We start from the raw sequence: 63,876 nt of genomic DNA, 5'->3' as shown, positions 1-63,876 counted from the left end.
CACTACTACAAAAATAAATGTCCTCAGGTAAACCAAACTAAACAGCAAGAACATTTCGAACCAGCAGGTAAGAAATATGGGTGAATTCTCGTGCGTGCAACTGTTTGATAGAATAAATTCAATACTTTAGCTTCAGTTTATCAAAGGGTTATTGGATTCTGCGGACGAAAGAACTTGCAGGCGGACTCGAAAAAAAAAATACATTGACAAGTCTACTCTGTCACCCATGGCTACGGCTGCGAGATAAAACATGTGACGCGCGTTCCGATATCGCTTTCTCTTTCGTGAATTCGCAACTAAAAGTTTATTTCGGAAACAGCAACAGAGGGTCCTAACTGCCCATATGTAATGCAGCATCTAGTTCGTTAACTTGTCTCCGCCTGTAAATTAACGAGAGCAATATTACTTAAGGATTCAGGCAGCGATATTAAACGACTCACCGGTACTGCTGTCCTCAGTCGCAGAATACGGTTCCCATTTCGATGCAGACGCATGGCTTACGACCGAAACGTAGCTTTCGGGCTTACATGTCCACTTGCAAACACGTCACTTCACCCCAAGTTAAGTAACGCTAGACATCGAATCGCAATAACCTAATCTTAGCAACAAAGAAGCAACCAGTCTAAGTGTACGAACGAATGAATCCGTGCCGCCATGCACTCGTAAAAAATTTTGAATCCAGGCGAGGGGTCACGTGGAAGATCGATGATGCTGAACGCTATTTGCGTTTATAATGTCAAAAACAGTAAACTTGCTCATGAAAAGTACAGTAGCTAATTAGCAAAGATAATTTTATGGCTTATCTTATCTAATAAACATGCTTCGCTAACTGTAGGAGAAAGTTTGTAAAAAAAATTGCGCTTATTACGGCGCCCCTAGCGGGAGATATTGAAACTAACTCGAGAATCCCTGGAGGTGTTCTACTATGCTTGTTTAATAGCAGCGGCGCCCGGTCGATTTTTTCGCCCTCTGTGGCCATTTCTTGAACTTGAGAATGTGCGGGGCCTGGCCGGGTCTCAGCTCGTGCGCTCGCCTACGGTCGCACAGATGGTACTGCGGTCTAACTCCCGCTCCTCCCGCTAGGGCACTGACGTCACAACAGCTGCAAGCCGGGCTCAACTCTTGCGCTCGCCTGCGGCCTGCGCTCGCCTGGCCTAACTCCCGTTCCTCCCGCTAACGCATGAGTTGTTTCTTCGTCTAGCCGAACCAAATATAGCCATGCAACAGCAGTTCATCAGGCTAAACAGTGGATCGACAACTAAAATAAAGGCTAGTATGCTTCGCATCCTGGGCTTAACCTTAGCTAAGCCACAGCCATTTTTTTTTTGGCCGACAGTACGATGAGTAGCGATGAAATGCCAATTACAGAGTCTGCTGAACTGAGCGACCGAGCATTGTCTCCACTATGACCGAGCTACAGGCGCATAGAAATCCTTTCTCTATGCTATAGGCTTCTAGAACACTGTACCTGAGCTAACCGTGGCCTTGGATGACCGAGACATGTATAGCGCTGAAGCGGAGAGCAGTTGACGTAGCGTCTGGCAGTCGCACAGTTTGGCAGCTCGGAGCGGTCTCTCGTTCGCTTGGCGTTTCTCAACGTGTAAAAAGGCCGTCCACGTTACCGGCGCGGCAACTGAACGCACGCCGTTTGCCGTTCGCGGGCCACCGTGCGCGCTCTCTCTCCACCGTGCGACGGTAGTTTTGGTCGCAAACGGCGAGATTTTCTTGCCGTAGAGAGGATGGGTCCGGGACCCATTTGTGCGGCAGCCGTATGGCGAAGCGGCCAATCAGCGACCGAAGAGTGGTCACTCTGGCACCGACGACAGCTTCACCGCCGCTGATCGTTTGGCGGTGCCGATATGGTCGCTAGGCCTCCTCCGGTTCACTTCAGAGCTAAAGCTGACGGCGCTTCGGAATTAATCGCCGACGCACACACGCCGCAATATTACCGTTGTTGTCGCTCTTCGGAATAATTATAATAATCGCGACATGCCCTTCGAGTCGCCAGTTGTTTACCTCTGCTGGCAGAGCAGCCGTATGCGCGAGCAGACGACGCAGCATAGTTTTACGTCACTATTCTTTGTGACCCACTTGACCAAGCCGTGTCGCGTTTCCTCTCCTATACGACGTCATAAAGTCACCCGGAGCCCAGACACCGAGACCCAAATCGCTGGCTATAATAACGCTATTATTAAATTATTTATCGGGTATATACACTCAAAGAAAAGTTTACACCCTTTGGAGTGCCCCTTCTGCTACACAACGATAATCGTCATCTGCCTTGTTGCGTTTCCTTTCTTTAACGCTGCGAGCCCGGCACTTTCCAGTAACGAACGGCATGCGCATTATCAGCATGATAGCATTCCCGACCGGAAATAGCGGGAGCGGCGTTTTCAAGAAAGGAAACGCATCAAGGCATATTACGCTCATCGTTGTGTGGCAGATTGGGGCACTCCAAAGAGTGTAAACTTTTCTTAGAGTGCATGAATCCCGCGGTGTGTTTCGTGCCTCCCAAAGCAGTACACAACGCTTGAGTCAAAGAACGCATGAACGAAAATTTTCGTGTCTCCACCCCTTAGCATTTTAACGCGAACTGGTTCGGGCAGAGGGGACGCGTAAGGGGCGAGGAGGTCGCGTGGCAGCGGCAGAGTTGGAAGAGTGGCGGTACTTTCACATTATCAAGGGTTTTACGTGCAGCACGTCGCTTCAGCGAGAGCGCACGAATACGAAACCGTTACCGCGTCCACCTTTCTTCTCTGTTATAACCCGTTGAAAATGCAAATGAGTTTTCGCTAGCGCACCTTGCCCCAGTCATGCAGGAGTGAATCATGTGTATTGAAGATGTGTGCACTTGATCATATGCACACCATATACGCACAATAAATGATGGACTACACCGGTAGCATACGAATGGTCGAAACTGAATGCTTCGTGACGGTCCACAAGAGTAAGCGAGGTACTAGCGATCACACATCTTTGTTACAAGATACAAGGTACAAAACAGCCACGTTACAAGCCTTGCGCCCAGCAAGAACAAATCTATCAGAAGTGAGCCCACCCGCGAGTGATTAGGCAGACAATAATCGGTAGTGACCGCACCGAGCAAGTCAGAAATGTGACAAGCCGCTGCTTCAAAATATTAGCCAACTAAAGAACGAAGAGCGAAACAGACTAACCCTGATTTAGTTCCTGAGCAGAAAGCTTGGATAGCTTGGAATACATATTTAGCTTCCCTTTTAAAACAAGCACCATATATGCTGCTAGCGCCATTGGGACATAGCTTAATCAGCTTCCAAAGCGATTTTTCATGTTCTCTGAAGCTGTGGCCAAAGCTTCTTGTCGTCCACTCAGTCACCGTCTAGAATATCTCCCGAAACAGGCTTGCTGAGCCGCAACCGCACCATTGTAAACGCTGAGGCAACGGAGGCAGTTGAGGCAAGCACTGGACGCATAGATAAAGGACCTAAGAAGAGCGGACACTTCCATAGAGCCCAGCGGCCGAAATGACTGCAGCGCACCAAGCCGTCCGCGTTAACACCTGTACCCCACTTCCGGTTTCAGTTTTCTGCGCGCGCGTTTTGAATAGTAGATGGTACGCGTCACGCCAGCTGCGCTGTTTATTTTTTCTTACACCTCAACCGCGCGCGGTATTCGTGCGAAATCATTTTATTATTAAGTAAAATTGATCGCGTACAATCTTTACAAGCCTCCATCGAATATGTGCCACGTGCAATTTCATAAAGACGCAAGACGCCTTGTGAAATGAGGAAATGCTTATTTTATTCTATATAAATGCTCATTGCGGCCTCTTTCTGCAATTATCCAACGTTGTGGCACCAAGTGAGTAGCAGTAGTTTCCGTAGGAAGCTTCACCGGACGACGTCAGCTGAAAAAATCACAAGCACGCGTCATTTTGGTACTAACATGCAAGAATAATGCGTGTAGAGGCGAAGCGTGCGATAAAGGTGAATGGGTGGTATTACAAAAAAACAGCAGTTCGATTTTACATACAAGGCGTAGAAAATACCCAACTCATCCCAAACAATACCATACATATCACGAAAACATTCTATTTCCAAGCATTCCCCGCTTCCCGGGCCTTATTTCCTGCACTTTAATAGCACGAATACAAGGGCTACTGCGCGTTTCCAAACTTGGCTACAACCGACGCGATAGTACGCCACGAATGCACAGAAGTATCCACACCACAGGCTCTCAACCAGACCGCTCTGGACGCTCGCAGAATTCCTTCTATTCGCACTCGAGACAAATGCGTGGGTGCAAAGCCGTTCAGTCGTTCAGAAGACGGAATTTTCGAGTTACAAGTGCCTGGCGTATCAGCTCCCTGGCGTTATCTTTTGCGCGTTCTGCCGGCGCAAGCAACACGCTCCCGTGTTATCACTCTTGGCAATTGCTCGTCGTGTTTTTGACAAGCGTGAGTACCGAAAGAAGGCTTGAATTGTTGCGAGGCCATAAAAATTGTCACAATCTTGTCACAGTAAGGTTCAGTACGCGCCAAACTGTCACCACCGCCGAGCTGCTCTTCGCTGCGTCACGACAGGCACGGCGAGCATGCCTCATAATGAACAAAAAAAAGTACCGAAAAGAAGTTTTAACAATGTTGCGCGTCAGAGAAAGCGCCATGAACTTGTCGGTGCAATAAAGCGTAAAACTTAACTGGGCACCACGGCCGAGCTGCTTTTCGCTAGCCGCGTCACAGCGCCAGACGCGCCCACTGCGCTTGAATAGTGCCCCAAAAAGTAACGAAATTATTTATAGTAATGTTGGGGGTCAGAGAAAGCGCCAAAACTTGCCGCAGTAAGATTCAGTACACGCGAAAGAGAGAGAGAGACAAAAGGGAAGGAAAGACAGGGAGGTTAGCCAGTGTAAATACCGGCTGGCTACCCTGTGCTGGGGAAAGGGGCAAAGGGAATAAAGTACACGCGAAACTGCGTCATGCACCCTGTGCGAAAATAGCTTGCCCAAAAACTACCGAAATAAGTTAAAATAATATTGGGGCTCATAGAAATCGTCGCAAACATCTCCCAGTACGATTCATTAATTCAAATTAACTGCGCCACGACGGCCGCACTGTTTTTCGTTAACTGCGTCACAAGTCTTGCCTATAGGTGCCGTATGCCGTGAGCCTAATTGCTTGAAATGCGTCGCAGACTGTCGAACAATGTTTCTCACCTTGCCGTAGTGCAGTCCCTATTGAAAATCCCAGCATTGCCCATCATGAATTTTATGCTGGGCATGATGTAAAATGTGCTGGGCATGATGGAAAACATGGTGGTGATGGTGGAATTCATCGTGGGTATAATGGGTGGATGGTGGGTACAGTGGTAGATGGTGGGATGTATTGGTGGGATACATGCTGGGTGACTTGTCTCAATGGTGGGTGTAGTGGGTGGATGGTGGGATGACTACTGGGTGACCTGTGTAAATGGTGGGTGAATGCTGGGCGTGCTGGGAGGATCGTGGGTACATACTGGGTGAACTGTGGGAATGGTGGGTGAATGATGTACGTACTGGGTGAAACGTAAATGGTGGGTAAATGGTGTGCATGCTGGGTGAATGGTGGGTGTACTCGGTGGTTCGTGAAACACATAGTGAAGAAAAAGTTTGCTTTATAGTACGATTTCTACAGCTTGATTGCTATGATATTTCAACCCCACTAGAGGCATTTTACTGTCAAGCAGGAACAGGACACTTATTGAAGAAGGCAAAGAGAAAATTAGTCAAAATGTGACGTCATGTCCCACTTTAAAAACACAACCTGATCAATATTTAATTAAAAATTGAGAAACCTCTTTAAGGAAAATGTAAATTTCCTAGTACAAAAAAAGTATTAAAAAAATCCTTCCTCAACCGGGATTTGAGCTTGGAACCTAAGGATCACGAGCCCAGCCTCTTACTACTGCACCACGACGCCGTTGTCTTTCAGCGTACATTTTGGCTACGCCAACAGTAAAAACCGCTGTCTGCGTTGCTGTTTACATTTGTATTTTAAAATCCAAGATGCGGGTTCCCTCCACCACGTCAGCTGCCGCATCTCTAGAAGAGCACAAGTGTTGTTACCATCGACAGGTAGTACATCGTGGAGTGATAGAACATCGATTTTGCTGTACGATATGCATATTGAATAAGAAATTCAGAAATAGACAACGGTGACCGGGGACATTGTTAGGGTTGTTACTGCTAATTTCGGCAGTTGTCTCTCGCTCTTTACACTTTTGAGCGCGCACATAATTCGTGTGCTTAACGCAAAATAGCTACATAAACACTCGGGGATGAGTCTTCATTCTGAAAGCATACTGGCTTCTCACGGCAGCGCTGTACCAGATTAATATGACCCGAGCGAGACAGGTTTTCACGCAACTTTGTGGAACAACCGAAAACTTCTTTTCCGATTCGCATAAGCTTGCGCAATATTTCTGTGAAATAACTAATGTGACAGTGTAACCGCACATGTAAGTCCACATGCTTGTGTGCCACATCTTACCAAATAAAACAAAACGGATACGCAGCCATTCCCGCAGATGGCATGATTTTGATCCGTGGCCGATTTTGAGGAGGCGGGTAGGTGCCGCGTCGTCACGGCACAATTATAACAATTGGCCACTTCGACTTTAATACCGGTGTCGGTGCTATCAACATTGCCGGCTTGAAAGAAGCACGGTTGAATACCGCGCAAGAGAAAAGTACAGTGCACACCACCGATGCGAAACTGACAAACAATTTTAAAGGGCAGTGACGGAAAGCGCTTCTGTTGCGACTGCAGAACTCTTGGCCGTCGCTACCGGATGTTTCTGTTGCGACATCAGAATTGCTGTCGTAATGTCAGAGTCGCTGTCATGATAGATAGCTGCTGTTCCGACTTCAGAACGCTTGTTGTCGCGACACAACGTTTCTCTTGCGACTTCAGAGATCTTGCTCTTCGCGACAGAATGCTTCTGTTGCGACATCAGACTTTCTGTCGTAACGTCAGGAATGTCTGTCAACTACGGAAACGTGAGGAACTTCTGTCGTACAACAGAAATTTCTCTAGTTGCGGCAACTTCGAGGATGACGTAGGCCCTCGTCGGGGCGTGCGAGCGCCCAACTGCAGGCATAAATAAAGTTTCTCCAATCCAATCCTATCTAGTTGTGACATGAATTCCTGTTGTCTTTTTCAACTGGGGTACCTTGTGGATTCTATCGCAGACGCAAGTAAATCACAAAGCTAATGAAGAAACACTGAATAAAACCGTGCATAAGCAGCCGCGTCTATTCGCTGGAATGCACGGTAGCACTTGGCTGCGAACATATTGTACACCGCCGCACATTTCTGGCGCCCACCACATAGGACACATTCACGCGGCAGAGACATGCGGTTTTTTCCAGGAATATTCGTGGGCCGCACGATAAATACAGAAGGCATGGACGACAGGAGCGCAATACGCACACATTCACCACACCAACACGAAAGCAATGCGGATGACACGGGTGTAACCCGCGCCACACGAGCGATTAATCCTCGTAGATCTGATGCTTTCTGACTGAATAAGTTACAACGCGCACGGAAACATCGCACACTGGACGAGTACCTCCGAGATCGTGTCAACAATTTCTAATGCTACAGTAGAGGGTGACGAAAGCAACAAGTCGTTTAAAACAAAGTGACGGCGCAGGTAGCGCGGGTCAATGCACGGGCAGTAGCGCAAGGCGTCGTGGGTGGGCATGGATGGGCTTCAAAACAGCTGAAAGTAGGCGGCAAACTTTCCGGAAGGGAGCAATGGGAGACTTGGCTCGCCAGCCTCGACCAGGCACGGCGGACCGCCCAAGCCAGTGGAATCAAGGTAAATATACCTGGTAGCGAAGCTTCCATAGGAGCCCATACGTTCAAGACATGGCGGTCCATCGGCGGTTCATGGGGCTTAGCGTCATCTGTATGTGGTGGGAACACTTCCGGCGGAAGAAAAAATGTGACGCCATGTCCGTTGAAAGCAGAAGTGACGTAATTTTGTTTTTGGAGGCGCGAAATTTGTTTTGTTGTCCTTCATTTGGAGCTATATATTCAAATGCCCCGCCATTAGACTTGTTGGGCGTTTCGAGCTTTCAGCGTAGAAAGCGATGCAGAAACAGGCCAGCCGTACGGTTGTCGAAATCGCATCCCTGCACAGAACATACTTCCTTTGGAGGCCGACGAAAGCTCTAGGTGTAGAGTGCTGATCCTATTGTCGGATGCCAAGCCCGTCAGCAAGCGCAGTCGCACGAAAACAGCTACACAATTATCTGCCGGTCGTAACTCACTGCTTTTGACTGAACAGATTAAGAAGCGATGAAGCTACCCGCGTCACCAAATTCAGACAAACTTCGACAAGCAAGAACGAACAAACTGTGAGCGGGGCGTACTTCAACAGGTGATACGAGTGAGCCTTTCTGCCCATTTCAAGACGTGCATTGCATTGCGAGTGATAGTGGCGTCAGCGCCCCCTGTAGCGATGGGCGCTGAAAAGAAATGCATTTATTAATAATAATAAATTGAACTTGTATTTTTTTAACTCGTCACGAATACATAGAACTGACTAGGAATTTTATTTTCGTTGAATACATCTAACTGTGTCTCGTTTGAATTAAAACAGGAGTTTTTCTTTCCCAATGTTTGTTCCCTCCAAACATAGTCGCGCTTCAAACGCTGCTCCCATAACCCCCCATGCTGATGTCGGTGACAATCTGTACTGAACCGCTTTTCGCCCGAAGTTTCGCGACCTATTTGAATCGACCTTGGTGGAATTCTGGGCTAGGGGCTCCACCCCCTCCCTTTCCACACCTTTTTTTTCTTTTTTAGTAAAACTTTTTATACATATTTCTTCAAATTACAGCCCAGAGAAGGCTTCCTAAGAATGGCATACGCGAATCTCGAAGGCCATCTTTTTACTGCCCGCATGCGGCGGAAGCTCCTGGAAATCAAAAATACGTCATAGAATTTCTTTCTGCGCTGAAGTATAGCGGATAATATAAACTGTGCGATGGTTGTTTATGTTTTGCAACATCTATATGCAGTTGGGCGCAACAAGGCACAAAGCGAGTGTGTGCTGGTTATTATTTTAGTCATCGCGGAGGCCAACCAAACTCCCAATTTCACAGGTAGCGCCACCCACCACCCCGTTTCAACGTGGTTGCTCATAGTATCCATCCACCAATCTTGTTCCCTTGTTTACATGTGCTGTCGGTCGTACGAGTTGCTACGATGTGTGTGTTTAATCGTGTTTTTGCGTTTGCTGTAATGAATTGTGACTTAGTTCGCTTGCACAAAAGTGCCAGAAGATAGCTTGTGTCTCGCTGCAAACTTGCGGTATGCGTGGTGTGCCAGGCAAACGTGGACCAACGATTTTCATGCCATGGAGTGCGTTCACTTTGTCCGTGGTGGTTGTGGAGAGTTCGGTGGACGCCGCAAAGAAATGATGCGCATTATTAGCGTTCCGCAGGTCGTCCACTACGCAACTGCATGTATGCGGGAATAACTTTGCAGCTCCGGCAACTTGGAGGGCGCTTTTCGACCGCATCGTATCATTTAAAAGGTGAGTACACGCATGCTGTGCTTGCTTCTCGTGTGTGCCTAGAGTGCCTTGCGAGCGTAAGAAATCGAACTCCCACGACGGCATTGACTGTGCCGATGCTTGCTGAGCGTTGGTTGACATAATTTGCTTGCGCAAGTTTATTGGCTTAATGCTAAATTGAAAGTCTTGGGTGCGCGCTTCCTTCCGGTGAGAGGGATTAGGTTTGGCAACAGTCCTTATTAGCGCGAGCTGCCACTTTTCTGCTGAAGTTGGATAATAAAGACTCATCTGCCTCTTTACCTATTCTTACTGCAATGACGTTTCCTATCTTACTTATGCTTCGAGGTTGTAAATAATGTCTGTTTACGCGGTTGTCGGTTTGTGAGCTGTTATTGGGAAAAAGTATAAACACCATGCAAGTGATCTTGCGCGCGACAGCGACGCGATGTAGATGGCTGTCGCGCTCGCTCGTTCCGTACAAGTCGTACCCTATGCGAGCGACGACATTGAGAGCCGTCTCCCCGGTGTTGCCGGTATGAGGGCAGCAAATACGCGTTCTTGCGTTCGTTCTAAACATAGATATGTCACCACGTGGTGCCATGTCGATGTTTAGAAGGAACGCAAGAATTCGCGAGGAGCGCACCAAACCAGGCTAAATCCAAAAATAGAAAAACAGGCAGATGGATGACCGAACAGCCCCCCCTCCCACCCCCCGAAATTAAGCAACATATCCCCCCCCTCCCCGCCCACGCCACCACTCCTCACACACATTGCTAAAGCGCTGACAAATCAACCTATTCGGTAGTCAACATTTTGCTGCCTTTTACAGGGAGACCTGCATAAGACTAACCTTGCAGATTTTTCGGCATCCGTCAACAAAAAAATCGTCATGTGAGCCGATCCTGGTGATAGTGCAAAAAGGGCCCAAGCTAAATGGCGCATACCCCTGTGGGCTCGGGATCCTGTAACGCGCCCTTCATCATCTTCAGGATCGGCCCAGCATTACACTACCGTCGGGCCGACCCTCGGTGGAGGTGAAGTACTTTGCTTTTCGTTTAACAGATTCACTGTCGTCAGCTCTCGCTGGCATTCCATCTTCACATAGTGAAATTGTTGTCAATTTTTTCACTCCTTTTGGACGGCGGTATATAGTTATCGGCATCTCCTGGGGTGTGAAGGCCAGTTTTCTTATCGGTTCGGCGCCCGCGCGATTACTCGATATGAGTTCGGTTGTCGCCATCTATTCAACTTTCACGCGCATCGCTGTTGCTTCGTTAGTTCAACCTTCTTTGTGTAGACTGATCCATGGTGTTAGAAAATCTATTCTAACACCATGGACTGATCTAGGGACCAGGAGAGGGATTCGGTTCGTAGTCAGCCGGTCTATATGCTCGTGGAACGAGTTGCGGCAGGAGAAAATGCCATTTGCGTTAAACTTTTCATTTTGCTTCATTATTTCCTCGAGTGACGGCTCGCCGCGACGCTGGCAGATCCTCGGAAGCATATAGCAGTGATTTCGGTTAGATAAGATAGAAAAGAATATAATGCGAAACAGCGTCCATCATCAGATCCTGCAATAACTGGTAAAACCACAAACAAAATGATTGTCACCCATTACCTCGTCTGCCTTTTCCCTAATTGTACAGCACTTTTCGTGCAAAATTGGCACCTTGAAAGAAGTGCGCAATGAGTTGAGAAATTAAGCGATCTACTAAGGGAGAGGGCCGAGACAACAGCTAAACAGGAAGGAAAAGCGAAAATAAAAAATTCAACTGTTGGTTGTGAAAATATTTATGGATCAACATCTCTTTATTTAAAAAGGAAGTAGTTGTTGGTAAGTTGTGGGAAAAGAAATTGTTGTTAAGAAATATTTTAGTCAATCCTGACGCTGGATATATTATTGGCGAAGGCGGCCAGCCTATGGGAAAGAGCACTTGCTTGAGAACGAAAATCTTCGAGGATTCGGTCCCTGGATCCTATTCGGCAGGAATACGGACGCGTGACCAAAGTTTGCTTAATAATATTAAGGACGGGCATCGCTCACACACCTGTGAGGCTAGCATTCTTTTCCAAACGGTAGACTTTTTGTCATAGTGAAGCAGACACATCTACAGATTGCCGTTCGAGGTGCAGCATCGGAAAGTGAGCCGGCGTCTTCCACATCTTACAGAAAGCATGCAAATTATAAGCAGGCTACCCGCAGCCCTCTGCCCCGCAAGATTCCAGCAACAGATGAGGTCACGTGAGGAGCCACAGCACAAAAAGGGAATCCTGGCTCGAGTACAATCTTTGTGCGAGTCGTCGGCGCAATCTCAAATGTGCCTTGTTCCCCTTTTCTCTCTGATCGCTCCCCAGATCGTCACCACCAAGAGGGAAGGTCGTACTTGTTTACTATAATTATAACATCACCATCAATCCGGGATGGTAGTTTAAAGAAAGCTTTCATTTAGAGATCATTTTGCGGAAGCACATCATTGTTATTGCACCTAATTTAACTGACATACCCGTCCGAGTAAACGCCAACACCCTGCTAGGAAGCACTTGTATTCTTCAACGATCCTATATTACTAACACTTCACCCCTCCCCCCCCCCCACCGCTGGCATGGTACGTGGTACACCTTCTTCTAAAATCGCGTGAAAAACTTTTAAAATCGTGTGAAAATTGCATGTATTTACAAATGAGACACCATAGCTGAGCCACACGTACAGACAATGCATGAATGAAAAGCTCTAGGAAAGGTGGCCAGCCTGAAACGAACACCGTTATTGCGATAGCAATTATATGGACACCTCAGCCGCATTTCTGCCGTCGCCATCGCCGCGAAGTTCCATATGAAGTCCAAGGGCGATAACACTGCCGCCGCGCGTCGTGTGTTGTGGGTGCGAATGAAAGCTTGCGAGGGCAGCCGATGATTGCGGCTCAATCTGGTGCGCGCGAAGAAAGAAACGCGCAGAAAAAAGACGCGCAGTCTTCCGCCGCGGGAAAGGCCGTGGGCGGAACGGAGTGAGAGGGGACGGTGTTGCGTTCCGGCAGCAACTGCGCATTTAGCGACGGCGCGCAAGGGGAACTGACGATCGCGGCTCAATCTTGCGTGCCATAAATGAAAGAAAGCGGCGAGGGAACAAGTGCGCACCATAGAGAAAGGAATTTAAACAAGAGCGGACACTCGGCGAAAATTGGAAACAGGAAATACGTCATGCTATAGTTAATATTAACGCCGACTGTTTGGTGCCGCGAGCATTGAAAAAAAAAGAATGTGAAATGAGATTAAGAGAAATCGTTTTATTTTTTATTCTTTCCCGGGAAAAGTAAAAATATCTGCGTATAAATTCAATTAAAACTTTACGGCTTAGTTCCGTTGCCTAACGACAGGCGAATCGGTGAATGACGAGCCAGGTGCTCAGGCACACCGCCGAAGCGAGCGAGATCGGCCGCGCAACTGGGCGTTGGCCTGTTGGTTCACCCGTCTGCCTGCTTTTATATTTTTGGATTTAGCTTGCTTTGGTGGTCTCCAGGCGAATTCTTGCGTTCCTTCTGAACTTCGACATGACGCCGCTGCACTACTGAACTATGGCAAGGTGAGAGATGTTGCCCGACAGTCTGCGACGCATTTCAAGCAATTAGGCTTATGGCACGGCACGTAGGCTAGACTTGTGACGCAGTTAACGAAAAGCAGCGCGTCCGTCATAGCGCAGTTAATTTGAATTACTGAATCATATCGGGACACCTTTGCGACGCTTTCTATGAGCCCCAATACTACTTTAACTAATTTCGGTAGTTTTTGGGCACGCTAGTCGCACAGGGTGCTTTGACGCAGTTTCGCGTATACTGAATCTTATACTGCGATAAGTTTGGCGCTCTCTCTGTACCCCAACATTATTGTAACTAATTTCGTTAGTTTTTGTGGTACTTTTCAAGCGCAGTGAGCGCGCCTGGCGCTGCGACGCGGTTAGCGAAAAGCAGCTTGGCCGTGGTGCACAGTTTCGCTCTTTAATTCACTGCACTCTAAAAACTAGGAAGGGTATTGCAGGAGTGAAGCGGCTGGTTCACTCTTCAAAGCGTCGTTTTACTCTCGCAAAATGTCGAGGAGAGTGAAATGCATTGTTCACTCTGTCAATAAGGAGAGACTGAAATGTGCTTTTCACTCTTTCCTTCAGAGAGAGAGTAGAATGGCCATTCTACTCTTGCGGCAATAGAGAACAAAACGTAGCGTAATCTTCTGCTTCAACTGTAGGTGGCTGGCCCCGAATATGGCAATGTATCATTCATGAACGCTGCGCAAAGAACACATCGTTTTGCTTCTAAGAGAACAGGCCGCCGCAGTTCAAAGGAACGCGTAGCGAGCGCTCTACTTTTTCACTCGGAATTGCTCCAGCGCGCACGCGCGCGCTCAAGATCGCGGAACAACACAGCACCGGAGAAAGGTGATCCGTACAGCGAGCAGCAACGCAGGCCAGCCAAGGGAGATCGTTTGTCAGCCATCTCGCGTTGCCACGAAAACACGACAGTCGTTCGTCATGCCTTGGATATAACAACAAATCCTCCAAGGTAAGTGAATTCTAACTTAGGTGCACATTCTCCGTATATGTCATGCTATCGCCAGGAAGTCGTCGCTGCGCTTAGCCGACGCGATTGACAAAGGACTAGGCATACGCGCTGTGTCTCTCGATGTCAATCGAAAAAGCCAGTCGTCGCGATAACTGCATGTGATTTTATCACTTTGCGGTTGTGCGTAAGAGCTTTAAAGATCGCAAACGCTGCCAGAACTATGGTATGTTCAATAAGACGCCAGGCGAAAGGACGCTTAAAATGGTTCGTTCATCAGCCCGTGATTCCGAGCCTATATGGAGCGTGATTAGCGTGCATTTTGTGTGTTTGAATTTATTCAGTTTGGCAGTCTACTGTGTACGGAACGCTGTTGAACTAAGGAATCACATAACAGAAGGCGTCATTTTGCTGGCAGCATGCTTTTTTTATAAATAAACCGCGCGCTTGACGGTGTCTCGCGCATGGGGGAATCTGCGACCACTGAAGTTACGTGCAGCACCAGTGCTAGTTAGAAACTGCCGCAGGCATTCAGCTGCATGCTGCAAGAGGTCAATTAGGCGCGTTATCTTGAACTTTCTGGAAACGCATGAGGAATCCATGTTTTATGCTGAAGAAAGTATAAACCCCATATATAAGCGATCTTGCGCCCGGCAGCTACAAGCGACGTGATGGAGATGGCTGTCGCGTTCGCTCGTCGCCTACAAGTCGTACTCCGTGCGAGCGACGATATTGAGCGACGCCTCCCCGGTGTTGCCGGCATGAGGGCTGCAATTACGCGTGACGCGTGCTTTAGTAATTTACGTTGATGTATTTTTCTACGAAAAGTAGCATAAAATATTTCAGGAGGTCTTGCCGTAGGTTCTTATCCTTGCACGTATAAAAATTGAATTATTTGCTCGTTCCGTGCGACAATCGGTAGTATTTGAGCGATGTACATCCAGTTCCGGCTTCGCGCTATTGGCTAGTCGCTCATAGCACTTTCGGGCGACGAGCGACGATTTCTAGATTTCCAGAACCGAGCCATCTGTTCAAGCGACGGCCCATTTTGTCGCTCGAAGCCGTCGCTCGTCGCCGTCGCGCACTAAATCGCTCTCACACTGTTTATCCCTAAGACTGAACTGTTTTTGCTCATGTATTGAAATGGTGTGATTATAGGTAGGTCTGGTTTTGTCTCCTGTTGCGGTTTTCGTGCACGGTGCGAAACTGAAAGGATGCTTATGTCTACGAACTCGGTGAATTGTCGAGCAGCTAGTTATGCATCGGCATCGAATATAACGGCTGCTATGTGGAATTACAATTGCAAGGGCGCTTTGCATACGCTTATTGTTTTGGACATGCCTGTGCATTTGCTAATATGAGTTGGCGTGTCAGAGTTATGTCACATGAAAAGCTTAATCAGCCTTCCTCTGGGGGTTACAAGCGTAATGTGTGTATTTTGCTATTGCATGGCAGTTCAAAATGTGTTTATCGCTTGAATATTTTTAGTAGAGAAATAATATCAAAATAAAATGTTGCTTTAATTCCGTGTTACCAGTCTGTCGTACACAGAACAATAGGTTGGTGTAATAAACTAATAACTGTGGTTTAACTGCAACTTTTACATGCCTTCACGAATCTAAAATGCTAGATTTCAAACTGCAGCAGTAGTCGCGTCTGTCAAAAATGAGCTCCATTGCGCACCTCATACATGAAAATAAGTTCATGCCTTTTAGTAAGCTTAGATGCAGGCCGCAGTGAACTTTCTTGTTAGTATTGAAATGTGGGTAAGCTTGCCATAACAAGCCTTGTTGCCCTTTTTTATAGGCACATCCATATATCCATTGAACTGAAGGACAATATTTTCATCCCTACTGAGCATCATGTTTGCAGCTATAATCTTCAAATTATGGCTTCAGCAGTGGCACAACCAGGGATGGTGCGGGGGGCACACTGGGCGCGTGCTTAAGATGTGTCACAAGTGGTGTTTGCGATACACCAGACTCATGACAGACCTATGATGTCTGAAAATGGCCAATATTCTATTCATTAGCAGGAGTATTCTAACATTCGTGCCATACGAGGATGAACTGGCCGTTTTTTTTCTTTTTTGTTTAAATCTAAAATTGAAGTTAATTTAGCAGTTGACTGTTGCAGTCATTTGGATGTTTTGCATGCATTTCACTAAGAAGAGTAAGAGCTAAGACTTTCTTTTATTGCCATAACCTTGACTGTCTTGATATTGTTTTGCACCATGCCCTTGTGTTGACTTTTGCATACGATATTTTTCAGGCACCCGCTTTATATAACGCAAGAAGGCAGCTGCAAGGACACGAGGATGTGAAAGAGCCAGTGCAGAGCGACTTCACGTAGTGCAGAGGAGCCATTGCCAAAAAATCAAAATACATTGGCATGCAATTCGGACAAGAAAACTAGTATGTGGGTATATTGGGTGTACCATTTGACCAAATGTAAACAAAATCAAGATACAGTATGTTACATCAAGATGAAAATTCTTACGTGCTCCAGGCAGTCATCTTAACATGGTATATTTATGTAATGTCTCCGATTGGAAAGTCAAATCAAGTATGCTCTCTGGAGACAAACACATAGCAGCAGGTGTCATTGAAAAGTTAGAAATGTGTTTTAAAAAAGCTGATTAGTTCTGAGAAGTGACTGCTTTTTGTCTTGCCTCTCAACAGATACATCCATGTGATAAAAAAATAGCGTTACAATGATATTGCGTATTTGCTTAGTGACATGATACATACTTGTAATGAGCACGGTGCCTGTGTTTACTATTAAAAGCAACAGCCCATGCTTGGTTAGGTTAGGCCCACTACAACATGCAGGCATGGGTGATTGGCGCTTTTTTTATTTCTGTGTCGTGAGGTTTATTGACGTGCGTATAGGTGCAATGGCACGCAGTATGGCTAGTACAATAAAGGGGGGGGAGGGGTCAGATATATGTAGCTCACTGTACACGACACAGGGCAAAGGAAATCCGTGTTCAGCAACTATGTTAAATGCCATGTACGTAAATTTTACAATGCTACTCATTCGAAGCGCGCACAGGTGCATATTGAAGAAAAGTTTTCAAGGGTACATAATTTAGTGCGTAATTTACACTAATTTTGCTCTAACCACAAGACATAATAATTTGAATATACTGCACGGAAAAACCTAAAGCGAATTAAATTATGTGTCAGCTTCGTGTCTATACATATAGTCTTTCCTATGCATTAGGTTTTTCGCGTAATGCATTACCAGTTGACAGCCTATCTTATCATGTGTACTCTGTTTACATTACAGTTATTTATTAGTTTACTCATTTGTTTTGCAACTTACGAAATGCCGGTGTATATATATTTTCAACATTTGACGTAACCCTGTATGTTTTGTAGGGAAAACTTAGGACGTGCATTTCTCAGCACCCAGTCAACTGCCAGAAGTGACTCGAACACAGGCCACCAGTAAGTGGACATCAGTTGCAATTTCACATGATGCAGTTGGCTGCTGCCTTGTACTGAGGCTTTTTTTTAATGAGATGGTGGTGTCGTTCTAATGTACATTTTGACCACAAAGGTGCGATCATGTCTCACAAAGGCATATATGGTTGCTATTCTCTGCGAGGGACGTGTTCTCGTGTTCGTGAAGCATTTGGTTTGGCAGTATTGTCGCCCAATGAGTCAGATATAAACACTGTAACTCGCCACTGCCGGCAAGTAGATGCGAAAAACACAATATATATGACACTGTAAAGTTATTTCATTAATTCGAAGGAAAATTTTGCAGCAGGAAAAAAGGTTGCTATTCCAGGTAAACATGTCTTTTTCTCACAAGTTATTTAACCAAACTGTGGATGCGCGAAATTCGTGACTTATGAATAGATTTTCATTCATCCTTTAGTAATGCTTCTAAAAGAGACTAGAAATAGCATGTGACTACCTCTCCAATCAGCAGATCATACACTTAGTCATAAGTGGTAGTTCCATGCAGTCTCGCACTCTATATAACCCTTCCTTTCAGCAGCATTGGAACTAGCGGCTGCGTTTTCAGAAGGAGTGCACTTGGCACCGTATATGCATGTTTGAATTCGGTTTTCTTTGTATGTGTCGGCTCACTGACACAAAGAGTGCAAAAATCAGTTGTACCATGAGGCTCACGACGCCTTCTGCTGCTAGAAATGTGGCACTTCATATTTTATAGTACTGCATGACATTTACATCAAAGCTAGCACATAAAATGATCAAGAAAACTAACCGCTGTTATAGCTGTTTTCCTCAAAGAAAGCTTGTCCTTTATGGGCTGTGTTAATCTGAGCTCTCCACCGATGTTTTAGTAGTATTATCCCTTAGTGAGTGAGAGATTGGGGGCAATTAATCGTGTTAGTCTTTAAATGGTGTCCTAATTATGCGTATTTGTTCCAACAAAGTTGTCTAGATTACTTTATTGTATAGTCTAAAGCTTATGAAACCATCAGCAACTAGTGAGTTACTAACATGCATATGCATTTGTCACTATACAGGTGGCACTCGGCTGTACCACTGCAGTGCTGCAGAAATTGCCAGCACCAGCGGCTTTGCAACAGCTGTTTCACAGCATGTCGGTATGTGCTAATTTATAGTTATGTTGGGATGGGTTAGTATTATGGACTACTGCTACTCTGTATTGTGACAGATCTATATGATAAGTGATGTAATGGGCACAGCGAAAACCTGTGAATGCTTTACTATGGTACATAAAAAGGCTGTCCTTTTCGTCACTGGAGCAGGGGAGAAGAGCATGCAGGCACTCCTGAATGTACATATACTTCAAAACATGAGAGAGGCATATATATATATATATATATATATATATATACATATATATATAATAAGATATATATACATACATACAATTAAACTAAAGGCAGGGACATTCCATCTTTCGTTTTGAAGTGACTTGTACAGCGCAAAAATACAACACAGACCACAGAGAAGCCCGCATGTTAACAGGTTTGATACACACAATAAATCAGAAGATCTGATACTTCAGGTGTGCTATTTTACGCAAGGGAGAAGGGAAAGGGGAGAAAACCAGAAAAAAGAGTGGAGTGGAAAAGAAAGGAATCGTGCCAAAAAGCATGAGAAACATCGTGCAGCCAGGATTGCCAGCAGGACATCTAAAAAGCACTCTGATAAAATTACATACAGGGCAACCTTACGGATTGTTTGTTTCAATCAACTCAGATCACATGCAGCCATTACTGCAATCAAGTTGTTTCCTTATGTTATGAGGGAATGATGTGGGCCCAAAAAACTGTTTAGGGCTGAAGGATTATGTTCCATGCTAGCCTCAATACCTGCTTTTTATCATATTGTTATCAGCTGCTTATGTTAGGGACAAAAAGTAAGAGCACGAGCTTTTTCCTGATTCGTCGTTCCACACATGTCTGTGACTATATGAACATACAGATGGTCCATAGATGAAAAATATTCAGTATAGTAGAATCTCATTACAAGATACACTTGGTTGCAAGAAACATCTGAAAATGGTTTGGTTGGTTTTCCGATGTTTGCCACGTTAACAACACTGTACACAAGAGACACCTTTATTACTAACGACTTCTTTTTAAGTATTCACTACTTCGAAGGAACACAACCCAGACACATTCACTTCATGCACCTTGTGTGCTCCAAAGGGCGTAAAGATTACGCAATCCACACACAAGTCAATTGCGCATGTTTCTTTAGCATGAACTAGAAAAGGAGGGCAACGAGAACAGTGCAGGGTAGAAAGTGTCGACAGTTGAAGCTGACGAGCGTCTAAGAGCACCTCAAAGGCACTGCGAGCAACAAGGCTTGCAAAGTGAAGTGTTTAACTTCCAGATGTTAGGAAGGAAGCTAACACAATCTACAGTCACTAAAAAGCTGTGAATGTCTTCTTTAAGGGCCCCTAAACCACCGAATGTGAAATTTAGTTGCGGTGTTGCAGTTGTACATGTTAAGGCAACGAACACGTAGCCACGAGAATTTTTCGAAACGGTGCAGTAATAGTGGAGCTACGTGTTTGATTATCGAAAAGTAGTTCCCGCTCATTTTACTCTTTCATCTGGTACACGCCATCTGGACAGTATCGTCTTTTCCTCGCCTAGTACACCTCCAAATGTTACGGGACAGGCCATCACCAACGAGCTTTGTTGCTGCCGCGCAGGCCCGTTGTCCTGCGAGGGGTGGCGCTAATGACCTCACCAATACAATGGAACTGTATGGTGACTCTAGTTGAAGAGCCTCATAGGGAGACCCTTCTGTTGGCGTTTCTGTTCTTTGCCCCCATTGGCTGCCCACAATGGCATCGCGAGCAACGCGACGAGGAAGAAGGAGTGTGTATTTGCTTGCAGGCCTTGCCGGCAGTCGTACACTTTCGTTCGACCAATCGACAGCACCGGAAACTGGTGACATCATCAGAGACAACCTGGTGATGTCAGGACAAACTGGGGAGTGCAGGATAGGTCCAGAGAGGCGCACGGGGTCGTTTCTTCATATTGTGGTGCTCCCACAGTGCTACGCACTGTGGCGTTTGGCATCGTCAATTGTGACGGCATTCTGATTTTGATGCGCGTGTTTACTTGAAATGTTAAAAAAATGTCGAGAAGTGGTTTAGGGGCCCTTTAAGCCACCCTGAGCAATTATTCCTTCAGATATATCTAAACATACTTTAGTGATGACGCATAATAAAGTGATCTAGTCTGGCTCCTCAGTGTTTTAAAATTTTTTTTTCGAGAGACATGTTTCCCGTGCCTCTTGAGTATCTCTTCTAATGAGGCTTAACTGTAATGTACACACACAATTGTGTAACTCCTCCTGCAAGTATTATTCATTAAGCCTGGTCACTGATGTGCAAAGCTTGTGGTTAAGTTTTGATGTCCATACTTTTTAGAGCTATGTTTATTAATTCAGGCTGTTCTTATTGGTTCTTCGATGCAGGAGACAATGCCTACGAAATTATTGGCCCTGATGACGAGAGCCCTCAAGGGGCAAATGACATCTCTGTTGCAGAAGTGAGCTCGATACCACCTGAAGTTACCATGACAGGTCGCACGGCAGCAATAGATACAGAGACGGCCATGTCTACTGCAGCTGCAACAGTGTACGAGGCAAGCAGCAGTGTGTCAGCATCAGCAGCAGTGTCAGAAGGAACCGCACCAGGCCTGGTAGAGCAACATGTGTGCTAGCACTGTGACTTCTTTTGTAGTGCATACAACTCATTTGCTCAACATACAAAAGCTTTTCACCACGACTGTGAGCCAGTGTTCTTGTGCAGCAAGTGCAAGACTAAGTTAGGTGTTATAGCACAGTACAAGCATCACTTTAAAATATGCAAACATATTACAGTTGTTGCCTCCCCAGCCAGCCCACATAGCGACAACAATGTGGAACACATGGTGGGACACACCTCTTCCTCATTAGAAGATAGTAGAGACTGTCAGTGTTGTTGCTAGATTAACTGGTTTTGTAGGCAACTAGAAGGACAACACAGGTGTCATAAGATTGTTGTTGATGTTGTTGTTGAAGCGGTAAAAAAGAAGTTTGATGCAGCTGAAGTGCCAACTGATATTGAGAAAATCAAAAACAACCACCTGAGAAAGGAACACTATCGAAATTTGGGTATCTATGTGCCGCCAACTCTGGTAAGGATGGCATAGGACAGAAGTGTGGTGAAACTCACACAGACACTGCTGTTTCATCACTGGTGACAGTGAGCAGTGACTTGTAGGGCAAGACAGTCAACTGAAACGAACATTATGGCATAGTGTCATGCTCCCATGTGACCACTTTACATGTTATTTTGCATGATACAGCTCAACCTCCAGAAACGAGACTGCAACTTGTCTGTAAAAAGCTTTCACAAAAAATTATTCATAACACTATTAACACAGCAGTATCTATTTCTTTTGTGGGTTCGAGGTTCCCGGGTGTCCATTAATGCAAAAATTGCGGAAAAAAAGAACATGTGTCGTACTTACACCTTTTTAACAAGTACGAGGGGGACAGAACATTTCTAGTCATGCATCTTCATCATACTATCAAGTTTTTAAATGCCTTTTAATATTATTATTACCAGTTATATCTGAGTGCATTGTATGCATTTAGCAGGTGTAAAATCAGGTCAGTTGGATCAGATGCGTTATCTGCAAGAGAGCCCTATATTAAAAAAATTTGAATTAAGATAGGTACGTTAGAGACGCAGTCTTTCAGCACTTTATTGCGTGTGGTTTAAGCATTGAGCAATACATTTGTGGATGGCAGTTTCAACCGGCACAGCACTGCGATTTGTCACGGTCACGTGGCTTCAAAGCGGTTTACCATTTGTGTTGATCTGTTTGTGTATTCATAGAGCAAGTTTCTAATCTATTTTTTTACGCATTCTTGTGCTTGCACTAAGCTTGTATAAGGCAGTTACAAAATGGGCGTCACTATAACGAACTGTTCTGTTGAGCTTACACTTGCAAATAATAGTGTTCAGATGGCCGCACTTCTATGTAGGTGCAACGATAGCTTTGTGTTTGTTCTCATGTTTGTATAAAGCTTATATAAGCTAGTTACAAAATGTATGTCACTAAGCATTGTCATATTCTTTGAAGAACTGCTTGGTTGGTTTTACACTTGTGAATTAGTATTGAGGCGGTGGTATTTCCATGTAGGCCCACTGCTAGCTTTCTGTGTGCTCACGTGTTTGTATTAAGCTTTTACAAGGGAGTTACACCATGTAAGTCACTAAGCGCTGTGATATTTTTAAAGAACTGCTTTGTTGGTTTTACACCTGTGAGTAATAGTACTCGGGTGGCACTAGTCATGTGTAGGTACACTGGGACCATGTGTATACATTATGCTCATGTAAAGCAGTTACAAAGTGTATGTCACTAATCACTGTGATATTTGTTGAAGAATTGCTGTGATGGTTTTACACATGTGAATGACAGTGGTCAGGACACAGTACTTGCAATGTATAGTTGAATTTATACAGTGCCAAGACATGGGCTCTATACGTACCAAAAGAAATGTATGTCATTATATTGTTGTGATTATTACTGTTTGGATTTTATTAAACTCTAATAACATTTTTTCTTGTATCTATTGAGGTATGGCAATTTGTCATGCAACCAAACTGAGGACCTGAACTTGTGCATACAAATAAACAGCCAATTTAAGAGTATACTGCTCATATTCTGCGAAACCAGTTTAACAAATCTTGTACTACAATGCTGGAAAAATGACAGAGCTGAAAGGGATGTACAGAAAGAGTTCTGCACTGGCTGAAGGACTGCCCCACACTGGAGTTGGTAATGTCGCGTTTATTGGAGTAGAACAGTAAGTGCACTTCTAATAAAAATGTGACAGTCAATGCAGAAATATAAGGCAGGCGAGCAGATGTGGCACATTTTTTTCAGGGCCCTCCATGCCTACTACTGCATTTCTAGTCTTCCTATGCCCTTCATATAAGCCCCTGTTCAGCCAAGGTTTTTACTCCGTGACAGTTGTTCTACTGGGTTCGTAGCAATATTGAAGAAAAAAATGCAATGGTTTTCAAGAACTTTCGAGGCCCCGACACAGTAACTTCAAGGACCTCGTGCAATATTTTTAGTAGTTTGGACAGGCAATAACTTGTTAAACAACATCGTTAACTTTAATGTAAACAAAAGAATACAAAACAAATCGCATTTCACTGATTTCAAACATTTGAAAGACTGCTAATTTGCCTTTCACCGCCCATCACTAAATGCACACAAGGAAGCATTTCATGAATGCGCTCAAAGTTTTTCTGCAATAGCACAATTAACTACGTGGACCTGCAACATTTGCAGTTTTTGAATACTGTTTGGTTTGACAGTGTATGTGATGTCATCTGTTGCCTCAGCTTTTCACTACAAAATAAGCAATAATCATTTGTAATTTCCTTTTATTGTGTCTGTAGCTCTCGATTTACTCATCACGGCTTTTCTTTGAATGCCTCAACTGTTGAGCTTCCTGCTTCTTCTCCTCCAAGTACATTTGTCGCCGGTTTCATGTGCCTAAAACAGGTATCTGCAGCTCCTTTGTAATTTCAACTTTAAGGATGTCGCTTTCCTTCTATTACCTCCACAGACAATTCTCTGTGACATGCGAAGAGTGTCACAGAAGGGGAAAAAAAACGCTTGGAAATGTCTACTAAGTCTAGCCAAGTGTACAAATTTAAGGACTTTCCAGTACTTCTAAAAATTGCAGGGTCTTCAATGCCTTGAAAATGGCATTTTAGAAATAAAGGGTTTTCAAAGATCGCTACAAATCCTGGATTCTAGCACCTAAATAATTTTACAAGCTTATTTTGGCATGGAGTTCGTAAATTCATGCTTTTTACTAACGCTGCACTATCTCTGTACATTGAAGCCACGAGAGCGCAACCATTTTGGAGTAAAGAAAAATACTGAAAGCTTTTAATACCACTCTTTTTCTATGGAGCTTCGTATTGCCTAGTTAAGTTTACGAATGTGCCTGGTTTTGCTGGGCGTTTCTCCTACATGTTCTGTGAAGCTTCGTATTGCCAAGTTAAGTTTACGAATGTGCCTGCTTTTGGTGGGCGTTTCTCCTACATTTTCTGTGAGAAGTAGATGACTAACCCCCGTATTCAGAAATATATCTTCATACAAAGCTCATGCTTGACTTTATATAAACGACGCCTGGTGCCAACGTCCCCCAGACGCTCACTGCCTTTCTTTTGGTGCGTTCACGACTTGCGTCATTTAGATCAAGTCAAGCATGGGCTTCAAGTTATGATGCATTTCTGAATATGGGTGTAAGCGTGCGCAATTCCGGGCAACGCATTGCGCCATTGACACTGAGAGGAAACGGGTAAACAAAGTTAACGCCCTATGGTCCTAAACTTTCGCGTACCTGTGGTGTGCGTGTATCGTGGAAGAAGAAACAGCGCAAACACCAGGACGAAAAAAAGCATCAACCACACCAGCGCTTCGTGGTGTGGTCCATGTTTTTGCGTCGTCCTTGTGTTGCGCTGTTTCTTCTAAAATGCTCAACAAACTAGCCGGCAAGTCCATCCTGTGCATATATATTGAACAGACGTATGAATGTAGATGGTCTTCGAAGCTTTTAGAACGAGCACTGCCACAGGATACGAGCAGTGCACGCGTAACAAGTGGGCACATTAGTCATTTAAACATGCTTGCCAATGCATGTGACGCGGCTATCGGCATAAGCAGTCTCCAAATGCTGGAATGCATGCTCTTCAAAACGCTAACGATCCGCTGCTAATGCAGGACAACAGCTCACAGCGGACTGAACCAAACTCTAAACTAATGCACTTGAAAATAAAGCCTACACGGCAGCGTGAGGCACGTCGAAATGCCTGGTACTGGCGTCGCAGTTGACCACATACGAATGCAACTGGCGGAAAAAATAAACAGAAATGCTCACCAGTATACGCGCGACTTAAATTCACATACGTGGATGGTTGGCACGATACTTTGTATCCGCGTATTTTCGGAGAACATATAATGCATAGACTGGAAAAGCACTAGATCGTGAGCTGAACGGCACATTTATTATTTTCCTGGGGTGACGACAAGCCGTGAATATTTCTCACGTCGTCGTCTACGTTGTATTCCTTCGTTAGTCGTAGCAAGGAATGGAAATGATGCAAACGCAAACGTATTCCAGTACACAACAGCACAGCACACTGCAGAGAAACTTCACCCACCGCAGCCGATTCCTCAAATACATTTGTTATGTATATAACCTCTAAAAGAACACGATTGAGCGTGGTGGTTCTGTGGTGTAATGGTTCGGATGTGTGCTTTGAAATGTATAGGTGCGAGTGTACGCGGGTTCGAATCCACGTGATGTATAAAGCAATGTGGTTCTTCTCCGTAAGTATGTGATTCCCTCGACTGTTGTGTTCTAATTAGATTATGTGTCTCCTGATTGTGAATTGTGCGAAGATAATTGTGGATTAACTGTTAATTAGCTTTTTTTTTCTCCGCAGTGGCGTTCGGGACGCATACGCATTGGCCGATTCTGAGCAGTCACGCCTCATGGTAGGCAGCAAATAGCCAGGAAAAATGACTTTAAAATCCTGCATAACTTTGCTCACGCCTATTCTGAAGGCCGCTTGGAATTGAGCCACTGACTCTGAGGAGCCGCCTAGGGAACGGTATATCAGCGACCCTAATTTGATCTGATTTCTTGCCTGCATGTGTGGCCAGGACTTCGCTAAGAGGGTATTGGGAAGAGTACTAGCCCTCTGTTTGGGGGAGTAGAAGTACTCGGTCTGATGGAGTGCCATTACCCCTGCGGTGAGAGTATTAGCACTCTGCGGCAGAGTACTAGCAATCCCTTGCGGTGGATTAACAAAACTCTGTCAACAGGAGTTGACCTACTCTCTCTGAAAGAGGGAGTAGGTCAACTCTGAAAGAGGGAGTAGGGAAAGAGGGAGTAGGAAAGAGGGAGTTTCACTCTCGAAAAGAGAGTGAAATATGGGACAAGCCGCTACTCCCTCAAAGAGAGTGCCCGGCACTCTCTTTGTTTTTAGAGTGTGACTAGACAAGCTCCTGGCGCTTTCTCTGACGCCGAACATTGTTGAAAATTATTTTCGGTACTTTTCTTTTGTTATGAGGCACGCACACCGCGGCTGTCGTGACGCAGCGAAAAGTAGCTAGGCCGTGGTGACAAAGTTTGATGCGTACTGAATCTTACTGCGACAAGTTTGTGACAATTATGGCCCCGCAACAATTTAAGCCTTCTTTCGGACTCACGCTTGTCGAAAACGCGACGAGCAACTCTCAAGAGTGATAACACGGGAGTGCGTTGCTTGCGCCTGCAGAACGCACAAGTGATAAGCCAAGGAGCTAAAGCGCCAGGAACTATTAACTCGAAAATTGTGTCTTGTGAACGGCACCCACGCATTTGCCTTGAGTGCGAGTAGAAGGAATTCTGCGAGCGTCTAGCATGATCTGGTTGAGAGCCTGTGTTGTGGCCGCTTCTGTGTATTCCTAGCGTACTATATCGCGTCGGTTCTAGCCGAGTTCTGGAAATGCGCAGTAGCCCGTGTATTCGAGCCATTGAAGTGCAGGAAATAAGGCCCGGGAGGAGGGTAATGCTTGGAAGTAAAGTTTTCGTGGCATGTACGCTATTGTTGGGGATGAGTCGCGTATATTTTACGCCGTGTGTGTAAATACAAACTGCTTTTGTATGTAATGCCGCCCATTCACCACTGTCGCGCGCTTCGCCTCTAGACGCATTAATACATGCTAATGCCCAAACAATACTTGCTTCTAATTTTTTTCAGGTGGCGTCGTCTGTTGGAGCTTCCTACGGAAACTACTGCTGCTTACCTGGTGCCACAGCGTTGGGTGGATGCACAAGCAGCCCGCAACGAGCGTTTATGAAGAATAAAATAAACATTTCCTCATTACACAAGGCGTCTTGCGTCTTTATGAAATTGCACGTGGCAAATATTCGATGGCGGCTTGTGAAGATCGTTCGCCATCAATTTCACTTAATAATAAAACGATTTCGCGCGAAGAGCGGGCGCGGTTGAGCTGTAGAAAAAAAAAAGCGGAGCCGGCGTGGTGCGTACCAGCTATTAATAAAAACGCGCGCGCATAAAACCGAAACCGGAAGTCTGGTTGAGGTATTAACGCCGACGGCTTGGTGCGCTGCAGTCAATTCGGCCGCTGGGCTCTATGAAGGTGTCCGCTCTTGTTGTATTCCTTTCTCTATGTGCGCACTTTGCACGGCCGCGCGCCGTATCTTGAAAAAGATCTGGAGATCTCCAGACCGTTCATACCTTCGTGCGCACTGCGGTCTCGCCGCTCTTCAGTTGAAGCAATAGACCGCAGGAAGGTCACTTCGCTCGCTGCGGCTGCTGCGTTTGCTCACACCAGCGTTTGGACAACGAGTGTCCGCACTCAGCGAGAGTGATGTCTTCATTTTGCTTTTGCGCCGCGCTCACACCATGCTTGTTAAGTTAGTAAGCAAATGTTTCCAAGTTCATACGGCCGATAAAGCTACTGTCCATACTTCGTATAGCTGTCCACTAATTTGCTACCGCAATCGATGCTTCGCCTTTCGGACGAAACTCTGGCCTTTTCCAGCGACACAGTTAAGCTCTATATACTTTCCCCACTATCCTGTCCGCGTGTAGAAAAAAATCGCGAAGATAGTGAAATGCCGGGCCGACCCGCGGCGGAGGTGCACTTCTTGATTCTTAAAGTATCCTCGAACTTTGCTGGTCATCCTTCTTGGCAGTGGAAGGTCATTGAGTTTTGTCCCCCCTAAGTTTCACTCAGTAGTGAAAAAAACGAAAATCGTAACGTTGCGTGATTGACTTCCGTTTCGCGCAAAAATAACGTTTCTTTCTTTTTCTTCTGTTTTCCGTACACTTACGGCTTGATACCATGGCTCCTGAGCTACGGTCTGTCGAATAATTTGCTCTATCACCGGGTATATAATCTGATCTCCTGACTTCGTGAAAGGGAAAGTTTCATGCAATTTGCTTTTTTTGTGTAGCTTCGTGTCATGACCTGCGGGCCAACTTTCCCTAGACCCATTATTTCCCACTTCCCCATTCCCCAGTGAGGAGTAGCAGGCTAGAGACACGCTCTCTAGGCTGACCTCTCCTCCTTTCTCTTCATTAAAATCGACTCCTCCTCCTCCTTCCCTAGACCCATCTTTCCTGGACACGTTCATTCGTGATCAGGGCAATTAGGGTAGAATTCACAAAGAGTTTCGTTCCTAAATGCTGTTTGCCTATTTTGACCTACGCTTATAACATCCCCGTCACCACGATTGGCTACCCCGTTGACACCTACGCAGAATTCCAGAATAAGAGCTTTCTTTGAGAATGCGGGCCCTTTGCTCGCGAAATGCTAGCCCGAGCAACGCTTTGGCGAGAGTGCAGACGACGTTACAAGCTGTGCGTCGTCTCGCGCAGGCCAAGGCGGCGGCCGAGCGCTGCTTCTCGTGCGGCCAGTGCGGCAAGCGGTTCAAGCGCTCCTCGACGCTGTCCACGCACCTGCTCATCCACTCGGACACGAGGCCCTACCCGTGCCACTTCTGCGGCAAGCGCTTCCACCAGAAGTCCGACATGAAGAAGCACACCTACATACACACCGGTGGGTGATGCGCCATGCTCTCGTGCAAGCAGCAGTTGTGGAAATAACACGAAATTTAGGTAACGAATGGTTTCCCCGTTAAAGAAAGATACGCAACGAGCTTTTGTTTTCGGCGCACCTGTGGTCTTCAATGTGCCGCGGGCCACATTCTTAAACAGCAAATTCACTGAGCGAGAATTTAGTGACTGAAGCTTGCTTTCTTCATATTCTGGCATGTGGGCCGGTCTTTTAAATTGCTTAGTGTAGCATATTTTGATGCTGTCCGTTGTCACGGCCACATTTACAGTCTAGTAATCGAGAACGGACAGGCCGCCATTGGAATCTGAACCTGGCAACGTTTAACGTTAGAACGTTATCTAGTGAGGCGAGTCTAGCAGTGTTATTGGAGGAATTAGAGGGTAGTAAATGGGATATAATAGGGCTCAGTGAGGTTAGGAGGAGAAAAGAAGCATATACAGTGCTAAAAAGCGGGCACGTACTGTGCTACCGGGGCTTAGCTGAGAGACGAGAACTAGGAGTCGGATTCCTGATTAATAAGGAAATAGCTGGTAACATACAGGAATTCTATAGCATTAACGAGAGGGTGGCAGGTCTTGTTGTGAAACTTAATAAGAGGTACAAATTGAAGGTGGTACAAGTCTATCCCCCTACATGCAGTCATGATGACCAGGAAGTCGAAAGCTTTTATGAAGACGTGGAATTTGCGATGGGTAAAGTCAAAACAAAATACACTATACTGATGGGCGACTTAAATGCCAGGGTAGGCAAGAAGCAGGCTGGAGACAAGTCAGTGGGGGAATATGGCATAGGCTCTAGGAATAGCAGAGGAGAGTTATTAGTAGAGTTTGCAGAACAGAATAATATGCGGATAATGAATACCTTTTTCCGCAAGCGGGTTAGTCGAAAGTGGACGTGGAGGAGCCCGAATGGTGAGACTAGAAATGAAATCGACTTCATACTCTGCACGAACCCTGGCATCATACAACATGTAGACGTGCTCGGCAAGGTACGCTGCAGTGACCATAGCATGGTAAGAACTCGAATTAGCCTAGACTTGAGGAGGCAACGGAAGAAACTGGTACACAAGAAGCCAATCAATGAGTTAGCGGTAAGAGGGAAACTAGAGGAATTCCGCATCAAGCTACAGAACAGGTATTCGGCTTTAACTCAGGAAGAGGACCTTAGTGTTGAAGCAATGAACGACAATCTCATGGGCATCATTAAGGAGTGCGCAATAGAAGTCGGTGGTAACGCCGTTAGACAGGAAACCAGTAAGCTATCGCAGGAGACAAAAGATCTGATCAAGAAACGCCAATGTATGAAAGCCTCTAACCCTACAGCTAGAATAGAACTGGCAGAACTTTCTAAGTTATTCAACAAGCGTAAGACAGCGGACATCAGGAACTATAATATGGATAGAATTGAACAGGCTCTCAGGAACGGAGGAAGCCTAAAAACAGTGAAGAAGAAACTAGGAATAGGCAAGAATCAGATGTGTGCGTTGAGAGACAAAGCCGGCAATATCGTTACTAATATGGATGAGATAGTTCAAGTGGCTGAGGAGTTCTACAGAGATTTGTATAGTACCAGTGGCACCCACGACGATCGTGGAAGAGAAAATAGCCTAGAGGAATTCGAAATCCCGCAGGTAACGCCAGAAGAAGTAAAGAAAGCCTTAGGAGCTATGCAAAGGGGGAAGGCAGCTGGGGAGGATCAGGTAACAGCAGATTTGTTGAAGGATGGTGGTCAGATTGTTCTAGAGAAACTGGCCACCCTGTATACGCAATGCCTCATGACCTCGAGCGTACCGGAATCTTGGAAGAACGCTAACATAATCCTAATCCATAAGAAAGGGGACGCCATAGACTTGAAAAATTATAGACCGATCAGCTTACTGTCCGTTGCCTACAAAGTATTTACTAAGGTAATCGCAAATAGAATCAAGAACACCTTAGACTTCTGTCAACGAAAGGACCAGGCAGGATTCGGTAAAGGCTACTCAACAATAGACCATATTCACACTATCAATCAGGTGATAGAAAAATGTGCAGAATATAACCAACCCTTATATATAGCTTTCTTTGATTACGAGAAAGCGTTTGATTCAGTCGAAACCTCAGCAGCCATGGAGGCATTACGGAATCAGGGTGTAGATGAGCCATATGTAAAAATACTGGAAGATATCTATAGCGGCTCGACAGCCACCGTAGTCCTCCACAAAGAAAGCAACAAAATCCCAATAAAGAAAGGCGTCAGACAGGGAAATACGATCTCTCCAATGCTATTCACCGCATGTTTACAGGAGGTATTCAGAGACCTGGAGTGGGAAGAATGGGGGATAAAAGTTCATGGAGAATACCTTAGCAACTTGCGATTCGCTGATGATATTGCCTTGCTTAGTAACTCAGGAGACCAATTGCAATGCATGCTCACTTACCTGGAGAGGCAAAGCAGAAGGGTGGGTCTGAAAATTAATCTGCAGAAAACTAAAGTAATGTTTAACAGTCTCGGAAGAGAACAGCAGTTTACGATAGGTAGCGAGGCACTGGAATTGGTAAGGGAATACATCTACTTAGGGCAGGTAGTGACCACGGATCCGGATCATGAGACTGAAGTAACCAGAAGAATAAGAATGGGCTGGGGTGCGTTTGGCAGGCATTCTCAAATGATGAACAGCAGGTTGCCACTATCCTTCTAAAGGAAAGTGTATAACAGCTGTGTGTTACCAGTACTCACATATGGGGCAGAAACCTGGAGGCTTACGAAAAGGGTTCTGCTGAAATTGAGGACGACGCAACGAGCTATGGAAAGAAGAATGATCGGTGTAACGTTAAGGGATAAGAAAAGAGCAGATTGGGTGAGGCAACAAACGCGGGTAAATGACATTTTAGTTGAAATAAAGAAAAAGAAAGGACATATGGGCCGGACATGTAATGAGGAGGGGAGATAACCGATGGTCATTAAAGGTTACGGACTGGATTCCAAGGGAAGGGAAGCGTAGCAGGGGGCGGCAGAAAGTTAGGTGGGCGGATGACATTAAGACGTTTGCAGGGACAACATGGCCACAATTAGTACATGACCGGGGTAGTTGGAAAAGTATGGGAGAGGCCTTTGCCCTGCAGTGGGCGTAACTAGGCTGATGATGATGATGATGAATCGAGCACGTAACGTAGAGAAATAGTTCGCGGAAGCCATAGTGAGAACCTTGTAGTATGGATGTCCACACAGGCTGTACTTATTCGTAATCCTGCCGGAGAATACGAAAAATTACCGTTCAGTTCTCCGCGTCGATGATTTGCCTTGAGCACCTCTCATGAATTTTTCCCAGTAATTACGCACAAAACTTCAGCAAGAAAGAATTTTCGTGCTCGATTTGATTCCCTGGCACAAGCCAAGTTGATCTGTGTGCCAGTTCGGTTGCATAATCATATAATTGTTGAGAGAGTATCCGAGTGTATTCCGTCATGGTCACTGCAACTTTTTATTCCTAATTTGTTTTGGCTAGTTGCATTTATTTTATTATTCCGTTTTTAACGATCGTTCCATCGCATTGTCTCGGATGCACAATGTCAACCGCTGTCTTCGCCACAATGTCATTTAAAAATTTCGCTGTTTTGTGCCGATGGCCATTTAGCGTAAAACGCAGCCCCTGCCTTGCACTAAAGGATGGCGTATATGGTGGACTTTGACAGTCTTTAGAAATACCAGAGCAAAGTGTGCAGGGCATGTATAACGTAATAATTCCTTTCGATCATTTATATTCCTTCTTTATACCCCACCGCTGGCGGCCGGCAGATCCTAGGGATAACGTAGGTGAGCCGCCTCCAGGACAAGCAGCTGCGCAAGAATTCACGATATTTTTCGTTCGTAAGGGATCCTTGTCATGGGCCGGCCTCCATCGTTGGGGTTGGATAGAGTTTGCTCTTAGGAACATTTCTATCGTAAGAGCTTTTTTTTTTGTGCGAATTATGAAGACCGATAAGGAATAGTAATGGTTAGAATCGTTACACTGTGCCCGGCCAGGTGTTATTGCGCAATCTTCCTATCGGTTACGAAAGCAATAGCTGTTTCACACAGCTGTGCGTGTCTGCGCCTCGCAGGCGAGAAGCCGCACAAGTGCGTGGTGTGCGGCAAGGCGTTCAGCCAGTCGTCCAACCTGATCACGCACACGCGCAAGCACAGCGGATTCAAGCCGTTCGCGTGCCGCATCTGCGGCCGCGCCTTCCAGCGGAAAGTGGACCTGCGCCGGCACACGGACTCGCAGCACTGCGCGCCGGCTGCCACGCACCAGTCGCCGCCAGCCGTTGCGCCTCCGGTCCATCGCAGCACCGCATCGTCGGCGGCCACTGGTGCCTGCATGCCGTAGTCGAACGCCTCGCCATCGCCTGTGCACATTTGCCAATGTCACGTATAGCAAGACAGCTGGCGCTGTTTTGGACAATGTCGTTCCTCGGTGTTGTCGCATTCCGCCATGCCGGGGCTTTGAGCCAATCAGACGAGGCGTCGCCGTCCTGTCGTCCAATATAAAGTGACAATATGGCGAAATTTGACAATGTCCAGAATATCTGCCAGTGGGTGACGGGAATATTAAGGTTTGAAGTGAATGGTCGAACCAAGGGACACCTCTCAGCCTGGAATCCGCCGTTTCGACAAGGGGTATTGTTATCGGCCTGATCATAGGCGGAGAGTCCTGGTTTCCCGCGGGGGGTGTAGGAGCTGGGGCCCGACCAGCTTTCCGAACCAAATATATACAGGGGGTCCCAGTTAACTTGGACCAAGATTTTCAAGATACTCAAAAGCTCCAGAGAAATTGTACCGACTGTATGGTAGCCGTAATCGTATGTACTTACGGCCAATATTTCTTTTTCATCACGAAGTATTACTTAATTAAATACTTTTAATTAATGAACTATTTAATTATTGCTTGAATCGCAAACATATCAATTACAAAGTTGTAACCTCTGAACCATATACCCGCGATATGGGTTAGATAAGGTGGAAAATAAGATAATGTGAAACAGCGTCAATCATTAGGCCCAGCAATAACCGTTAAACCCATAAGCAACATGTATGTCATCCGTTACCTTGTCTCGTTTTTCCCTAATTGTACAGTACTTGTCGTGCAAAATTGCCAACTGCAAAGAAGGTTATTAGAGGTTGGATTGTGCAACATTTTGAGGAGACACTCAGAAGAGAAACAAACACCACAGAGAGCTCTATGGTGTTTGTTTCTCTTCTGTGTGTCTCCTCAAAATGTTGCGCAATACAATCTCTACTATGCTATACCACCTCGCTCAGTCTTGCACCTTGGAAAGAAGAGTCGCAAGGAATTGAGAAATTAAGCGATCTGCTAAGGAAGACAGCAGAGGCAACAGCCAAACAGGTAGGAAAGGCGAAAATTCACAAATTTAACCGTTGTTTGTGAAAATATTTACGGATCAACATCTTTTTAAATAAAAAGGAAGTAGTGAAAATGGTGCCGGAAGTGGAAAATTATTCCGAGTATTTTGAATGACGTTTCTACAGTTATCAGTCGAGTCGCCTGACGTAGCCACTTCTCTGCTGTGCTTAAGTGGGTGTTTTTCTAACCTTTCGTGGTGGGCGCAGTACGTCTAGAACCGCAGCTTCCTGCGCTCTACGCGGTTTTGTGGTACTGGCGGCCACGCATCGTTACGCAACTTCCCAAATAACAATACGAGTCGGTTTGGCACTTGGTAGAGCTTCAAACGAGGGTTTCAAAAGAACTATGATTATTCCGCAAATTCCTCTACAATTCTTCAAGAGCTAAATTAAAAAAACGCTATTAGAAATCTTTATTTTACACTTTCGCTTGTTTGTTCTTGGCAGTGTCTTTCTGGCGCTTCTTTCCTGCGCGAGTGCATTTGATGGGGCTCCTTATTTGCCAAGTAAAGGAGGGATGTATCTCACAGGCGTATCTGTGAGATACACCTTATTTCATTTCTATTTTTCCGGGTTTACGCGTCTTTATAGCGAATGGTAGGCATTATTCACATTTGTACTAGTAAAGGTACCCTCCCCTTACTTGCATAAAAATGATGCCTTGGATTGCCCCCCCTCCCCGGAAAAGATCCTCCCTACGTGCCTGTATTAGTATATATACAAGACCTGATGTTAGGGGGCGGTTCAATTTCACAGCCTGAGTCCTGTCAGTGGTGTAATCTTTCTTCGTGTAATTGTCGCATACTTGGCTATCACTACTACTACTTCGTCTTTCCGGGGAAACTGCAGCCTCTCTCCTTTTTATTTCTTTTTATATGAGTCCGAGTATCAGCGCTGCAGCGCATGACTGCTGTTGATTATGATTTCGAGTGAATCCGGCTTGACCTCATTTCGATTACTCAGTGTATTACACAGTGTTCCCCAATTATCATGCACCACAACTTAAAAGAAGAGCAGTTCTGTTACTCGAAGGAACCCTCGTGCACATTGTTTCCAGTGCAGTGGAGTAGCCACCAGTAATTCTTTCGTTACTGACATTTAATTCGGTAATTGCAATTGTTTGTCTAACTATAGAAGTGCTGTCCTAATTTTCAAAATATCAATGAGGCATTTGTAGGCACCCCAAAATGACATCTAACTGCGGTGTTTTCAGCGACGTACTAATGATTGCGCACAATTTTCTTTCGACTGGCAAAGAAACCTCACGAATTATGAAAAATACCACGTAAGTGCGCTCCCACCCGCTTCATAAAGCAGCGCACTCAAACAAGCTGATTGAAAGCAACTGCATTGCCTGTCGCAACCACGAAGAGACAGCGCATCACCTTGATAATAGTACTGTAGGAGCGCCCAACAGCAGGTTTCGCAGCTATTCCTTCTTCTCATTTCTACGCCACACTCATGGTATCTTCGACTGGTCGCCTGTACGCCCCGAAGCAGAGTCGGGTAGATCGGGCGTTTCCCGAGCTCAAAGGCAGAGGACAAGCGCGCAAGCCGAACGTGCAACTCGCTCTCGGAGGAGGAAATTGCCGATGCGAAACCACGTGACTACTGCCAACGTCCGATGATTCGCCTATCCAAAGCTCCCGGCGCTGCCGGAAAAAATTGGAGGACGCTTAAGCTTCGCCTTCAAGAGTGGAACGCGACAGCGTTCCCGTCGACCCGCCAATGGGTGTAAGACAATGGGCTACAGGGCAGCCATCACTTACGAGGCGCCCCGCATCAGACGCGGTGAGCGTCGAGCCATATGGTCGAGCAACGCGGCGTTCGGTGCAGCAACGAAACGTGCGCCTGAGCAAGCGGAGCGAACCAAAGAACTCGGTATCCCGGAGGGGGAAATGATGCACGCCAGCCAAACGCCGTGATCGGCACGGGCAGAGAGATAGAGAGATAGTGATCTAAAGAAAGGAAGGACGCTTGATTCTACAGAGGGAGCAAGGCGAAGCGTTGTCAGGGGAGAGCTCCAATGCGCGCATGGCGCGCCATCTGTCGGGGCAGCGCCGTACATGGAGAGGAGGGGGTCTTCTGTGTTTGCCGCAAGATGGCTCTCCGTGTGCGGAAAGCGCAGAAGAAATGCAGCGAAACGCACTTCGCTACTCGTGTAATTGCGACTTCTGTAAGTTACATGTTCATAATTACCGACATACACCACAGTATAACTTTCCACGGCTCGTTTCGAAGGCAACACCGCATTCACTAGAGGCGCGTTTGTACCTTTTGGAAGCATCGAAATCGTGGCTGAGTGGTAGCGTCTCCGTCTCACACTCCGGAGACCCTGGTTCGATTCCCACCCAGCCCATCTTGGAAGTTGCTTTTTATTTATGGAGTGCCTGCCGTGATTTATCGCTCACGGTCAACGCCGCAAAAGGCCGACGCCGACACCCGACGCCGACGACACCGGCTTTTCTGCGACACGAGCTCCTTAACGCTATCGCGTTAAAACGGGCGGACGTGCCGGCGGGACGAGCGTTCATCGAGACGCCAGCATGCGGTGGCCTAGGTTGCCAAGGTTACGGTGGGCCGTCGCCAACAGCAGCGACGCGGCGCTGCGATGACGTTTCAATTTCGATGACTGCTCCGACGACAGGGCTCGGAGCGCCTCAGAGCGCTCCAAGATGGAGAAGAGCAATCGAGAAGAACCAGCCAAACGCAGGGCGCGCACCCTCTTTCAACCAGCCGAAGACAACGCCGCTCGCAAGAGCGCTCCAGAGCGCTCAGAAACGACCATCCGAAGATAGCATTATTATCTGTCTCTCAAGGCCCACTTATCACATTGATAACAAAATCCTCTTGATACCGCGGCCGAAGTGCCGTTCTGACCACGCACGAAACGCGAAAAGCAATGCAATATTTATTTATTTAAAATACCTTACAGGCCCCATGGGGGTATTGTGTAAGGGGGGTTACAGAGTTATTGCGTAAGGGGGGTTATAGAATGTTTCGAAATTCCGGCTTTTCTCGCACCGTGTCGAAAGAGTGCGCGCGAAGCTTGCTTCGGACCAAAGCCAAATTAAAGTGACCGTTTTATTTTTCTTGAAAGTGTATACGTGCTGCAAAAACAGGTTCGTGTCAAAAAGTAAAAGCGAAATAAACTGACCGGGAAGCGACCAACGTGTAGAGAAAAGGCAAAACCGATGCATTCAAGAAAGTAAATATACCAATCCTAAATGAGCCAAATTTGCAATAAAGATGTCTGCACAAAAAAGAAAATAAAAACACATCAGATTTCAGTGCGCCCTTATTATATATGAATTCGTAAGCTCCGTTGAACACCAGCCTAAAGGACGTGTTCGAATAGGTCTCCTTTTGAAGCTACGCAGTACTGTGCCCGTTTTATCACATCTTCAGTGGCTTTCTTGATGACTGACGCCGGAATTCTACGGCAGCCATCCGTTATCCTTGCCTTGAAGTAATCTGACGTTCGTCTCGATCATGTAAGCACGATCTTTCACATAACCCAAAAGAAAGAAATCGAGTGGAGAGAGGTCAGGTAACCTAGCCGGATAATTTACAGGCCCATGCCTTCCAATCTATTGCGCATGAAAAGTCGCATACATCCAGTTTCGTGCTCGGCTGCTGCTGCGTGCTGGTGCCCCATCTTCCTGATACCACAGAAGTGGAAGACGTGAGAGCGAGGCTTCGTTGAGAAACTCATCCGCTACTTCTTCAAGGGTTTCGTTCAAGTAACGCTGTCCAGTTAGTGTGTGATCGAAGTGGATGGGACCGATTATAGCACCGGCGCAAATACCGAACCACATATTGAGCGACCACTGGTACTGATGACGATTATGCTTTCTCCAGTGTGTGTTAGGGTTCCTCCAATAGTGTGCATTAGGAAAACTTACCTGGGCGTTTCTGCGAAAATTGGCTTCATCTGAGCTCATGATGTTGCTCAAAATGTCCGGTGACGCATCGACTATTGTGACGTCCCAATTCGAGAGATCTAGACGATTGTACGGGTCCGTATCTTCCAAGCATTAGTGCTGGTTAAGGTGGTATGGGTGAAAGGCCTCCATTTAGAATCCTCCAAACTGATGACTTGGAAATTGATACCTGGGCAGCCACGTCCCGAACGTCATGAGGGTTTGAGGCCATAAATGCTAGAACACCCGTGCGTAAGTTAGGACTCAAAGATGGAGTCCTCCGCCGCTGTTTCTTGAAGCTGCCAGTTTGTCTCAGGTATTCATAATTTCTGATTACAGTCGATGCGCTTGGTCTACCGCCACAGTTCCATGACTGATATATATATTTGCGGCCTTCCCCTTGTTGCCATTTGCAAATCCCAAGACAAGGATCATGTTTACCTTCTGCTCATTAGAGAAAGACATGGCGACTGGTACGAAACAAAACGCACATTTAAGTCTGCACTGACGTTGTCAGTTCGCTTTTCTGGTGATAGTTTTCGTGGCAAAAACAAACAAACCATCTGCGCACATTATCTACGCTAAAACAACAGCTATCAGAGCTTGTCTCCAACTAACACCAAACCTGACGTCTTACTTCGGCCGGGGCGCGGCGGATAAAGCACTTGTTACCATGTTTTTCTTTAATTGCTTCAATTAGTTCTGGATAACTCAGAGGGTGCCTATTCGAGGGCGCTGCTTTATGATGCGGGTTAGTGTCCTTGTATATGAACACAATTGCGGGTGGGAGTGCAGTCACGTGGTATTCTCCATATTTCACAGGGTTTGTTGATCAGTCGGAGAAAAATTAGTAACCAATTAGTACGTCGCTGAAAATACCGCAGTTAGATGTCCCTTGTCTGTGCCTTCGAATGCCTCATTGACACTTTGATAATTAAGATAGTACGTCTCGAGTTAGATAATTAGTTACAACCACCTAATTAAATCTCAGCAACGAAAAAATTACTGGCAGCTGCTCTACTCTACCGCAAATAATATGCACCAGGTTTTCTTCGAGTAACGCATTGCTCTTCTCTAAATCTTGGTGCATGATAAATAATTGGGACACCCTGTATATATTTATGACCTCTGCATGCAAAGGACGATGTTTGCATCCCTAATAAATGTTGTAAATTATTAGAAATGTTTGTATTTCATGAGTTGTTAGCATTGCTTACTAAAAACAGAAGCAATACTGAGACAAACAACATTCACGTGCATTTGACACACCATGTATAAAAGACTGCCGAAGGAGTCACTGAAGTCTATAGGTTTCTTTCATGCTAAAAAAGCACGCAAAGCAGTTTGAAGTGGGGTGAACATACAGCAGCATATTCATTCTTTAGGTTTAGGCTATCCACAGCTTTAGAAATAATTTTTAATTGGCTGCCTCCGTCTCTTTCAAAATATATAAACGTTATCCTGTGCGTATATTTAAATATATAGTGTATGTGCACTGCGTTTACAGTGGAAATTTAAAACAACGTTGAAGTGAGAATATACTGATGAGGCAGCAACTGCTAGTGCTTCTAACGCGCTTGTCCTTCTATTGTCAGGATTTGCATAAATGAAGCGAGAGTATGAATTAAAACCCGTGCACGTCCGTGCCAAGGGAGCTCAGGCCCGCTCCGGAGTTTCAGGCCCCCTCCGGAGGAATGAAAAAAAAAACTGGGGAGAGACCCTGCCATCACTTGTTGTGAAGCCTCTGTAACGCCCGAAGTTGGCTTTACTCGCTCATATTGCTGGACCAGATTCTCCTCCCTTGTTTGCATTTCCCGCTTCCTGCGTGCAACGCCGCCGGACTGCGCGGACACGCGCGTGCCGTAGCGATACGATTAAGGAGCCAATCGAGATGTACGATCGCTATACCGGTGCCAAAGTCACGTCGCCTGAGTATTGTGGTCTAGCGTCGAAAGATGTTCATCGTGAACTCCGCAAATTAGGCCGGGAGACCGGTCCCTGCTACTTTTGCCGGCCTCTATGAAAATATATCTACGCATTCTCACTGCACTGCATGCATACACAGGCGATGACCGGCAGCACACCTTACGTAGTACATGCCGACACTTAGACTTATGGCTAGCCCATCTGCACTTTTCGAGAACAAACAAGTATGCTGGTCCTGGATTGACGACTCGTTTTGCTTTATTATTGAACAAGTTTCGGACGACCACGCACTGCAGAGATGTGACGCGCCACAGCGCCCCGACGAGGAGGCCAGCAGAAGAGAACACGTTTAGATACCTGACTGCAAGTTCAGGTGTCTTCTTCTCACGGTAAGTGAAGCTTCACGGAAACAAAGTTGCGTGGTAGGCGCCACGTGGACCTGAACAGTACGCGCGCATGCGCGCTACTAGTACATTGACCGTGCCCGCTACGTGAGACCATCAGCAATTTGGTACGCGTGCAGTCGTACGTTCTTCTGTTGAACCTTGTTCACTCTTGCACCGAATCCGCCAACCTTCACTTCCCTGCGCCCCTTAGGCGCACAGATGTCTGCGGTAGGCAGAGTTCGTCCTTTAAGTACTCACAGCAGCCGCTTTTTTCTCATCCTTCCGCATGGCTGTTTTGCGAGCCACAAATGCATCGTCCTGTGTAAAAAGCATGAACACTGCACAACTGTCGCTGATCGTTTATAGTATAGATTCTGAAGCATAGCGGTTTCAGTTCTGTCATGGCATAATTAGCATGAATCCACCGAACACGCCAACAATACTCCCAAATCGTCCCTCGTCGGTGACGTAGGAAGTGGTGTACGGAGTTGCATGCCCGCTCCTTTCACTCTTTTTACTTCTTGGAGTCCCACCTGGTAGCATCAATAGCGGGGAGAGCATGGTCTAGTTAACACGGTGGCACAAATTACGAAGACTAAAGCTAACCTGCACGCACGAAGCCTTTACCACGGTACGAGAACTACGCCGCAGCACAAGCACAAACACATGAGCTCCCACCAACATAACAAAACCGCTATATTACCTCGACAATATAGCCGCTACAGCAAAAAATACCACATGATATCCTCCATACTCATTACCTAGCGCGCGGAATGGGTAGGGCCTTTCCTCAGCTTTTTTTTTTCTTTCCTTCATGGAGATATCCGTTGATTCCACCCCTGTTGACCATTTCAAATCATCGCAATAATGACAAGAGTTTTCGCCTGACCCTGCGACGGGGCTTAGTACCAAAGCAATAAGTGGGTCTAGTTGGTTCGTTTTACCTCTACTGCGCTGAAGCTCAATGCAGAAAAATGAAACACTGACACAGCGAAACAGACGCAGACCTTCGTATCCATTGGCATCCTTTAAATATATGCCGTGTGTTGAAGCATTGCTAAGAACGGCCTGCTAACATGCAAATTTTAGCTGTTAGGAATGGCCTGCCGAGGTGGCAACGTGCAAGTTTTGCCAGCCAGTTGCGACAGTGGCGGCAAAGTTTTCTTGAAACGCCACCGCAAAGCTCTAGTCACGGCGCCACTAAGTCGACTGTGTGTGGACAACAATACGCGCGTTCTCGACTCTCCGTAGCTGGAGCCGAGTTTGACGAGCAGGCTTTGTGCCTGAACCCACCACCGCGAACCTGATCTGCTGTGAGCTGGGCAGTTCCCGCGGGAACGCCTACGGAGACCGCTTCCCGCGCGCCGTCCAAGACGCAAGACAATGGGCAGTCGGCGGGTGCACTGCGGGGTTCAGCTCGGGGAATAAAATGCGCCTACGGTGCCTGGTCGAACGTTTTCCCTCACCTTGGGATCGAGGAAGGACCGAGTGTTTATAAACCGCTGTTGTGCGGCTGCTCAGTGCACTCTCTCAAGCAGTCATGTTAGACTGATGCACTTTCTCAAGCAGTCATGCTAGACTGATCAACTGCATGTAGATACTGTAAATAAACCCATATTCCTCGTTCTCGATGCGAAGCAGTCCTTCCCTTGAACAACGTCCTCAGCGTGAATAAGTTGGACGACGGCATGCGCCAGCTACCTTCTTATTCATGCCCGACTCCAATCGTGACAACTGATTACGAGCGATGGGATTGAGCCCACAATCCTAACAGCATGAAATGCTTTTGGCTCCCATTTTAGGCGACCTTCAAATGACGTTCAGGCAATATCCATTATCCAGGCACTCAAACGGGAACATCCGGGCAAGTTGCGAGAACAAAACGAGATCAACCAAGCAGCCAGACAAAACTTAAGGAAGTGCGTTCGCTGGCCCCCAACTCTTTGTACAGGGCCACATTATATACGCTAGTTGCTTGTTTTATTTGTCATTTCCAACAGCGACTTTCAAAAGGCAGATATATGTCACCATAACTTCATTGTCATCTTTTAACGCTGAGAAGGGTTGCCTGGGCTCTTTTGAACACCAGCGGTTCGTCAGTTCCGCGGCGCGGCTTTTGTGTCGCCTCGAAAGATGGCGCCACGCTGCGTGGCGCCTCCTTCAGGCGATTTTCTTCTAGCTAGTGATATAACCTCGACCGGGTGAGGTGGGTCTTCACCGCAGCAATCGGGAAACGACGACGAAGCCGGGTATAGTGAGGATGAAAAAAGACTAGAAAAGATTTTATTCATTTCATTGGTACATAGATGTGACTCTCATCTGAATCTCGAGCGGTCTTATTAACACGTTGGCCAGCACGGCCTTAAATAACCTCTGGTGGTCCTGTCGTCGTCGCCGTCTTCTTCCAGAGCCTGTCTTTCCCTTGCGCCCATCCTAGGTGTCAGCCCGGGGAAAAGAGATGACGTCTTGACGTTCGGGTTCGGCTTCTATTCTTTTGTGTCCGCTCGGGAAAAAGCGGATCGAGCCTGTCTTTCTCTTTTGCCCATCCTTGGTGTCAGCTCAGGGAAAAGCGTGGCGTCGTCTCGACCTCCGGTTTCTCTATTCGTTTGTGTCAGTTTGGGTAAAAGCGTGGCGTCGTCTTGACGGTTGGTTTCTGCTTCTATCCTTTTGTGTCAGATCGTGGAGAACGCGGTGGCGTCGATTAGGAGAAGAGGGCAATTATGTTGACGTGGAGAAGCCCATTTCAATACTTCTCACGGCTGACAGGTCGATCATAACACTAGGCAGTGCGCTTTGTCTCCCTGGCGTCTTTCGCTGCCTTTAGTGCGACCTTCAGTCGGTTTTCTTCTAACTGGGCAGTCTCCATACGGACCAATGCATAGTATTGGGGGCGAGCTCCACCACTGGAAAAGCTGGTACCACCATCGGCGTGACGTGGCATGAGGGATCAAGTGGACACAGCGGCCGCGTCGGCTGCTTCGGAAGCGCCCAAGCAAACCGAGAACGAAAGTGTTAAGTGCCACCTGCGCTGCGGTTCTGATTAAGTGGTGAGGTTTTCCCGCCTTGGGGGGTATCTGCTGGACAGCATTTGAAAGTACTATAATAAGTAGTGGCTGCTTTTGGAGGCGCGCAGCATGGTAGGCTACTGCTCGGTGCCGAAGTGCCAGACGTACAGTCGAGCGCGATTTGAAGGTTATCGCGCGAGCGTCGACCAGGAACGCGAACAGCGCCATGGCCCAGAATTCTCTGCCGAGGCGAGGGAGGTATCAGGCCTGCTTCCCTCACTCTTTTTGCTGTTCCTTCAGCAGCCGTCACTCCCTGCTGGGCTATCAGTTTCTTTCTTTTTCTTTTTTTTTTGTTCTGCGAACAGGCAGCGATCGTAGTGCGCACGACGTATTCTTGGGTATTATCTGAAATTGGACGTTACGAAGCTGTATCTAGTCTATGTAACGTCATTGCTGCTGAGCCAGGAAGAATGGGTGACCAAGAACATTAGCTTAAGCCCGCGAAGATACGAGGTAACCAAGTCCACACTTTATCGCAACAAATGGAAAGCGTAGAATAGAGAGAAAGGGCGGTGAGTTTGTCGCGGGGTGATGGTTGTCGCATGTAACAGCGAACGAGGAAGAGAAGAGTGCGAAATCATGATTTTTCCTGTCCCGAAACCGGCCGCCAGGTGCCTGGAGTGCTGGGCTGGTTGAAGCTCGCGCGATAACCATAGAGAAAGAAATTCAACAAGAGGGGACACTCTTCAAAAACTGGCAACAGGAAACACGTCACGCCTAGTTTCAACAACAACCGTTAGTTGACGCGAGCATCAGAAAAAAATAATGTGAAATAAACTTCCAGACAACGTTTTATTTTTTTTATTCCTTCCCACTAAAAGTGAAGAAGTTTTGCGTGTAAATGAACTTATAGTTTGCAACTTTTTGTTACGTTGCCTAGCAACAAGGTAGCGGCACGCCAGACGCGCGTGCATACGTCATGCGCCAGACAAGCCGCAGGAGTGAGCGAGGATGGTCGTACGTGCGAAGCTCGCTTGCTCGGCGACCCGTTTGTTTTGGATACAGCCCATTTTATTGGGTTCCCGGCCTTCTCTATGCTTCTCTTGCGTGTCGTCTGCATTTCGACACGGCACCGCTGCACTACTGGACTACGGCAAGGTGAGAAATTGTGTTTGACAGTGTGCGGCTCATTTTAATCACATTTAGGCTTAGTTCGCGTGGCGCAGTTAGCGAAAAACAGCACCGCCGTCCTGGCGCAGGTAAATTGAGTTAATGCTTCGTTCTGGGAGATGTTTGCGACGCTTTCTATGAGGCCCAAGATTACTGTAACTTATTTCGGTAGTTTTTAGGCACGCTTTTTAGGCACGATAATTTTTAGACGCAGTAAGCGAAAACCGGCTCGGCTGTGTGACGCATTTGCGCATGTATATGCGTGTACTACGTCGTAGCGCGTGCGACAGACATTTGGCGCATTCTGTGGCCCCCAACATTATTGTAACTAACGTCATTATATTTGGGGTAGTTTAGAAGCACGGTTGCCGCGCCCGGCTAATTGACGCAGTTAGCGAAAAGCAGCTCGGCTGTGTGCCGCCGTTAGTTTCGCGTGTACTGAATCTTACTGGTAGAAGTTCGTGACGCATTCTCTGACCCGAAAAAGTATTGTAATTTATTTGGTAACTTTTTGGGATATCTCGAGGCTTGCTGGCAGCGCCTGGGGTTGTGAAGCTGTTAGCAAGCAAGCAAGCCGGCCATAGTGAGTTAGTTTTGCGTGTACTGAATTTTAGTGGGACAAGTTTGTGACGCATTTTATAGCCCTGCAATTCAACATATACCTTATTTCGGTACTCACGCTTCTCGAAAACGCGACGAGCGATTGCCGAGAGTGATAACACGGGAGTGTTGCATGCGCCGGCAGGACGCGTAAAAGATAACACGGAGGAGCTCAAGAACATGACACTTATGTATTCTGAGCGACTGAAAACAGGCTTTGCACCCACGAGTCTGACTTGAGTGCGATTAGAAGGCATTATGCGAGCGTGTAACATGGTCTGGCTGAGCCTGTGTTGTAGCCACCTTTGTGTACTTGGCGTACCATCGTGTCGACTGAGGCCAAGTTGTTTGGGAAACGTACAGTCACCCGTGTATTTGTGCACTTAAAGTGCAGAAAATAATGCCCGGGAAAGGAGGGGTGCTTGAAAATCGGATGTTCAGATTTTATGGCATTGTTTGGGAGGAGTCTTTGCTGCGAAATGTACCTAAAAGTGAATTTATCTGTAATGCCACTCATTCACCACTTACGCACGTTTCGCCTCTACACGCAATACTGCTGTTAGGTCAATATACCGAAATGATACATGCTTGTAATTTACTTCCTTTCAGCTGATGGAATCCGGTGGAGCATCGTACGGCAACGACTGCTGCGTACCTGGTGCCACAACTTTGGATGAATGCAGAAGAAGCCCGGAACGAGCATTTATATAGAGCAAAATAAACATTTTATCATTTCAGAAGACGTCTTTCGTTTTCTTTATGAAATTGCAGCTGACAGATTCGGCGCAGTCTTGTAAAGGTCAATCGCAATCATTTCTACTTAATAATGAAACGATTCCACGCCAAGGCCACGCGAGGTTCAGCAGAAGCGAAAAAAAAAATGCCGTGCCGAGCAGCGGAGCCGGCGCGGCGTGTACGAACTGGTGTTCAAAACGCGCGCGCCCAGAACCGAAACCGGAAGGAGTCAACAACATCCGCTTGGTGCGCTACAGTCAATTCGGCCGCTGGGCTCTATGGGAGTGTCCGCTCTTGTTGAAATTTCTTTCTGTATGCGATAACCTTCAAATCGCGCTCGACTGTACGTACGCAACCGAGCCCGGTGTCAGCCTTATTCACACGATGCCGCAGGACAAGAAGCTGCGTGAAGCTTGGCTTGCGAAACTTAGAATCGGCAAACAGTCATCGGCTAGAACTCGGATATGCAGCAATCACAAACCCGAGGAAGATCTCTGCTACGGCGTCATGATTGCAATGTTCAGTTAGTAGCAGAAAACGCGCATTGAGACGCCTGCAAGCAACTATGGTTGCTTGTGTGCTGTCAAATGCTAATATTCCGCGGCCTAAAGCTCACGGCACGGTGCGAAAACGTGCTCGCAGCGAAATAAAAACATTGTGCGTGGACATGCATGCAGACGCGCAGTCGGTCGCTGCGAACCCGTGCGATCGCTGCATTGAGGCATCATTCTGTTATGCTCCATTCGGTTGTACAGACAGCCCACCATAAGAACATATTTCATAAAGTTTGATCTCAGCGTTTGCCTACCTTTCACGCAAGAAGCCGATTCGGGAGACTCCATTGCGGCGACAGCGCGCAATGGCGTTCACTGTACGTCTGTAAATAATTCTGTGCTTTCAGTTAGCCCAAGATTGTTATTTCGACAGTAAAAAACTTCCGTCGTTTTGAGAGTACTTACAGAAATGTGCAGGAGGGCTGCCGCGTGGTGTTTTTATTGAGTGCAGTAAGCCAAACCTATGAGAAGTGCGCCGCGAGATCCCTCCTAGCTAATACGCAAGGCAGCGCTTCCGACAGATGGCGACTCAGGAATTCCTCGCCCCCAACGGCGTGGTGTGGTGTGGTGAGGTGGAGTGTGCCGTTGCAAACATGCACTGCACCCACTTTAAGATTATGGCTCGTATCATCTTTAACCAATCTGCTTTGCCAGTTGCAATTTCATGCTTACATCTACTTTCGATTACAGGAGAGCCAGCAATTCCTTTTCTCACTGTTAGAGGGCCTGCTCTACCCTCTTGCGGCGTACGCTGGCGATATTAGACTGATCTTCACAGCGTGAAGCTGTGCAACAGCTTTTGACCGAATGTTGTCAACAGCTCCCATTATCATGTTACTGCATTTCCGATGGAGTTTATTATTAATATTACTTGGCTATTTCAGTTGAGCTGAAAAGCTTTTCGTGAATTTGTGAGGATATTCCATGAGACGGCGGGGGCTCATCACCATGACCAAAACATCATGCTGTATACAACAATGCCAACACTCGTACGCTCGTTTTCAGCAGATCTCTTCCTTCGATTGATTTCGCGCTACCACCAAGGTGGTGAAACATGCTTTCTGATTTGTGTTAGCGTGTATTCTGCGTGTCAGTCCTTCCGTCGAACTTTTCATTCACAGGTTCGCAAGTGAAAATTAATAACAGTGAAGATATAGAATTTATGATCGAGTATCACAAGGCTTAAGTGCATTTCATCCCTTTTCCTAGAGTCGCTCAGGAACCGAATGACGCCAAGACGGTTTTCGGTTATGAGGCAGTGAGTATAAGCCCGGGAATCATTGCTTTTGTCCTTGTGAACTTGGTGCACATAAATGACACAGTTGTCCATGAACCAGCACACAAGTTATTTCGTCTTACTTCTTGATCGTGAGCTATTAAAACGAAATGACTACCACATGATCATTAACTCCTAAAGTTCGCCCATGAATTATAGCAGGGGCATCAGCAAAGCTGACTTTAAGTAGCTGGGCTTCAAGCACTACATACAAGGACGTTCTAATATTCTTTTTTCCCGAAAAGATTATTCGCGGCATTGAGCATCAGTGACAATCGCAATAGGTTACTTCGTTTTGTAAAGTTCTTCGAATTATTCCAACCGAATAAAATTGTTTTTAACTGTCAATTTTAACGCGCACATATCTCAGTAATTGAAACGGCAGCATTCATGAGCTGTGTCCTTTTGATATTATTGCTAAGACCAGGGGTGCTATGCAGGATGCGCCGAGTTTCTCGTTCACCCGAGTTTTACCCGAGCTTGCTCGACGGCAGTCAGTGAACGGAGATTGCGCGGAACGCGCCGAAGGTGCAGGCAAAAAAAATATGTAGACAAAAAGCCCCGTATGACAACATGAGCGCACCCTGCGCGGCACGCTGCTTCCACGTTTCAAGCGCAGAAGGCTGCACAACGAAACGCGCCAGCGCCACGTATTGTTATCAACGGATTATCGCAACTTAGTGATACCGTGACTGTCCCGCTGTCTGTCTGCACACTTGCCGTGAGCCGCTTGCCACGCCTGTCCCGGGCGTGTCAAGGGCGTGCCTTTTCTTTTGGGCACTATCTTTCTTTCCTCCATCGAATGCGAACAGGGTACATGCGGCGCATTCTTGCACCTACACTTTCACTCAAACGAATACGTTAAAATACAACAGATAAAATAACGAACATTTTTATTTCTCTAAGTATCTATTTTTCGTTTTCAACGCTAGAAATTTGTGATGACAAACGGAGATCCAGCAAATTATTAAATTTTGCACTTCTTGCCGCGAGTGGCGACAGTGAGGCGAAAGCTTAGAAGCGGTACATTGAAGCGAGTCGCACGCACGAGGGCGTTCATACGGCGATAAGTCGCCTAGGGGCGCTGCAGAGCTATTCTCAATAATGTCGGTCATGATCCATGGAGGGTCATGGCCACTCTTTCTCTATTAGGGGAATAGAAACGCAGCGCCGCTGTGCGGCTGTTCATCGCAGGCGCTTCACTAGGCCCATTAAGGCCCCCGCTTTACCAACTAAAAACGACGCAACGGCTGTCGCTGCGAAATGGCGGTATGTTATTTTAGAGTGCGTAGTGACGCAGTTCAGTGAAAATGTACCAGTTTATCCTTGTGCGCGAAGCCTCTGCGATACATTGCGAAAAGTGCGTGCTTCCCCAGTGACACAATTCATCGCTTGTCATCGCTTGCCCAGTGAAGGTGCCTCTGAGCGCATGTACGCAGTATATGAGTGTGTTGTGCAGTCGAAGGTGCTTGCAGATTACCTCTGCTGGAGCCAGCAGCGATCGCAGATGGATATCGTAACGACACCGCAGCACTCGCATTTTGGCAGGTGAGGGCTCTTGTGTGCAGTTATGAAATCAGATTTCGAACGGAGATAGGTGTTGGAGCTGTTGAGTGCGCAGTGCTTGTGATGAAGAAATGCCATTGCACTGGGTCTAGAAGAGCGAGCGATTCTCATACGCTGATCGTGTTTACGCGCTGTGGCTCCGTTTCATCACCGATGACACAGCAGCCATCTCAAACGACTGCTGCAATACGCACTCCTCAGCATCGTCGTCCCCCTCGCCGCATCGACGCCTTGTAAGCAGCTACAGTGACGTGCCGATAATTATTTACTGTGCGCTACGCGCCACAATGCAGGCCATGAAACCGTGTTGTGCGGCCATCTCAGCCCGAGAAGATGTATGCATAAGCCAGCGACAGTCAACGCTTTGTTTTTGATAGTGGTGCTCAGTACATCACCGATGACAGTGCGTTGTGCGCGTTTTATGTCGGCGGTCAAGATTGTTGATGCCTCTCAGCTCGACACCGCGTCGCTGTTGCCGGAATATAAGTTGGGCGTGGCCCAACTGTAGTGGCCGGGTGCGCGCACAAGAGTTACATGCCTCGCGCGGGGCGTGACCTCTGGTTTTGATTGACAGGCGAACTCGTGCTAAACTCGTACATCGCGAAACCCCCTCCGAGTTCAACTCGGGAACATGGCGGCGGCAGCAGCAGCCTGTTTCATTGCATCCAGCGGCAGCAAGCGTCAGTATGACCGTCCGGACCGGTTCACCTACATGACCGACGGGGAGTTTCAGCGTCATTTTCGCCTGTCGAAGACATCAGTGCGCTGGCTGTGTGACGAGCTAGGCGAAGACTCTCGCCTGCGGAGACAGCATGGCTGGCTTCATTCGCTCACCGTCGTAGAGCAAGTCATCTGTGCGCTCCGTTTCTACGAGACTGGGTGTTTACATTGGACGCCATCAAACTACTGTTAGCCACTGTGTCAGAGATGTGTCTGACGCGCTTATCGATGCGGCAGTGCGTAAGCGGTGGCTAGCTTTCCAGAATACTGCGGCTGAGTGGGCATATATAAATGAATGCTTCCTACTTCGTGGGAAAATTACGAACGCAGTCGGGTGTGTCGATGGAACGTACGTAGGAATTAAGGCGCCTTCAATGTCAGCGTTACTGTGATTAACATTCAAGCAATGTTTAGACACGCCATATTGCCAAATTCGTCACTTCTGTGTAGCCGACCTAAATTTTGTGTTAGCGACATCTCACATGCGGCTGCTTATGATACTGACTTTTTCGCTGGTTGATGACTTTTTGCCGATTGTTCTACTTGTCTGTCAGGGTGCCTTTTAAATGGCTCACTTTCTTGGGAAAGAGGTTAATTAGGTACAAATAGATAAATGGATATCACAAATTGTGTGAAGTAACCTATGAATCCTAATCTCATAAAGAACTTGGGGTTCTTCATTGGTGAAGTTAATAAGTATTTACAATGCTGAATTTTGGTCATGCGTAATCTATCGGCCGCACTATGAAACAGCGAGGCATTGCACAATTTGTTGCAGCGCGAGATGTGGATGTTGCGCCAAGCCGGTTGTGCCCATGCATTTGTGGCGAAATGAAAATGCATTGAGAATCTTAGTGTGTTGGCTTGCATTAAGACAATACTTCAGATTGTTTGCTCTGTTCACCGTCGATTCATGTGCCAGAGAGTTCAGTGTATCTTCTTATTTTGGGGGGGGGGGTGGCGTTATTCTGGATGGATAAATTGTATATTTTCGTCTCATAATGGGGCCCTAATTCTCAAGCAGTAGATAATGCACATCCAATGCTCTGCAGAACTCTCTGTACGTGAAGATGTCATGAACCACCAAGGCAAAATTACACATCGGGAGAAATGTGGTGCAGATGCCAATCAAAAATGGGTCTATAACCCACCATGATAAAAATAAACATTGCAGAGCAAATAGACCATTTGTGCAGCTTTAGAGCAATGATTACACAAAACGTGATGTGCTCAAACGAGTAAACGCTTGCTGCAATGCCAAAGTAGGCTGAGCAACATGCAGCGTATATTGGCATTGAACATGTCTCGTAACCGTTATTTTTATTGTAAGCCCTCGCTGTCACACTTTTCCCTCCGGCACTCCCTTTACTGAAACGTGGCACTGTCTTTCCATTAGTGTCAGGAATCAAAGGGGCAAGCATTAACCAGCCTTGCAGCAGCAAGGCTGCTTAATGCTTGCCCCTTTGATTCCTGTGAGTTTAGTAGTAAAGAATATGGCACGTGCATACATACACCTGTGATGCAAAATTGGACATTTGTGATTTTTTGGAGAGCTAATTTGTGTTGGGAAATTTCAAAGATGTGCACCATTGTGACCTAATAACTAGAGCATTGGTGATGTTGAAGACTGGGTGTATTGGTATAGTAGCTTGAAGTTTAATTGCACAATAATTCGACGGGACACAAAGAAGAGAAATACACACAGCAGAATGCTTTGCTGTGTGTGTTACTCTTCTTTGTGTGCCGTTGAATTGTTGTGCGATCCAACTTCAAATAGAGCATTGGGCTTCCTTGGTGCAGGACCGAGGAAGTGTGAGCTATTCGACAACATGCCAGTGCGTTGCCACACAATTATGGAAGTCAGAAGGTTTGCAAACAAAGCTTTGCTTTCAAATCCACCTGCTCATGTTATACAGGCACTGATTGAAAGAACCATCATAAAAAAATAATGGTGAAATCAATGGCCTGTGAAAAGTGTAATTTGTATATTGACACTGTTGGCATAATAGGTGCCATACCGGCCTCAAAATTTTACTGGACAGAGCAGTTTGTTTCCTATGTGAAGCACAACCTCCCATTACATGCTGTGCACACAACCAAGCTAAGTTTGTTTTGACGTGCTACACAACATTCACTGTAATCTGTTTTTGATTCTAAAGAAGTGGCAAACGCCACCTCTTTTTCAAGGATGTCACGGGTATATTTGGAGAGACCTTTTGCAGCCCCTCATAATTGAAGTGTGGCCAGCCAGCTTTGCTTGGATGCCTTTATAGATTTCTGCTCCTGATCATTGTGTGCTATCAAGTTGCAGAAGTCTATGCAACTGCTGCTAGGCAATACGTGTTTCTATAGTCGGATACAACTTTAGGAGGCTGCGGAATCTGCACTTTAAGGTAGGTGAACACAAGCCTGCACCGATGAGCACGCACACTAGAATGACATCGTGCTGCCAGACAGACTAATACCTGCTCGTTGGAGAGGGACTATTTCTTTAGACGTAGAGGCAATCGGCTGCTGCGTTTTGGTATCTGGGCGGGGCCTCTCCTGTCTTCTGAAGTTTTTTCCGACTGTAAAGGATGCTGCTTTTCATACAACACAAAAGGACAAAGTGTACAATTATTTGGCCTATGAAAGGGATACATCAGAAGTGTGCTATGCAAGGGCTTAAGATGTGTGAAATATAGTACATGCAATTATAAGACAATGTTAAAGAATATGTGGTATCGAACATGCATGTAATGGCACATTTGAATCGGGGTGTGTTGCAGTCATATGCACAGTCTATAGGTGATAGCATTATTAAGCTCCTGCTGTTTCCTGTCTTCATTGTGAATTACACACACCGTTCATCTTGTGGCTAATCAACACGTACTGTATTCTTGCACATAGAAAGAACAAACAGCACAATGACGTGTATGCTGCATTAGTGTATTATTTATTTACATGGGTTCAAGAGTGGCACAGGTTGTCTTACGTTTTTGCCTATTTTGAAGGGACACCAATGCATGTTACAAGTCTCCTAATATGCACAGCACAATGTTTACTGCAATAATTTTATTCATGTTGTTGAATAATAAACAAAACAAACTGAAAGCTCCTTTATAAGGTGCCTTCTGTGGGCTCGAGAGGAGAGCAGTGAGGGCACCGATACTACTCTTGCAGAGCAGCCCTCTGGACCTCTGGCACACTCTCAACAGCACGTGCCTGGTGCTCGCCTACTGCCACCAGGCGGTTGAGTGCCTCCAGCAGCAGAATGTTTTGCTGCAAAAAAGTGTATTGGAATGAATCAGTCGCATACAAACCATTATTTACAAAGAAAAATGCTCGTTGCACTATTAGTACTAAGTGCCCTTAACTGTGGAAACCTCTAGTGTAGTATGCATAAGAAAACAATGCGTTGGGACAACGTTGCTTTATTTTTCATAACTGGGGTTTTCTTTTTCAGAGCCAATTGTCGTGTTGATTAGTGTGCCAGCAGCTAAGGTGGCCCCGCATCTTCACGAGTCTCTACTGTCAACACCACAAACCTATTTTTGTTCGCTGCAAAACAAATGCCTCACCCTACAATCCCGTCTTATACGAGCTGATTGCATCCTATGCCTACAAACATCATATTTTTGTCCCATTACGCAATTTTCTACCACCCTCGGCTGTAGTTCTCTCTCCTTGACATCCATTCTGTCACGCTTATGTAATCACCTGTTATGAATTGGCAACAAGTGATCGATTACGTGCATGGCCTACCTGCCGATTCCTTTCTTTTTTCATAATCTCACCTAGAATATCAGTTGTCACGTTTTACTATGCCACTGTCTTCCTGCCTTAATGCTATCTCCAACAATTTTTGTTACTTCGCTTTCTGCACAGTCATTGACATCTCAAGTTTCTTTGTTGACCTCCAGGTTTATGTCCCATATTGCATAACCAGTAGAATGCAATGATTCTAAACGTTTTTCAAGGATATCGGTAACGTGGCGATCACGGTTCGGTAATGCCTTCCATGTGCTGTTCAACCCGTGAAATTTTTGTATAAATTTCCTGCTTTATATCAGTACCCGCTATTGATATTTCACCTGGATAAAGATACTCGTCCATAAATTTTGTGGGCTTAATGTCACTCATGAATTTCTGTTATCTCACCAAGTTAGTGAAGGTTACCTTCATCTTTTCCATATTTTCGCGGGCCCACTTGCATGTAGAAGCACGAATACTCATTGGTTCTCACTGCCTTCTTTAAACTGCTGAACATTCAGTTCGTTACTGCAAAAGCGATAATAATAATAATAATATTTGGGGTTTTACGTGCCAAAACCACTTTCTGATTATGAGGCACGCCGTAGTGGAGGACTCCGGAAATTTTGACCACCTGGGGTTCTTTAACGTGCACCTAAATCTAAGCACACGGGTGTTTTCGCATTTCGCCCCCATCGAAATGCGGCCGCCGTGGCCGGGATTCGATCCCGCGACCTCGTGCTCAGCAGCCCAACACCATAGCCACTGAGCAACCACGGCGGGTACTGCAAAAGCGACTTAATCCGTGCACTTTTATTATTTTAAATATGAAACAGTAGAAATATACTTATCTGCAGTTTGTGGATGTCTCCTTCACTGTGTTCGTAGCGAGATCCATCGTCGGTACCACCTCCTTGTCGCATCGTGCATCGTAGCTATATAGGATGTAATGTAACACTATGTAATGTTCGTGACGCTCGCAGAAGCAGCACCGGACAAGTTGTTTCTTCAGCACTGCGCCGTGAACAGTAGGTGCGCGTTGCGATCTGTAAACTCGCCGAAGCTATTGGCAGTCTTTCGGGGTGCACGTGCACGGTGCATCGTAGCTATATAGGATGTAATGTAACACTATGTAATGTTCGTGACGCTCGCAGAAGCAGCACCGGACAAGTTGTTTCTTCAGCACTGCGCCGTGAACAGTAGGTGCGCGTTGCGATCTGTAAACTCGCCGAAGCTATTGGCAGTCTTTCGGGGTGCACGTGCACGGTGCATCGTAGCTATATAGGATGTAATGTAACACTATGTAATGTTCGTGACGCTCGCAGAAGCAGCACCGGACAAGTTGTTTCTTCAGCACTGCGCCGTGAACAGTAGGTGCGCGTTGCGATCTTTAAACTCGCCGAAGCTATTGGCAGTCTTTCGGGGTGCACGGAAAGATTGCTCACGGAGGAAGAGAACTATCCAAGAAATAGTGGTCATCGTCGAGCCTGATCACTACGTCGCGCACTGCAAGCTCGTTGTACGAGTTTGTTTACACTGGGCGCCTCCGATGCTTAGCCGCCATGCTCGCCCGGTGAATGGATGTGATGACGCCACCACAGCGTTCCCTCGCGGTATATTGCGAAGCGTACTAAATTACAAATTAGTGTAATGCACATTCAGTGTACATGTTGCAAGCTTTAAAATGCTTCTAAACCACGTTAAACTAACTAATAATATTGTGCTAAATGCGTTTGTTTTATAACTCGCTTGTGCATCTAATGCACTCGGTGGAACGACAAACAAGTGAAAGAAGGCACGACCATGCACCGACGGTATGATCACGTGAGCCCCAGTCTGTCGACCGCCCAGAAGGCAACGCCCAAGGAATGATAGCCAGCCAGAGTGAATCTAGATAAACCAATGAAACCGGAGGCTTGTCGAAAGATAAACTGTGTCTCGGTACCATTCGTGCTGTCATCTTGGGGTGTCGCCAGAGCTCGTGAAGATCCCGAGTTTCGCCAAACTCGGCGCATCCTGCATAGCACCCCAGCACAAGTTTCAAGACTGGCACACCCAAAATGTGGCACGACTACAGTGGGGTTCATTTTCCCACTATAGGCATTTACCATGTACGTACTACGAGACATAACTATGTAGAACGCGAAAACTTCTCGCGGGATATCATTGCGACCAATATTTCCAGATTGGTTCTCATGACCCCTGCTCACCGGATGCACATCGAGCACTCATCGGTTTCAACTCTGCGATTACATGCGCGCCAAAGTTAGTTAGTAAATGAGTTGGTAATATTATAGAATTTATTGGTGAATACAGTACAATTAATGCCGACAGCCTGAATGATACGTTTACCCAAAAAATAAATCAGTAACCTTCTTCGCTTCACTGCAATGCTTTAAGAATTGGATACTTCGCGAGAACATCACGCAAGTATACAGAACGGATGGATAGATGGATGAAAAACTTTATTAGGGTCCTTTAGAGCGCACCCTAGCGCTCAGCGGGCCACTCCCACGTCGGGACAGAGAGGCCGAGCCTCTCCGCTGCGTCGCGGGCCCGTTGGACAGCCCATAACTTCTTCGAGGTTGGGGCTGTGTAGGACAGCATCCCAATGTGAAGAAGTGTTACTTTCATCGCCGCGTAACGCGGGGCATCGCCAGAGCATAAGAGGTAAGTTCGCTAAGTCATTGCATAGTGCACATGCATTTGTCGTCTGAATTTCGGGGTACATCTTGTGAAGAAGTAGGGGGTTTGGGTATAACCCCGTCTATAGAAGCCTTAGTGTGAAAGCCTGAGGTCTATTGAGTTTGCAATGTGGGAGGGGGTAGATCCTCCGAGCCAAGTAAAAGTGCTTGGTAATTTCGGTGTACGAGGACGGAGAGTCCCGATTGTCAGTACCCCCGGCGTCACGCTTCCCGGTAGCTACGCGGTTGATGATCCCTCGCGCAGCTCCGTGTGCCGACTCGTTGAGGTGGGGTGGGGCACCCTCGATCTGTCCCATGTGAGCTGGAAACCAGATCAATGTGTGTGGCTTGATCTCTTTGCTTCCTAATATCCCTAGGGCCAGCTTGGATATGGTTCTTTCGGCAAATGCCCTAACAGCTGATATGGAGTCACTGTAGATTGATGTCATCTTGTTGTCCAATAAGGCCATCGCTAATGCAGCCTGCTCTGCGATTTCAGAGGACGTCGTTCGAATCGAGATTGCGTTCGTTATTTGGCTTTCATGATTTACGCTAACTACAGCGAAGGCCTGTCCGTCGGCGTAGCGCGCTGCAACTACGAAACTGTTCTGCGAAGCCCGTTCACGAGCCTTTTCCAGGAGAGCATTCGCGCGCGCCTGACGTCTTCCCACGTTGTGTTCTGGATGGACGTTTCGTGGGATCGGCGTGACAGTGATGCGGTCCCGCTGCTCTCGAGGCATGCTGCAGAACTTTGTTTTGATTACTCTGGAAGGAACGCCCAGCTCCTGTAAGATGTGTCTTCCAGCTTGTGTGGTAGATAGCCTGATGAACTGGGCCCTCTCCTGTGCTTCCGCTATTTCCTATAGCGTGTTATGCATGCCAAGTTGAAGTAAGCGTTCCGTGGGAATGTATACGGGGAGGCCGAGAGCTCTCTTGATTGCCTTCCTGATTAATGCATTGAGCTTATCCCTCTCCGATCTTTGCCAGTTGTGCATGGCCGCGACGTAAGTGAAATGACACATTACGAACGCAGGTACCAATCTCACAAGGTTATCTTCTCCGAGGCCTTGCTGCCGGTTGGCCACTCTTCTGATTAGTCTGATGGCATTGTCCGTCTTCTTAGTGAGTCGCAGCACTATCTGGTTGTTTGAACCACTCGACTCTACCATCATGCCGAGAATCCGGATAGCATCCACCCTCGAAATATAGCCTCCGTCTTTTGTGCGCAGTTTTATGTCGCATTCGGTGAGTGGCTTCAATCCCTTTGGTTTCGTGCCTCTGCGCTTGGGTCGATAAAGTAGCAGTTACGGTTTGTGCGGTGAGCACCGAAGGCCCGTGGACTCAAGGTATCTCTCGGTAGCATCAACCGCCTCTTGCAGGGCCGTCACTACCTCCCGTACAGAACACAGAACGGCGGCCGCAAATAATTAACCTGTACTAGCGGAATGCAGGTGACCATGTGATCCTGGTAAACAGGTTTCTCCTCATTACCCAGTGCATGCTTTAACAATAGCTTCAGTGCCCAACAACACAGTCCCGCCCAAAGCGAAGCCACCATGCTTGCTTCCGCAGGAGAAAATAAACTGTATTAAAAGGAATGGTCCGGCATTTTTTGTTGTAGTGGCCCCAGGTGGCGGCTCGAATTCCTTGGACTCGGGTGGCATCTTCGGCTTTCCAGACGGCCCAGAGCTGGTCTTCCAACTTCGAACTTTCGAGAGCCGCCGCCCAGCGGCGGCGACGCCGACGGAGGAAGTCCCCGGCGGCCCCCGCAGCTGAGGCGGCGTCGGGAAGAAGCGAGCCCTTCCCGTACTCTGGCAACGGCCGCGGTTATGGACGCGTCGCGTGCGGCGGCGGTTTCAGTACCGCTGTTGCCGGCACGTTCCCAGAGCATGTGTCGCAGTGTTGCTCTCTGTCCGCACGCTTTACACGCATCGATTGGGTATATACCCAGGTCGCAGTGATGTAAGATGGCGGGGCTACACTCTAAGAAAAAAGGGACTAAAAGGAGTAGGGAGGCTAGTCCTTTTGAGGACTAACTGATTTCCTACAACCATTAGTCCTTTGGGGGACCAACTGACATGGCATGAACTGTTTGTTACGCCCCATGCGCTTGCTCCTTCGAGGACTAACAGTCGCCCTTTTCCGATGCTCCTCAAGGGAGTAACGGTAGTTCTTTCCGACGCTCCGCAAAGGTGAAATTAATGAAATTGAGCATTTATACCCTAATAAAAAGATTACTGAGCTGGAAAGAAGGAACGTGCCCGGGAGTAGGATTCGAACTCAAGACCTCTCGCTCCCAAGGCAGGCACTCCAACCACTTCAACACGGTGGTCTTTGTTTTCTTTCATGGTATTTATTACAGTAGAAATCAACTCAGCATTCACCAGTTGCGCATAGTCAGAGAATGGAGAGCACAATGAAAGTCACACAGAGAAAATACATCGTTTATACTGTGGGTAGAAATATTGGTTTCACTTTAGAAGGGTAGTAAGGATAAGCACCTCACCAAAATGGGGCACCAGTCCGGTTGTGTATCGAGTCCATTATAAACCTGTTTTAGGTGTAGTGTCATTTAACTGTGGGGTTTTACTGGCCAAAACCACTTTCTGATTATGAGGCACGGGACTCCGGAAATTTCGACCACCTGGGGTTCTTTAACGTCCACCTTAATCTAAGTGCACGGGTGTTTTCGCATTTCGCCCCCATGGAAATGTGGTTGCCGTGGCCGGGATTCGATCCCGCGACCTCGTGCTCAGCAGCCTAACACCATAGCCACTGAGCAACCATGGCGGGTGTGTAGTGTCATTTGGATGAAATGTACCCTGGTAGGCACAATCGTTTCGGCGTTTCGGTCCATCATTCGCGTTTTCCACAGACGGTGCATTCCGATGAGAAAAAACATATCGAAAAGTGCACGATTATCAGAGGTCGGCAGCAGGTATCGCACCGTATGAACCTTAGTCTGACAGTCTTTTTTTAAAGTCCGTTCGTGGACATCCCAAAATAGTATGGTGTTGGTGCAGCTAATAAAACAATGTTCAATCGTCTCTGGCACGTCACAAAGGCGACAGTTAACAGAAGAGACAAAGATACCCTTTTTCTGTAGCCATGTTTTTACCGGTATGGTTTCACTACGAAGTTTATCAAAAAATGTTTTGCAGCAAGGGGATAAATACATATTACGAACTCGCTTTAGCACATCGTGGCCTGGCCATTTAATGTATAGTGATCGGTAAAATGGAGGCGAAAATAGCATGGACAATAAATCTTTGTATAACGTTTTACGCGACATAGAGTACAAGTATTCAGTGGAAAACCGAACTGACAGGAAAAGAACCGCCAAGTAAACTTCTTGCAAACTAAGTAAACCCCCACAAGCATAAATGCGAAGAAAAATTGTAAGAAACAATTAAATCAGGTAACGCATTAACAAGTGCGACTTGCATGAACGACCGAATAATAGGATGTGGTGTATCGCGAAAAAAGAAGAAACGAGACACTATTTGCCGCACATAAAGATGTACTCAACCCAGCCCGCCTTCACTAACGGGCTAGAAAATATTGTCTCGCCTCATGGGCTGAAAAGTTGAAGACAATACGAAGGTTGCAAAGATACGGTGAAAGCGTTGGATGTAGAGCCTGGCACAATGTATAACTTGCAATACTTAGTAAATTTTTGTTACCAAGAACTTATTGCAGGCCTCGGCTTTCTCCAAAATATAAAGTCGGTGTGGAACGGATGTCCATGGTCGTAACTTTGCAGGGCCGAAACCCGTTCTTTCCAATAGCATGCGCTTAATTTATATGCGCCTAGCGGCATGCCAAAATACTTTGGCGGGACACCAGTCCACTTAACACCTGCAAACTGTTCTGGTGTATACCACCATGAGCCAAACCATAAGCCTAAACTTTTTGAGGAGTTCATTCGTGCTCCTGACACGCTGCCAAATTCCTCTATTGTCGATACTACCATTTCAACACTGGACTTATCCGTGCAGAAGAACGCTAAATCATCTGCATAAGCTAAGACTTTTTCATCATTACCCAGTATATTGAAGCCATGGATGTAACTAGACTGAATTACGTTTAAGCATAGCGGTTCCAGATGAAGGGCGAATAGTAATGGGCACATCGGGCATCCTTCTTTTACTGAAGAGTAAATGGAAACGGGTTGGCCATTAGACTTGGCCATTAATAACTAAACCAGTAGTACAACAGGTGTAGCAAAGCCTAACGCCTTTAAGCACAATGGAGCCAACATTGGCATGCTCCATAAGAGAAAATAAATAGGACTGACTGACACGATCAAAAGCTTTATCAAGGTCTACCTGGAGCATTGCATTCTGCTCAGTGGAACCGTAACAGTATTGAAGAAGTGTACGGGCGATATGTGTTGGAGAAGTATGGGAGAGGCCTTTGCCCTGCAGTGGGCGTAACCAGGCTGATGATGATGATGACGGGCGATATGTATGTTAGTTTGCATGGATCCGTCCCTAATTCCACGCGTCTGATGGGAACAAATGAGAATTGGCATCGCAAATCGCAATCTATTCGACTTTTGCAAAAGTTTTATAATCCACGTTTGACAATGTGATTGGTCGGTAGCTTTCAACAGAACGTAGCTTCTCCTTATTTGAACTTTTGGGAATTAAAACTGTATGCGTTTTGCAAAAAAATTGTGGAAGGGCGTCTACCTCTAAACTTGTAATAAAGATGTCCAATAATATGGGACTGATAATTGATTTGAAAGCTTTGTAAAATAACAGGAAAGTCCATCAGGGCCGGGTGTTTTCGACAGAGGCAGCTGATCAATAGCTAGATCAGTTTCTCGTATCGTAAGGGTATCACTGATGAATGCACAGTCATCATCCTGTAAAGGCATTACAAGATACACAAACTCTCTAAGACTTTTGCATCGTGATCATCGGGCCGCGCACTAAACAACACACTGTGGTAAGTTTCGAAATTAGAAATTATGTCATCCGTATTTGTTAGAAGATTAGCTTCGGAGTATATTTCCCGAATTACTTTTGAAATAACGTGACGTCGCTCGTCAAGTAAAGCTTGCCGTATTGGCTGCTCAGACTGCAGAGCACGCCTATTTCCAGATCGAACTCGTGCACCTCTGTAACGCAGTGCATCATACTATTGTAACTATGTCAACTTGTAATACTTTGATTTGCTATGTCAACAATGTAGGTGCCTGGCAATTCGCATTGCATCTGATAAAGGTTGTATAGGCTCTTAAGAAGTATTTTTTCTTCATTCTTTCTATAGAATGATTTGAGTGATCCAATTACTATAGCCACTGTACAAATCTCTTGTTTAAAGGGTTCCCAAGCTGCAAATAGCAGCACTTCAGTAGAGGGAGAAGTTGTTAAGGCCATGCGCACGCGATAAATGAATTCAGCATCATTTAGGAGCTCAGAGTTAAGCTTCGAGAGTGCCCGCTGCGGTCAGAAATTAGTTATAGATTTCTCACCAATCTTTACGATAAGCATACAATGATCACAGAATGAACATGGGATGGTAATTCAGGACAGTCCTCGGGAAAGGACTGATGAAGAAACATAAGTCCGATCAAGGCGGGCGTAGGAGCGACCTTGAATTCGTGTACAAGAGCGAGATCCGTGTCCCGACTCTCCTACATAAATGAGCCCTGAATTTTCTATTACATTAGACAAAACTTCACCCCTCCTGTCCTGCAAAGTGTTAATGCAGCATCGATCACTCGGATCACATACACAATTGAAGTCTCCCATTAACACAGTGCAACGATCACAGTCCATTAGACTAGACACAGTATGAAATAAGAGAATTCATTTTGCAGCATCATTAAATGCATAGACGTTAACTATTCGTCATGGCACACCGTGCAACACAAAATCACAAAATATATATCGACCTTCAGTGTCTACATGGTAACTGAATGCTGAACAAAGTAGGCTCTTTTTCAGAAACAGGAAACAGCCTGCGGATCAACTAAGAGCGTGTGAAACTCGGACATTATATTAAGACAGCAAAGGTCGCAAAGCCCTCTCTGTTTCGTCATCACTCTCAATCTTCATCTCCTGCATGGGGACGACATCGAGGCGCTTCCTAGACGAAAACCGGCAAAGCTGCGTTTGTTTCTCAAAATACCTAAGGCCTCGTACGTTCAAAGTTGCGAAGAGAAGTTGCTGGGACAGGGCCATGGTTGCTACCTACTATTTAGACTTAATTCTCTCGGTGATCGGCCCTAGAAGGCAACGGTGAGGCTCATTCCGAACCCTCACCAGGCCTCCTGGACCGTGATCGTTGGCACTTTCCGAGTGTTTTGATGTTTTGCGGCGACGTTCTTTTCTTGTGGTACTGGTCGTCTCGCTGTCCGTCCTTGATTCCGATCTGTTAGTCGCACGGCGCTTCGGAATTGAAGTATCTGCGTTACTTCGCCTGTCCTCTGCCAGCATAGTGCACGTGTTGAGATGCTTCGGTGTAGCACATGAGTCATCAGCGGTTGCCACATTCGCTGGCTTGGCAGCAACTGACTGTGTGGTAACGGGTGCTTTTTTCTCCTCGCTACTTTCCTTTTTCACGGGCAGTTGTGCGATGTCATTGTCTTTAACATTTAGAGGGGCCTTACACTGGCACAGCTAATCTCCGCGGAAGAGGGAACGTCTCCAGTCGCGTTGAGAACCCCAGTATTAAGCATTACGTGATCTTGCAAGCTTTCATCCGGAGGCCTTGTTCTGTGTCGTAAGTTATCGGGGTATGTTACAACACATTTTTCAGCTGTGTGGCCAAAGCGCCGGCAGGCTTCACAACGTGGGGTTCTGCAGTTTCGACGAATGCGCCCAACCTTTATACAGCGGAGACAAAGCGGGGGCCGACCTGGAATCAATACAAGGCTCTGCACTCCACAAACAAGTAGCAGATGTGGAACGTCCTCCACGCCTACTGCATCAGCAAGAGTCAACACCACGTCATGATTTAGCGTAGCC

At 46.5% G+C, this 63,876-nt stretch overlaps 1 protein-coding gene across 1 annotated transcript; it reads left to right on the top strand.

The window, feature by feature from the left end:
- The first annotated feature begins 7,777 nt into the window (after positions 1–7,777).
- LOC139052321 (zinc finger protein GFI1 homolog pag-3-like) lies at positions 7,778–34,122 on the top strand. Its single transcript, XM_070529415.1, has 4 exons — positions 7,778–7,841; positions 13,043–13,125; positions 29,039–29,219; positions 33,320–34,122. Exons 1-4 carry the CDS (start codon positions 7,778–7,780, stop codon positions 33,583–33,585), a joined length of 594 nt encoding a protein of 197 aa, XP_070385516.1. The 3' UTR covers positions 33,586–34,122.
- The last annotated feature ends 29,754 nt before the right edge of the window (positions 34,123–63,876 follow it).

The sequence above is a fragment of the Dermacentor albipictus genome, unplaced genomic scaffold (assembly GCF_038994185.2).
Source record: "Dermacentor albipictus isolate Rhodes 1998 colony unplaced genomic scaffold, USDA_Dalb.pri_finalv2 scaffold_21, whole genome shotgun sequence".
In the NCBI taxonomy this organism is placed as follows: Eukaryota; Metazoa; Arthropoda; class Arachnida; order Ixodida; family Ixodidae; genus Dermacentor; species Dermacentor albipictus.
The sequence above is the reverse complement of the archived record's forward strand: the minus strand, read 5'-3'. Positions and strand labels throughout refer to the sequence as shown.

Excerpts from the sequence above, each read along its gene's own strand:
- LOC139052321 (XM_070529415.1), top strand. The coding sequence starts at position 7,778 with ATGGGAGACTTGGCTCGCCAGCCTCGACCAGGCACGGCGGACCGCCCA. Across the intron at positions 7,842-13,042 it reads CCCAAGCCAGTGGAATCAAG|CTTGCTTTGGTGGTCTCCAG; the intron begins GTAAATATACCT and ends TTTTGGATTTAG. Across the intron at positions 13,126-29,038 it reads CACTACTGAACTATGGCAAG|GCCAAGGCGGCGGCCGAGCG; the intron begins GTGAGAGATGTT and ends CGTCTCGCGCAG.